General features: G+C 43.3%; 3 protein-coding genes across 13 annotated transcripts; 2 read left to right on the top strand and 1 right to left on the bottom strand.

Annotated features, from left to right (window-relative positions):
* Positions 1-11,685: 11,685 nt before the first annotated feature.
* LOC120059125 (transcription factor NF-E2 45 kDa subunit-like) lies at positions 11,686-20,203 on the top strand. Of its 6 annotated transcripts, XM_039007941.1 has the most exons (5): positions 11,686-11,875; positions 12,383-12,424; positions 13,963-14,041; positions 14,350-14,487; positions 16,392-20,203. In XM_039007941.1, the coding sequence occupies exons 3-5, from the start codon at positions 13,994-13,996 to the stop codon at positions 17,694-17,696; spliced, it is 1,491 nt and encodes a 496-aa protein (XP_038863869.1). In that variant the 5' UTR covers positions 11,686-11,875; positions 12,383-12,424; positions 13,963-13,993; the 3' UTR covers positions 17,697-20,203. The 6 variants fall into 6 exon arrangements, with proteins under 6 accessions (XP_038863869.1, XP_038863867.1, XP_038863868.1 ...); XM_039007939.1 differs by lacking the exon at positions 12,383-12,424; XM_039007940.1 differs by lacking the exons at positions 11,686-11,875; positions 12,383-12,424 and adding an exon at positions 13,628-13,815.
* Positions 20,204-20,897: 694 nt separating this feature from the next.
* Positions 20,898-25,954, bottom strand: LOC120059127 (heterogeneous nuclear ribonucleoprotein A1-like). Of its 6 annotated transcripts, none has more exons than XM_039007946.1 (11): positions 25,810-25,954; positions 24,527-24,610; positions 23,879-23,995; positions 23,384-23,741; positions 23,214-23,297; positions 23,015-23,110; positions 22,845-22,910; positions 22,357-22,554; positions 21,771-21,974; positions 21,461-21,548; positions 20,898-21,201 (listed from the first exon to the last, which is right to left on the bottom strand). In XM_039007946.1, exons 2-10 carry the CDS (start codon positions 24,536-24,538, stop codon positions 21,472-21,474), a joined length of 1,212 nt encoding a protein of 403 aa, XP_038863874.1. In that variant the 5' UTR covers positions 24,539-24,610; positions 25,810-25,954; the 3' UTR covers positions 20,898-21,201; positions 21,461-21,471. The 6 variants fall into 6 exon arrangements, with proteins under 6 accessions (XP_038863874.1, XP_038863873.1, XP_038863877.1 ...); XM_039007945.1 differs by having other exon boundaries at positions 23,202-23,297; positions 25,810-25,953; XM_039007949.1 differs by having other exon boundaries at positions 22,845-22,934; positions 23,057-23,110; positions 25,810-25,953.
* On the top strand, positions 25,039-30,860 carry LOC120059128 (chromobox protein homolog 5-like). The gene is made up of 5 exons (XM_039007952.1): positions 25,039-25,170; positions 25,776-25,977; positions 27,140-27,389; positions 27,885-27,985; positions 28,273-30,860. Exons 2-5 carry the CDS (start codon positions 25,835-25,837, stop codon positions 28,412-28,414), a joined length of 636 nt encoding a protein of 211 aa, XP_038863880.1. The 5' UTR covers positions 25,039-25,170; positions 25,776-25,834; the 3' UTR covers positions 28,415-30,860.
* The last annotated feature ends 26,432 nt before the right edge of the window (positions 30,861-57,292 follow it).

The following is a 57,292-nucleotide window of genomic DNA, read 5'->3' as shown; positions in this document are numbered from 1 at the left end:
AACCGAAAATAAAAGATGCAAAAACTAAACTGAAGGGGAAGCATAGAAATAGCCCACACAGAACAAATCTACTGCTTCTTAAGGCCAGTTTATACTTGCTTTGATGTCGGATGGCAATAGAATGTTCATGATGTCGCTACAAGAATTGACTACAGATGTAACAGTATAACTTTAAACCGTCCCCTCGCCCCGACACGGGCGCGAACCAGGGACCCTCTGCATACATCAACAACTGACACCCACGAAGCGTCGTTACCCATCGCTCCACAAAAGCCGCGGCCCTTGCAGAGCAAGGGGCACACTACATCTAGGTTTCAGAGCAAGTGACGTAACTGATTGAAACGCTACTAGCGCGTACCCGCTAACTAGCTAGCCATTTCACATCCGTTACACAGACATGTCAATAGATGGACTGTAAACCAACCTTTAGACTTGCTTTCAATGAGAATGACAGACCTACAACTCACATTTCTATGTGAATTTGGTTGGGTAGCCCACAATGTTAGATATTGCAGCTTTAAACACATGTAATTCTGTCCTTGAAACGTTTAATTGAAATCTGTAGATCTCCATTCATTCCTATGGAAGACTGCGCCTACTGGGGAGTGCCAATATGGCCGACCGGTGGCTTAAAAAGCCTCTCAATGGCCAATACATAGCATCAGCAATCAAGGGTTTATATACAGTGCATTCTGAAAGTATTCAGACCCCTTGACTTTTTTCACATTTTGTTACATTACAGCCTTATTCTAAAATTGATTACATCGTTTTTTTCCTCATCAATCTACACACAATACCCCATAATGACAAAGTAAAAACAGGTCTTTAGAAATTGTTGCAAATGTATTAAAAATTAAAAACAGAAATATCACATTTACATAAGTATTCAGATCCTTTACTTTGTTGAAGCACCTTTGGCAGTGATTACAGCCTCGAGTCTTCTTGGGTATGACGCTACAAGCTTGGCACACCTGTATTTGGGGAGTTTCTCCCATTCTTCTCTGCAGATCCTCTCAAGCTCTGTCAGGTTGTATGGGGAGCGTTGCTGCACAGCTATTTTCAGGTCTCTCCAGAGATGTTTGGGCTCTGGCTGGGCCTCTCAAGGACATTCAGAGACTTGTCCCGAAGCCAATCCTGCGTTGTCTTGGCTCAGTGCTTAGGGTTGTTGTCCTGTTGGAAGGTGAACCTTCACCCCAGTCTGAGGTCCTGAGCACTCTGAAGGAGGTTTTCATCAAGGATCTCTCTGTTTTTTGCTTCATTCATCTTTCCCTCGATCCGGACTAGTCTCCCATTCCCTGCCACTGAAAAACATCACCACAGCATGATCCTGCTACCACCATGCTCCATAGGGATGGTGCCAGGTTTCCTCCAGACGTGACTTTTGGCATTCAGGCCAAATAGTTGAATCTATGTTCCATCAGACCAGAGAATATTGTTTCTCATGGTCTGACAGTCCTTTAGGTGCCTTTTGGCACACTCCAAGCAGGCTGTCATGTGCCTTTTATTGAGGAATGGCTTCCGTCTGGCCACTCTACCATAGAGGCCTGATTGGTGGAGTACTGCAGAGATGGTTGTCTCTCTGGAAGGTTCTCCCATCTCCACAGAGGAACTCTGGAGCTCTGTCAGAGTGACCATCGGGTTCTTGGTCACCTCCCTGACCAAGACCCTTCTCCCCGATTGCTCAGTTTGGCCGGGCGGCATGCTCTAGGAAGAGTCTTGGTGGTTCCAAACTTCTTCCATTTAAGAATGATGGAGGCCACTGTGTTCTTGTGGACCTTCAATGCTGCAGATTTTTTTTACCCTTCCCCAGATCTGTGCCTCGACACAATCCTGTCTTGGGGCTCTACGAACAATTCCTTCGACCTCATGGCTCGGTTTTTACTATGACATGCACTGTCAACAAAGGGAAGCAAAGCCAAGAGCTGCCCAGTGACACGAACCTACCAGACAAGCTAAATTACCACTATGCTCGATTCGAGGCAAATAACACTGAAACATGCATGATAGCACCAGCTGTTCCAGATGACTGCATGATCACACTCCCCGTAGCCGATGTGAGTAAGACCTTTAAACAGGTCAACATTCACAAGGACGCAGGGCCAGACGGATTACCCGGACGTATACTTCAAGCATGCGTTGACCAACTGGCAAGTGTCTTCGCTGACATTTTCAACCTGTCCCTGACTGAGTCTGTAATACCAACATTTTTCAAGCAGACCACCATAGTCCCTGTGCCCAAGAACACTAAGGTAACCTGCCCAAATGACTACCGACCCGTAGCACTCACGCCTATAGCCATGAAGTGCATTGAAAGGCTTGTTATGGGTCACATCAACAACGTAATCCCAGAAAACCTAGACCCACTCCAATTTGCATACCGACCCAACAGATCCACAGATGATGCAATCTCTATTGCACTCAACACTGCCCTTTCCCACCTGGACAAAAGGAACACCTATGTGAGAATGCTGTTCATTGACTACAGCTCAGCGTTCAACACCATAGTGCCCTCAAAGCTCATCACTAAGCTAAGGACCCTGGGACTAAACACCTCCCTCTGCAACTGGAACCTGGACTTCCTGACAGGCCGCCCCCAGGTGGTAAGGGTAGGGAACAACACATCCGCCACGATGATCCTCAACACGGGGGCCCCTCAGGGGTGCGTACTCAGTCCCCTCCTGTACTCCCTGTTCACTCATGACTGCACAGCCAGGCACGACTCCAACACCATCATTAAGTTTGCAGATGAAACAGCAGTGGTAGGCCTGATCACCGACAACGATGAGACAGCCTATAGGGAGAAGGTCAGAGACCCAGTAGTGTGGTGCCAGGACAACAACCTCTCCCTCAACATGATCAAGACAAAGGAGATGATTGTGGACCACGGGAAAAGGAGGACCGAGCACGTCCCCATTTTCATCGACGGGGCTGTCGTGGAACAGGTTGAGAGCTTCAAGTTCCTTGGTGTCCACATCACCAACAAACTATCATGGTCCAAACACACTAAGACAGTGGTGAAGAGGGTACGACAAAGCCTATTCACCCTCAGGAGACTGAAAAGATTTGGCATGGGTCCTCGGATCCTCAAAAGGTTCTACATCTGCACCATCGAGAGCATCCTGACTGGTTGCATCACTGCCTGGTATGGCAACAGCTCAGCCTCCGACAGCAAGACACTATAGAGGGTAGTGCGTACGGCCCAGTACATCACTGGGGCCAAGCTTCCTGCCATCCAGAACCTCTATATCAGGCGGTGTCAGAGGAAGGCCCTAAAAATTGTCAAAGCCTCCAGCCACCCAAGTCATAGACTGTTCTCTCTTCTACCGCACGGCAAGCGGTACCAAGTCGAGGTCCAAAAGGCTTCTTATTAACAGCTTCTACCCCCAAGCCATAAGACTCCTGAACAGTTAATCAAAGGGCTACCCAGGCATCCTCTTTTACGCTGCTGCTACTCTCTGTTTATAATCTATGTATAGTCACTCTAACACTAACCACATGTACATATTATCTCAACTAACCGGTGCCCCCACACATTGACTCTCTACCGGTACCTGCTGTATATAGCCTCGCTTGTTATTTTACTGCTGCTGTTTAATTATTTGTTACTTTTATTTTCTATTTTCTATTTTTTTCTTAAATTCTTAAATCATTGTTGGTTAAGGGCTTGTAAGTAAGCATTTCCATGTAAGGTCTACACCTGTTGTATTCGGCGCATGTGACAGATTTGATTTGATTTGAACTGTGGGACCTTATATAAAAAGATGTGTTCCTTTCCAAATCATGTGTAATCAATTGATTTTACCACAGGTGGACTCCAATCAAGTTGTAGAAACATCTCAAGGATGATAATTGAAAACAGGATGCAACTGAGCTCAATTTCGAGGCTCATATCAAAGGGTTTGAATACTTATGTAAATAAAGTATCTCAGTGTTTTACTTTTAATACATTTGCAAAAAATGATAAAAACCTGTTTTTGTTTCATCATTATGGGGTATTATGTGTAAATTTATGAAAACTTTTTTTTAAATACATTTTAGAATAAAGCTGTAACGTAACAAAATGTGGAAAAAGTCAAGGGGTCTGAATACTTTCCGAATGCACTGTACATAATTGATCCAGACTATTGCTTGACTTGGGCAGGAGCTCACCGGAGCTGAGTACCAGCACCTCAAATTTGCTACTGCTAGAGCTCCTGTAACCTCTTATAGAATATTAGCTAAAAAGCATTGTGAAGCTCCTGCACCTAAATATAAACAGTACCGGCACCCAAAATGAGTACAGGCACCTATTTCAATCAAGTCAATCACTGGTCCAGGTCATTCTAATTAGGGGCAATACTTGAGAGAATATACTTTGAATGTAATGTTTCTGTTACTGTAAATTAAACAATTGGGTTACCTGCTCATATAATTAATTATGCAGGCTTTAATTGTGTTTAGGTATCAGGTTCAGGGGCCAACGTTAGTGGTTGGAGGAGCTGACTGTACCAAATGAAGACATAGTCAGGGAGGGACTGTGCAGTTAGGTAGTAACATTTCCAGCAAGCAGAGTGGTGGTGGTATACCACATAGCCACAATAGAGGTATTATAAACGTCTCAAGTCAGATTTCTTTGACCAAAGGACATGCTCTTTGAGGGAATGTTCTTCAACTACACCACTGCAAACATTAGATTTTGCATTGCAGCATTATGTAACTTTTATATATCCATTATATAAAGGCCTACGGTAATGGAGGTAGGCCAACTGTGTTCCTCTCTGGCCGTAGATCCTCTGGTTTCCCCTTTGATTCCAATGTCTGTCTGAGTATATTCGGACATGTCGTATGAAACGTTTTTTTAAAGATCCTCCCACATTAAACCAACCTAATTATCCTGGTTGTTTCTTCTGGGAAGTATCAATCTGGAAACCCATGGATGTTGATGCTGATGGGATTTTCCCTTTTTTATTCCCAATCCATTCAGCATGACATCAGTGTTTACGTGTCAACCTCTATTTTGGTTAAGACATCAATTATGTCTGTTATTGCAGGCAGTATTGTGATTGTAATATTGTTTTCAGGGGAAAGGCACATTGCCATTAAAGTTATTATTTAGGTCCTAGAATGTATGCTTCCAAACTTAAATGTAAATTCATATTATAGATTATATAGCCTGCATTTAATGATAACATATGATTACAAAAAAATACACTTGCAACAGTCCTGTGGTTAACCGACACATTTTACAATGTTGCAATGGTTTTTCACAATTTTACCACTAAAGATTTCGAAATGACCCTTGATGTCTGAGAGGAAACACAATATGCAGCCTTGAACTGTTCAGTTAAAAGGTTGATGCTTCTCAGAGGAATGTTGGCATGCCATATTGTTTGTAGTTTAGAAGTATAAGAACATTTTGGTTTTAACCGAATCCTCTGATCTTGTACTTGAATTGCCTGTGTTTTTACTGTATAGACTATTCTCGATATAACCATGACAACAGTGACTGTTGCTACTTTACATGCCTAATCCAAAAATGTATTAATAATTTACCCAAAGATCTGTATAACTAAACCAAGATAGACCACAGCCTGTCATTTCCAATGGGAACAAATTAGTCATAGTGTGTAGAACAAGCAAGGAAGGGGGCAGAGCCAAGCACCAGCTAGCAAGATCCTATTGGCGCATTTTAGCATGACCTGCATATTTCCGTTAGGGAACGCCTACTATGTGAAGTGCACGTGTTCAATAACTCAAGGAGTGCCTTTAGAAGGATTGCCTTTGCACTCCTTCTAAACAACGCAATTTAAAAAAAACTTTTGCAAAGGGTAAAGTCTACAAACCTTAGTCAACTCTGTTCATAACAAATTCAAAGTTTTGGGAACAGAAAACTGTATTGAGATCAAATGTTTCATCGATGAGAAAATTTGCAGAATGTCGGCCAAAATCCATCTCGTTCCATCTTCTCCCACTACCCGCCAGTGGGCTTCCTCTCACTACCATATTTTGTAGTGAGTGGAAACGCCAAGTGGATGCTTCACATTTAAACATCCAGTGAAATATCTTTCTCGTTGTTCTATCTGGGATTTACCTCTATACAAGATGGGCAAATGGGTTTTCCTTTCAATTCAATAGTATTGAATCTGAAAGACAGGTCACAGGTCGGGGAGAGGGCCTCCATAACCATAGCTCCTAGCTTTTCAAATAAAACACTGTTGTAGTGAGAGCTAGAGGAGAACATGTTTTCATGTAACTGATGGAAAATCGTAAGCCGTTGACAGTGTAAAGTCTAAAGGCAACACTTTTGCATTATGCCTCCTTCTAAAGTACTCAAGCCACTTCAAATGAACACCTTAATCAATATGATGATGAAATTAAACAACAGGATCTCCAAAAAGCATGTACTGGTATAACAAATATCCACTTTCTCTGGTAGTTCTATCACAGTCATCATTACAGTAAACCTGATGGCGGTCTGTTGCGGTTGAGTAAAATGTTTGCCATTGACCAATCATTACACCTGACAAACAACAAATGAGGAACATTAACCTGCAGTATCATTGCATTCGTTGGTAATGTCTCAATATGACCAATGATAAGATGTACAGATTAGGCTACTTGTGATATTTCACAATACAGCGTCACCTTTTCAAACCTCACAAGTTTGAAGAGCTATTATTTTATGACTTTGTACTTCAAACAATAATGACATTACATTATTAAGCAGGAAGTACAACAGGAATGTGTATGGTCATAGTGGGGTGCGAAGTAATTGGAAGTGTTTGTGTGTGTGTGTTTGTGTTTGTGTGTGTGTGTGTGTGTGTGTTTGTGTGTGCATGCGTGTGTGTCTGCATCCATTCATGGATGCAGAAACACAGTGAGCGAGAGGAGAAAAGGGAGGATGCTGGGGGGCGGAAGCTCTGCTCGGTGCTGATAAAAGCAGCGTTGGGTGCTTATGAAGGGAGCTGCTAACTCCTGTGGTTTTAAGCATGAGATGGGGAGAGGGGAGCAGCCCATGCTATCGCATTGTCCCTCCAACCTCCCTGCCTTGCACCGTCCGTTGCACAATGCTGGGCGATGTCTACTGTCCACTAACTTGCATTTGCCATGCAATGTGAACACACATTGATATTTACTTCGGAATTGGGCTGGAATTTATGTTGAATAGTATCATCATTGCTATTGGCCCATGTCCTGTCTCTGAACATGATGTATTGCTGATATACTTGTGGTGATGCATGACATTCCCCTCCATGGTATCAATAAAGTACTACTACTACTACTATTTCTACTTTCCATGTCATCTCTCTTTTCCTCTCTCTTCCAAGCAGCTACTGGCTCATTTTTCCCTTCTTCAGACCACAACCAGGAGAAACAAACATTCTCATGTTGTTCAGTGCTGAGGTATTTTTTCCGCTCGAATCATATACAGCATATTTTTAGATTGTTAAAGCATGACCTCCAATACCGCACCTCTTCCTCTCTAATGACACAATGGTGACAATAATTTAAAAAATACCTATTTAGAGGAAGAAGGGAAAAACACATTATTAATCATGGAGTAGAATGAGTGGAACATGCACCTCTTCTTATTATTGGTGTCCTTCAGTAGGGGTTTCTTTGCAGCAATTTGACCATGTAGGCCTGATTCACACAGTCTCCTCTGAACAGTTGATGTTGAGATGTGTCTGTTACTTGAACTCTGTGAAGCATTTATTTGGGCTGCAATCTGAGGTGCAGTTAACTCTAATGAACTTATCCTCTGCAGCAGAGGTAACTCTGGGTCTACCTTTCCCGTGGCAGTCCTCATGAGAGACAGTTTCATCATAGCTCTTGATGGTTTTTGCGACTGCACTTGAAGAAACTTTCAAAGTTCTTGAAATTTTCCACATTGACTGAAATTCATGTCTTGAAGTAATGATGGACTGTTGTTTCTCTTTGCTTATTTGAGCTGTTCTTGCCATAATATGGACTTTGGTCTTTTACCAAATAGGGCTATCTTCTGTATACCACCCCTACCTTGTCACAACACAACTGATTGGCTCAAACGCATTAAGAAGGAAAGAAATTCCACAAATTAACTTTTAAAAAGGCACACGTGTTAATTGAAATGCATTCCAGGTGACTACCTCATGAAGCTGGTTGAGAGAATGAGAAGAGTGTGCAAAGCTGTCATCAAGGCAAAGGGTGGCACCTTTGAAGAATCTCAAATATAACATATATTTTGATTTATTTAACACTTTTTTGGTTATGATTCCATGTGTTATTTCATGGTTTTGATGTCTTCACTATTATTCTACAATGTAGAAAATCGTCAAAATAAAGAAAAACCTTGAATGAGAAGGGTACTATTTAATGAAGCTGCCAGTTGAGGACTTTGGCGTCTGTTTCTCAAACTAGACACTTTAATGTACTTGTACTCTTGCTCAGTTGTGCACCGGGGCCTCCCACTTCTCTTTCTAATCGGGTTAGAGACAGTTTGCACTGTTCTGTGAAGGGATTAGTACACAGCGTTGTACGAGATCTTCAGTTTCTTGGCAATTTCATGGAATAGCCTTCATTTCTCAGAACAAAAATAGACTGACAAGTTTCAGAAGAAAGGTCTTTGTTTCTGACCATTTTGAGCCTGTAATCGAACCCACAAATGCTGATGCTCCAGATACTCAACTCGTCTAAAGAAGGCAAGTTTTATTGCTTCCTTAATCAGCACGACAGTTTTCAGCTGTACTAACATAATTGCAAAATGGTTTTCTAATGATCAATTAGCCTTTTAAATTATAAACTTGGATTAGCTACCACAACATGCCATTGGAACACAGGTGTGATAGTTGCTGATAATGGGCCTCTGTACGCCTATGTAGATATTCCATAAAAAATCTGCCATTTCCAGCTACAATAGTCATTTACAACATTACCAATGTCTACACTGTATTTCTGATCAATTTGATGTTATTTTAATGGACAAAAATGTGCTTTTCTTTCAAAAGCACGGACATTTCTAAGTGACCACAAACTTTTGAACGGTAGTGTAAATATGTACAGTATATATGTATGTGATGGGATGTATAGACATTATGGACAGTATATGGATAGAATATGTAGTATATCTGAAGAATAGTATATGTACAGCAATAGTTGAATAGGTTGGCCTTGACTAGAATACAGAATATAAATATGAAGTCAGTTAAACAGTATGTAAACACTATTAAAGTGACCAGTGTTCTATGACTATGTACATATGGCAGCAGCCTCTAAGGTGCATGGTCGTGTAACCGGGCGGTAGCCGACTAGTGACAGTGGCTAAGTTCAGAGCAGGCTACTGGGTGGAAGCTGTCTAGTGGTGACTATTTAACAGTCTGATGGCCTTGAGATATAATCTGTTTTTCAGTCTCTGTCCCAGCTTTGATGCACCTGTACTGACCTCGACTTCTGGATGATAGCGGGGTGAACAGGCCGTGTCTCGGGGGGACAAGGGGACAGGGACAAAGGAATAAATAAATAGTGAGTTTGGGGGATTATACTCAGAGATGTTATACAAATCATGGGAATGGACAGGACATCTTATCAAAATCAAGAGACACTTTAAAGCAGAACAAATTGAAAAGTACTTACCCAAGATGTCAAAGACCAATTGCTGCAAACAAACACCACCACAAAGAGAGGGCGTTGAGCTAGGAACTGCAATTAGGGTGAAAACCAGTGTGGTCTGGGTAATAACAGCCTAGTCTTTGGCATCCTTAGGAGGTGGGTGAGTAGGGGGCTGTGTGCTAGGAAGCTGAGAAGTTGGGAAGTCCCTTCTCTGTCTGATTCCTGGTAGACACCCACCTCTCTTGACTCTGTCAGCCACCTACTTGTTACATTTTGACACAAAAACATCATCATAATCTGTGGCTTGGAGCTAGGATCTGACTTTATAATATGACTTTTTAAAACTTCTGCCATGTTCTTTTATGTGTACTATTAGAAGTACACTGAGTGTATAAAACATTAGGAACACCTTCATAATTTTGAGTTGCCCTCAGAACAGCCTCACTTCGTTGGGGCATGGACTCTACAAGGCGTCGAAAGCATTCCACAAGGCCCATGTTGACTCCAATGCTTCCCACAGTTGTGTTAATGTTGCTGGATGTCCTTTGGGTGGTGGACCATTCTTGATACACATGGAAAACTGTTGAGTGTGAAAAACCCAGCAGGGTTGCAGTTCTTAACATATTCAAACCGGTGCGCCTGGCACCTACTACTATACCCTCGTTCAAAGGCACTTCAATCTTCTGTCTTGCCCATTCACCCTCTGAATGGCACACATACACAATCCATGTCTCAATTGTCTCAAGCCTTATTAAACATCCTTCTTTAACTTGTCTCCTCCCCTTCATCTACACACTAATTGAAGTCGATTTAAGAAGTGACATCAATAAGGAATCATAGCTTTTACCTGGATTCACCTGCAGTCTATGTCATGGAAAGAGCATGTGTTCCTAATATTTTGTACACTCAGTGTATGTTCCTTGTGATTTACAAATATGACTGGTTTCTTGTTTCTTTATTCAACGTTTAGGAAATATGAACCCCACCTTTATAAATCGATTTTGTAGAATTCCCCTTTCATGTTGTTTTTTGGGAAAACATTCATGTTGCATGTCCTTACTATGCATACAGATTTGGAACATGAGAATACCACACCAGCACTTGGATGACCGCTATATGTACATTACTGCACAGAAGTAAAACTACTCCACCAAGCTCATAAAATAATTGAGAAGGGTTCAATTGGTTTATTGCCAATTACCAATTCCTGGATATGTATAGATAAGTCTAGTAAAATGTCCACCGTGCTAGTGTTATTCATTAGACAGGTTAGGCTTGTCTTTATGCATACAGAATGTGTTAGATTGGGGCAGTGGTGGGGAGAGTTTTGTAAGTCACGCTCCTCTCCATTCTCCCCCTGCTCCTCTCTCTCCCTCAGTGGTTGCTCTGCCAGATATAAGAACAATGTAGCCTTTCTTACCTGGTGGAGGTGTACATTCCATCCCTACTAAACTAAGTCTCAATCCAGCCTGTCTGCAACTCACCCCCGTCCCCCACTTGCACAGGGCCCTCGCTAACAGCAATCAATACCAGGGTGGTTTAACTCCAGGTGCTCCAGATCACACTCCACAAACCTCTCCTTTCAGAGGACTTCTGAGGGAAGCTTTCTTATAGGCCTTTCGTACGAAGCGGACTTGCTGACTCGCGATCAGCTAGATTTGTATAAGGATTTGTGCATCATGTTGTGTCATGTCTATGAGTAATAATGGTTAATTAGTCAAAGAATGTAGACAACATGTAGATTAAACAACTATTCATCCTAGCTAAGACTAATTTGCCTTTGTTTTAAAAGGTAACAAGGGGTTGTTTAGGAGTATGTCGTGTCCCTTGTCTGTGGTTTTCTCTTGTGGGGAAAAAGGGATTTTTTGTTGTTGTCAGAGTGCAAGTGTTTTATTAATGATAGAAGCATGCTAAAAACTGTGGTGTGGTTGCTTTACAGGAAAGTTGCTTACATCGAAGGCAGAGACACCCCTTTTCTGCTGGGGACTGTCTATGTAGCAGAGCAGAGAGCTAGAGATTGGCAGAGAGAAACACAGAAAGAGAGAGAGAGAGAGAGAGAGAGAGAGAGAGAGAGAGAGAGAGAGAGAGAGAGAGAGAGAGAGAGAGAGAGAGAGAGAGAGAAAGAGTGAAAGCACATGCACTCCCTATAATGGTCGGTTAAAAGTGGACACGTTCACCTTCGTCCTCACAAAAGTGAATATAAAGTCATTTTAATCTTCTCTACCAGGATTATTATGTTTCTACTGTGTCATTCTGAAGAGTTTTGTCTCCCGAACACGTGTTGAAGACTCAGAGACATGTTGCTCAGGTATGTTCTTTCTCCAGCTTTTTTTCATTGCCAGATAATGCTACTTCTTTCATGTTTTAAATATACCCTGTTTTTCCTTTTTCATACATTCATTATTACCTTGTCACTGTGCAAAACAGGTTCTCAAAAATATTAGAAGCAATTGATAGCTGGTTATTCAACAAACATAATCCCATTGACAACATACAACTGACAATCAATTGCCACTAAATTCAAAAATAGTCACAAGCATATATTAAAAACATTATGCAAATGCCCAAGATGAAGAACAAGCATATATTTATAATCAAACTGTCATCTTAGTAGCCTATATATTGAGTAGAAAGTAGTTAGGCCAGATAACTTTTTTAGCCATTAATTTATCTCCAGTTAGTAAATTACCTATTCACTGTTACTATTCAAGCCTTATTTGTCCTCTTCAGGAATTAGTGTCATGGTTACCTACTGACCATTTCTAAGAGATTACTCTTCAGAACTACACATTGCATCCTTTTCTCTTGTCCACAGTACTCTATCTGGGTTAGCATTGCTGCCCTTGCGCCTAATAATGTGAGTAAAAAATGTATGCTGAGTAGTAGGATTGTGATGTATAGCCCACCACCTTCTCACTCTGAGCTGCTTTTTGCGTTAATGCAACACCTAATGTAAGATCTGTAAGACCTGGTTGATAGCCAGACCAGGCGACTTTATCTGTCCCCTCAGTACTAGAGGAAACAGCCTTCACCACAAACATAACAGTGGTTATGGCAGGATATGAGTTACAAGCCCATCTATGTTGTTTATGCTATGCATGGGAACCTGTAGCTACAGATCACAGAGTACAAATACAAAGATGGATGACCATGTAGTGATTTGATGAATTAGGTGACTGGGTATTTACTGGGATAATGTCACATTTTTGCAATAGTGTTCAGGTGAGAGCCATCACCTCCTAGTTTTCTCCTCTGAAGCAGCAATGTATCCTGTTGTAAATTATATACTTTATCACTAAGATCTTTAAAATCAGGAAAACTTGGCATATACAGATTGCTTGAAAATATTTTGTGTTGCCGGGGAGATGAGAATTTTAAAAAAATAAACTAAAGTAAATAAACAATTGTGGTAATGGAAGATGGAATGGTCATCATTGTGCTGTTGCAGAGGATTCCTGCTCTGTTCCTGAGTATAAATAAGTTGCTTGAATGATGTTGAGTTCCAAACAAAGCCAGTGAGGAATGCCAGTAAATGCTGGATGATGCATAATTTAGTTTTTGCCTGTCCATTGTTCAAAAGTTAGACTATGATCTCTTATCATCCAAAGTATCGTAGTCAGTATCTATAGTGCCAACTACAATACATAAAACGAAATATGAAATTAATGTGTGGTACAATGACTATAAAAACCAGGACAATGTGCTGTCTGCTACTCTCAAATGAGCACTTATTAATGGGAATGTCCCCGATGTATGTCCACTATCATCATTACTGATCCAGAGCATCTAAAGAGGGATAAAATACGTTATTAAGTCCTATAAAGCATTTTAAAGATTAAACCATTTATAAAGGTTATCAAGCCCTCCCTGACTTTCAATTTACACTAAGAAGCATAGGCCCGACTGCATAGGCCCCAGCCCCAGCTTACTGCTGCAGAGGGAGCACTGTGCTGTCTCCCAGCAGATTGTCTTATCAGTGACTGACATAGTAGCACCACAGCTCAGCTGATAGGAGGGATCCAGCCCAACGGAACTCTGTGTGCCTGGTCGTCGCATGTCCCAAACAGTTCAACACAGAACATCACCCAAACACTCATCTAGTACATGTAGCCATCTCTAGTGGGTCTACCTTTATGGTATGTGCATCTTTCTGCAGTATGAAATGAGGTGCGTGTTCAGTTTACAGAGGTGATACATACACCAGGTTCTCTTCAAGGATTGTAACATGTAGTGTTTTTCTTAGATGAGGTGAGACTTCTAGTGTTTTCCTTTGTGTGTTAGCATCTACGTATTGAATCAATAGAGAGGAGTTCAGCATGTAATCAGTGTATTCTGATGGCTAAATAAAAATGAAAAAAGCTGATAATAATCGTTGTTTCTGTCTGTCTGTTCCAGGAGGGTTCCCTGCAACCACAGCCTGTCCTGAATGTGTGCAGCAGCCAACTATATACTCCCACTGAGGAGACAAAGTGAGGTGGGTGACATCATGTAATGAAATAGACCGTTGAGACAACGTTGTGTGGTGGTTGTGTATTTGCTGGGCATCGATTTCTTTCCTGTGAAAAAGGGTTATGTTTTATTCATTAAAACACACAAACCTACATATGATTGTGACCAATTGTGTTCAACTATTTGAAGAAGCAAGTACCAGAAAGTATCTATCATGACATTTTTCATATTGTAAGTATAAATACCGTCAAAATAGGGTTGTAAAATAAAGCATAAAAATGCCATAACTCAAAGATATCTAAGATTTGCAGCTTTTACCAATTCATTCTCCAGGGCTTGGCGAATCCGGGCAGGCTGTGTGGGGGGGTGTCGATGCCCGCCCATGCCCCTGGAGCCCGGTCACGTGGAGCACCCCACGACCCAGAGATGGACCTAGCCTGGCAGGAACTGATGGCCATCACAGAGCTTCAGGTAGGAGGATGAGTATTCAATAGCCTGATAATTATGTAACCATATAGCTGAAATGTGATTTGAGTTTGAGTGAAAGCCTCTCTCTTCTGCCAACATCAGCTGGTCATGTAGCCATAGCGATATGGAAAACTATAGCTATTGTTTTTAATGATATCCTTACTGTGTGAGATACAATTTCATACTGTTGGCCTCTCTTAGCAAAACACTCCCATGGCAGTGAATTAGGCAACCACAAACAGACAGAAAATAGAAAATGACACAATCTTGCAAACCAACCACAGTAGTGTCAAGTTTATGTATACACATTTAATCTAAGGAAATGCGGTGTATTCCCACTTAAAAAGTAACACACACTCGACAATGGGCCAATTGAGTTATGGCAGGATGAAGAGACAGGGAGTGGGGGCAAGCACAGCACTGTACATCGCAAGCAGCCCCTTGCACAGTACAATGACCACCTGTTTCCACATGAAACCTGATAACACACCTAAGAGAGACTTGCATGGGCAGCATGAGCTATGGGTGTATACCAAGGTGGAGGTAAACTGTGTGCTATGGGTGTATACCAAGGTGGAGGTGAACTGTGTGCTATGGGTGCATACCAAGGTGGAGGTGAACTGTGAGCTATGGGTGCATACCAAGGTGGGGGTGAACTGTGTGCTATGGGTGTATACCAAGGTGGAGGTAAACTGTGTGCTATGGGTGTATACCAAGGTGGAGGTGAACTGTGAGCTATGGGTGCATACCAAGGTGGGGGTGAACTGTGTGCTATGGGTGTATACCAAGGTGGAGGTGAACTGTGAGCTATGGGTGCATACCAAGGTGGGGGTGAACTGTGTGCTATGGGTGCATACCAAGGTGGGGGTGAACTGTGAGCTATGGGTGCATACCAAGGTGGGGGTGAACTGTGAGCTATGGGTGCATACCAAGGTGGGGGTGAACTGTGTGCTATGGGTGTATACCAAGGTGGAGGTGAACTGTGAGCTATGGGTGCATACCAAGGTGGGGGTGAACTGTGTGCATACCAAGGTGGAGGTAAACTGTGTGCTATGGGTGCATACCAAGGTGGAGGTAAACTGTGTGCTATGGGTGTATACCAAGGTGGGGGTGAACTGTGTGCTATGGGTGCATACCAAGGTGGGGGTGAACTGTGTGCTATGGGTGTATACCAAGGTGGAGGTAAACTGTGTGCTATGGGTGTATACCAAGGTGGAGGTGAACTGTGAGCTATGGGTGCATACCAAGGTGGGGGTGAACTGTGTGCATACCAAGGTGGAGGTAAACTGTGTGCTATGGGTGCATACCAAGGTGGAGGTAAACTGTGTGCTATGGGTGTATACCAAGGTGGGGGTGAACTGTGTGCTATGGGTGCATACCAAGGTGGGGGTGAACTGTGTGCTATGGGTGCATACCAAGGTGGGGGTGAACTGTGTGCTATGGGTGTATACCAATGTGGAGGTAAACTGTGTGCTATGGGTGTATACCAAGGTGGGGGTGAACTGTGTGCTATGGGTGCATACCAAGGTGGAGGTAAACTGTGTGCTATGGGTGTATACCAAGGTGGGGGTGAACTGTGTGCTATGGGTGCATACCAAGGTGGGGGGGGGGAACTGTGTGCTATGTGCAGCAGGTGACTTATAGGTAAGATAGCCTGACCCCTCACTTCCTTTTCAAGCCTGCCCCCCCCACACTGCTTTAGGAGTTTCATTTCTCACACTCATTCCCCATAGATGATTTATTCATTCTCCTATGAAATGGTATTTTGCATGTTCACAAATACACATAGCAATTTAAACCTCAGTGATAAACGTGTTGAATTGTTTTATACATAAAGAGAGTAATGATAAACTGTAATGATAAGACAAAGCATCAACTAATGATTCTTACTTTGTTTTTCATTTTAGGAGTTTGAGGTCCCCCATGATGGCCCATATGAAACTATTCAGTACCATCCCACAGAGCCACCTATATCTCTGGGAGGTTATAGCATGGCTCAGTCTCATACACAGCCTCTCCCCTGTTGTGTCGAGACAAACCGTGATGTTGCATATGAGGGAACCTACTCTGAAGTAATGCCAGCCTGCCAGCATCAGGCTACCAGTGAATTAACTGAGGCACTGTACAGACATTCTGGAACTCATTCTGGAGCCCAGCTGAATCCCAGAGTTCTGAACCCTCTGCCACCACCGCAGATTAATTTTCTAGAACATATGAGTCTGATGAGTGTCGGTGGTGAGGGGTCTGTTGGAAAAGACAATGCTGGCCTCTCTCAGGGTTCGAGTCGACACATGCTAGGGACTGATCACAGGCAGGGCAAACACCAACCATGCACTGTGGATGATCTGGAGTCTGACTCGGGCCTATCGCTGGGGTCTAGCCCACCGCTGGCCTCACCGGATGATGTCATGACCGGTGTACCTGCTTGTTCAAGCACAGAGGTTGGTCTGAACTATAGTCACAGGGGGGTGGAGAGTATGGGTGAGCAAGGTAGGAGAGCTAGCCTCCTTTACTCCTTGGATTATCAGCAGCATCCTACCCAGTCCTACCCCTACTCAGGGCCGCACCCCTCTTACTTCCCTGTAACACAACCATCCCAAATGCAACCACAGCCTCACTTCCTGCCTCCCATGTCAATGAAACATCAACAGGGTTTACCGAGTGCATTGAATGACTTGCACCTTAACAGCTCTGTCAGCATAGGGAGCTCTTCTCAGGCGTTTTATGTAAAACCCAGAGGCAACCCTCCTCCTGTCCCTCTGAGCCGGGACGAACGCAGAGCTCACGCCCTCAAGATCCCTTTCCCTCTGGAGAAGATCATCAACCTACCCGTGGACGACTTCAACGAGCTCCTGACCAAGTACACGCTCACGGACGCCCAGCTCGCCCTCGTCAGAGACATCCGCCGGCGGGGGAAGAACAAGGTGGCGGCTCAGAACTGCAGGAAGAGGAAGCTGGAGAATATAGTTAATCTGGAGGGAGAGCTGGGTCAGCTGCAGGCCCAGAGGGATCACCTGGCCAGAGAGAGAATGGAGTTCCAACACAACCTAGCTATTGTTAAACACCGCCTCACAGACTTGTATGCGGAAGTGTTCTCTCAGCTCCGGGATGAGGATGGACATCCCTACTCTATAGAGGACTACTCTCTACAGCAGACCCCTGATGGGAACGTATACCTGGTGCCACGTACTGACGTGTTGGATGGAGAATAATGTAAAGATGAAATCTATTGGACAGCTATTGTATACTGCCTCCCTGTTTATATACCATTATGAAATGTTGATACATCTACAGTACAGTAAGAGCCATTAAGTATACTGAACAAAAATATAAAACGCAACAATTTCAAAGAGTTACAGTTCATAAGTTATTGAAGTAAATCAGTTAGGCCCTAATCTATGGATTTCACAACTGGGAATAGATAGGCATCTGTAGGTCAAATACCTTTTCTTAAAAAAAAAAGTGCCTTAGGATCTCACCACGGTATCACTGTGCATTCAAACTGCCATCTATAAAATGCAATTGTGTTCATTGTCCTTAGCTTATGCCTGCCCATAACCCCACTATGGTGCACTCTGTTGACATCAGCAAACCACTCGCCCACACACGTTGTCTTGAGGCAGGTTGGGCGTACTTCCAAATTCTCCAAAACAACATTGGATGCAGTTTATGGTAGAGAAATTAGCATGGTGGACATTCCTGCCTTCAGCATGCCAATTGCACTCTCCTTCAAAACTTGAGACATGTGGCATTGTGTTGTGGTTCAAAACTGCACACTTGAGTGGCTTTCTTTTGTCCCCGTCAGGTGCACCTGTGTAATGATCATGCTGTTTAATCAGCTTCTTGATATGCAACACCTGAGTTGGAAGGATTATCTTGGCAAAGAGTAATGCTCACTAACAGGGATATAAACAAATGTGCACAAAATGAGAAATAATATTTTTGTGCATTTTATTTCAGCTCATTAACATAGATGTTGGTCCCATGTTTAATGTTGAAAGTGTATGCCAGCTACAAGTCATTTTAGATACTGTGCTCATATGTACAATCGAGTCAATAGTTACAAGTGAAGTCATATGGCTATACTTGTTCTGGATACATTTTATTCAATGTTGTAAGACTACAGCGCCTTCAGAAAGTATTTATACCCCTTATTGAAAAATGATTTCACGCAAGTATTCACACCTGAGTCAAAAGCTGATTTAAGTCCAAACTAGGCCACTCACATTCAATGTAGTCTTGGTAAGCAACTCGTGTATATTTGGCTGTGTTTGAGGTTATTGTCCTGCTGAAAGGTGAGTTTGCCTCTTAGGGTCTGATGGAAAGTAGACTGAACCAGATTTTCTTTAGGCTTTTGCCTGTACTCAATTCCATTTAACAAAAAATAATCTCCATTGTCCTTGCGGATGACAAGAACACCCATAACATGATGCAGCCACAACCACCGTACTTAGTGATGTGTTGAATTTGCCCCAAGCATAACACTGTATTCAGGGCATAGGTTATATCTTGCCAACTGGATGTATGGTTTGAATATTTGTTCTGTACAGGCTTCCTTTTCACTCATTTAGGTTAGCATTGTGGAGTATCAATGTTGATCCAGCCTCAGTGTTCTCCCATCAGCCATTAACACGGTTTTAAAGTCACCATTGGCCGCCATCTCCAGCAACAGCGTTTTGAAAGACACCTGTATCTTTGTAGTGTAATTTATAACGTCACCATGTGCAAAGGGACATTCAATAACTCCCTGGCCTTGATGTTTGAAATGCACTGCTCAACCTCACAGATAATTGTTTGTGGGGTACAGAGATGAGGTAGCCATTCAAAAATCATATTAAACACTTATTGCACAGAGTCCATGCAACAACCTAAGCAAATTTACTCTGCAAAATAGTTATTCCCCATAAGTGGTCGACAGCTTTAAATTTGTATACATTTCTAAAAACAAATCCACTGACATGGGCTATTGGTAGGACAGCGACGAAGTTGCAATTTATTCCATGAAAGTTCAGGCTGTAACACAAGGTTGAAAAAGTCAAGTGGTGTGCAAACTTCCTGAAAGTGCCTTTTCATTCAATCAAGACATACATTTGGGGAAATTCTATCATGTCCCTGCATGAATTCTATTAGAGGATGAAAATTGTTAACCATCTATGCGGCTGTTTAATCATAGTATTTAGCAAATGAAAGGACCAAAATGGAAGATATTTTTGTAAAAATATTTTATTGGCAAAACTGATGCGGGTAAAAAAAAAACGAGTAAAATCCTGCACAGCAGTAACAAAAAATGACCATTGCATTTCTCCAGGCACCCTAAAACAGAAGACAAAAATCACGACAGCCTTAGAGACGAGGCTTCAGATATTCTCCCACAATACAAGACAAAAAATATGAATATTTCCAACGGTCACTGTCTCTTACCTTGTGCAATGTTACTGTGTTCAACTCATCATGCTTTCAGTAGCAGTCCTTCAAAAGCAGTCAGTTTCCTAGGAAGTATCAGAAGAAAAGGAGACTGAAACAATGTAACACTGAAAGGCATTAATTAGTCTGTTACCATTTCATAGTTTGACTGCAAACATAAGCATGCATTACAAGTAATGTAGCATATCTTTACGATTTGTGCCAAAGGTCAATGCCCCTTGTATTACCAGATGAACAGGGGGCAGTGATTTGTAATAAAACATCTCTGCACATCCAAATAAACTGTACATGGTCATGAAGGCTATACTATTCATGTCTACATATACTACAAGAGTTTGCGCGTACTAACTACAGAACATGTTATTTAAACTAACAGTAGTTGGAAAAGTCTCCTTACCCACAGACAGCATTTAAGCCATTTGGTAGCGGCTGCCTGCTAGTCTCATGCCTTCTTGCTACTCACTCTCCCCTGCTTCACACTGCTCCTGTCAGGCGATGGGCTGTTTACTATGACTCGCCCTCAGCTCAGCTGGCTTCCATGGCTGGCTAGCCTCAAGACTGCATCGTGTAAGCTAGCCTTTGCTGGCAGGTGTGCTGTATGACAGGCGAGTGATCTAGCCAGCCAACTCAAATCCCCGGTGCAGTTCTCAAAGAGATCATGAACTGTTGACTGAGTATTATACTACCATAACTTAATCCATTGTGACCGTGTTCAGCAATGACTTCAAAACTATGTTATCACTTTGTCAAACCTTCCTTTGATTGATGTGCTGGATACTTGTTAGTTTCTACATTCTGTAGTATGTGCATTGGAAGAGACTAAGGACGTCCCACGCAAGAAAGGAATAAAACATGGGGCTAGGCAAGTCTCCATTGACAAGTGGTACTTTTCTTCAAGTCATTGACCTAATCCATCAGGCGTGTATTTGTTCTAATGCATTAAAACACCCTTCCCCTCAATCCCCTAAAAGACACTAACAAGACTGAACGACAGTTTAAAAAAAACTGAAAGGTGGTTTATTTCAACTTGATTGGTTGCAGTTACACAAAAATAAAACGACTCAAAGAAAAACTACATAAAACCTCATTGGAATGCTTGCTTTCCAGAAACATCAAATAATCCTGTTTGACAACACAGAAAAATGAATGAAGCCCCTCCATGATTTCTCTATTGTACACATCTCTTCTTGTAGCAGATGTAACCTGCCACATCTGTTTGGCTGAGCAGATCTAGGTTGTAAACCTGCAGCTGCCCTGTCACTTGTCTCGCTCTCCTCTCCTAAGTACTGAGTCCTGTTGAACAATATGGAACAACATTAAGTTAAACTGTGCACTGACTGTTGGAATGACCAGAACCTACTACATGAGATCGAGCCAGCATTCTTAACACTTGGATCAAGAGCTAAAAACACAACTACAAGGACTCTATGTATCAAAGTGTAAAAGAATGGATCCCCTAGTTTCAGAACACTACATATTTAACAAATCCTAGAATATGCGTAAGTCTCATCTACACACGTTATGTTTCAAACAGTCACATTTACAAACATACCTTCTGAACACTTAGAATCGTCGTCCACCGGAGCCCCCGCCATATCCACCACCGCCGCCACCCCCACCTGAGCTACCTCCATAACCACCTGAAAAGCAAGAAACATACGAAAGGTCAAAGGTTCAGAAAGAGCCTCTGGCAACTTTTATAAAAGTACAAATTACAGTGTTAATTTACAGTCAAATGCTTTGACAAACTAAACATTCCAATCACATACTAATCTAGATTCTGTGACGAAGTGCCAAACCAACACGTTAACTGGTTGCTTAGCACTGGCTGAGCAGTTGATAGCCTGACGTGTGCCACATACCACCATATGGGCCACTGTTCCTGCCACCGCCACTACCCCCGCCGCTGCCACCACCGCCGCTGCCGCCACTGCTGCCACCACCGCTGCCACCACCAAAGTTGTTACCCTTCATCGGGCCGTAGTTGGAAGCCTGGTTGTTGTAGCTGCCAAAGTCATTGTAGCCATTTCCGCCACCATTGCCGCCACCACCGCCGCCGAAGTTACCTGCACACATTAAAAAAAAAGTCACATTACTTAATGAAGATTCGTCTGGCCATTTTACACAGGCTCAAGGATAATCCCAATCATTTGTGTACAGCTCGGATAGAGTATTTCATGCATCACTTTAATCAAGTCAGCTATGACCGAGTTCTCATACTACTTCTTATTTAGTAGGCCATTTCGGTTTCTGGCCCAACACTCTTAACCGCTAGGCTACCTGCCTACGCCTCTAAGGTTTTGTATGTGAAATCCCAGGTTTAATATGATAACATTTTATGCTTACTACATGCCATTTAGAAGGGAAGTATAGGTAGTCAATAAATACTTTAACCAAACAGAATGTAGTGTGAGAATTTGATCACAGCCTATGAAGCCATCCACTTACCAGCAACTGGTGCTGCCTCTTGTGGTGAAGCCATGGACTTACCGCCGCCAAAGTTTCCGCCGTTGCCATTGTTATAGTCGCTATAACCATTTCCTCCACCGTAGCCACCACCCTGTCCTCCGCCATAACCTCCTTGTCCTCCACCATAGCCACGGTTACCACCACCACCATAACCCCCGGGCCCTCCTCCATAGCCACCTATAGAAAGGAAGGTTCCTGTCTAAATACACTGCCAGCAACAAGCGAACACACTATAGTTATACATGGAACCCTGTGGGTTTGATTTCACTGGGGGGGGCGTGTAAGAGAAATGTATGCACTTTACTGTAAGTCGCTGTGGATAAGAGCATCTGCTAAACCACTAAAATGTAGATGGACCAGTCTGTTGCTGTGTGTCATGTTATAGCGCTTCCTGCTGTCAAGACTTGTGTAGTTTACGTACTACTATTACTCCAGGCTATTTGTCCAACAGAGAAGGCAAATCTTACCATCGCCTCCCCCATAACCATTGTTGTAACCACCATCTCCACCTCCATATCCACCCCCTCTGCCTCCTGAAACAGACGAGTCAGCATCACCTAAAGTATATTGAAACAATCACAAGTGGTTAAGTACACAGGTTCAAGCAGAGATTGAGTGGTTCAGGACCACCACATACCCCGGCCACTGAAGTATCCACCATCACAGCCAAAGTCATTACCTCCGTATCCCCCACCTCTGCCATAGTTGCCGCCGCCGCCACCGCCACCACGGCCTGGGAAGAACATTATAAGCCATTAGTACCAGACCAACCTCAGGAATAATTAAAGATTAAACCACTTGCCATGAAGAAGTCATGGACTTACCACCCCTCATACCCATTCCTGTAGTCTGCATCTCCTGTCTGGACAACGCTTTTCTCACTTCGCAATTGTGACCGTTCAGTGTGTGGTACTTCTGAACTGGGGATAGAAAATTGCCTTAAATTACAGCAGAACACAAACGCCAGTGACTAATTCTAAAGAAAGACATTCAGACCACTACTTACTAACAATCCTGTCCACTGCATCATGGTCATCAAACGTGACAAAGGCGAAGCCCCTCTTCTTGCCACTGTTGCGGTCAGTCATAATGTCAATTACTTCAATCTTGCCAAACTGCTCAAAGTAGTCTCGCAGGTGGGAGTCTTCTGTGTCTTCCTTGATACCCCCAACAAATATTTTTTTCACTGTGACGTGAGCACCTGGTCGGCTGGAGTCCTCTCTGGACACCGCCCTCTTCGGCTCTACGAGCCTACCATCAACCTTGTGGGGACGTGCTTCCATGGCAGCGTCAACCTCATTCACACCAGCATAGGTGACAAATCCAAACCCCCTGGAGCGCTTGTTGGCTGGATCTCTCATTACCTGTTGGTAATATTGAGTGTAATGCAAAAATATTAAAAACCTACACCGACGTTCAAAGTAAGTTAATAATCAAACCCATTCCGTAATACTGCAGCCAACTAGGTATAAAGGTTTCAAATGTGTACATAAACACTCACCACACAATCTGTAAGAGATCCCCATTGTTCGAAGTGTGCTCGCAAACTCTCATCCGTGGTTTCGAAGCTCAGACCTCCGATGAACAGCTTGCGGAGCTGCTCGGGTTCACGTGGGGCCTGGACATAAAGGGAGAACGCATTTAGAACGAAAGAAGCAGATACAAATGAGAGCGAGCGCTACATTGTAGCAAACTATGCCAACCATTTTGACATATTCCTGAAGTTACATGAAACAAGTTGTGGAGATCAAACAATAACATATTTGATGTCGTCGGCACGGTGTAGTAAAATAAAGGCCTTGACCACGGATGGTGGGGGTCGACTGCGGCTCCATATTGTACATTCGGCAAGTGTACACCAAATAAAGCGATTTTTAAAATCGGGAAATGTGAACAAACTATCGATTAATATTATAGTAAAACTGTAGTGTAAACTATAAAGGATACATTTAACGTCCGTTTCAAATGGCTAAACAAAACGCAAGAACAATCAACGCCATGAGGCCTGTAGCTAAGATGGCGGCATCCCCACAATTGGCGCTCGAGAAGGGAAAGCCATTTTGACTAGATTGGTCAACGTGCACGTTATATTAAACACTAAACGTATATATCACAAAATTGCCGGTAGATATTAATTAGACAAACTTACCTCCTTCGACATTGTGGCTGGTAGTTTCCGATCCCTTGTTCCTTATTCGAGGACAGAAATTCTGCGACAGAGAGACGACCGTGCCTGGACAGAAAATAGTATAATAAATAGGGACGGATACGTCTCTTGGATTCAGCAATTGGTTAGCTGTTCCCGCTGAATTATAGTTTTCCTCTTCCGCTGCTACTCCGATTGGGTACTTCACAGTCAGTTATCAGCAATATCCAATAATAAAACGACACCAGCCGGGGATGGGCGTGAGTTTACGTTTATATTGTTTTAATGTGTACGTCAAAATTACGTCACTTCAATTGTATTGAATTTTATGTTCTGACAAGTCTTTATAAATAAACATAATGTAGCATTTGATAAAGCTTGCCAAATGATACTGAAATGTCTGCATATTTCTTTAGTGGACATCGCTAGCCACAACATTTACTTATTAAATCACAGTTATTTGGTTTGACGCCGACGGTTTCGTGGGCGTGCACGGTCTGCTATTGTGCTTTTGGCGCGCAAGCAAGTCGTGTGGGGAGGGGGAACAAAAAGCCCAGAAAAAGCATCCAGCCAACTGCTGAAGCTAACCAACCGTGTGGTGGAAGAAAGCAATTTGGGTTTCCAATAAATTCATCCGAATTACAAAAGTGAGTAAAAACATGAAGCTATTTCTTAGCTAGTTAAAAAAGCAGAAAGTCTTGATGATAACGTTTGCGAAATTGCTTAGTTAGCTAACATTATCTAGTTACGTTGGTAGTGAACAGTTAGCTAGCTGGTTGGGACAAACATGTTAGCTAACGTTTGTGTAACTACACGCTTACGACTATTTAGATTTCAGTGCCCCTGTGCATCGTTTTCTAACAAACGGCAATGAATTAAAACCGCATTTGGCTAACTAACTAGTTATTTTACCCCTATTTGGAGGAAATTGCTTTGTGTTGTGTCAAATGAGTCAAATATACGCATGCCGGCTAATTTAGCGGTATTGGCTGACTGAGCAAACGTTAGCCTAGCCTACTTTATAATTCAAGTGATTCCTTTTAAACGGACAATCAGCTGTCGGGACATGGTTGAGAAATGATCAATTTAAGCCAGGGTTTAACCTAGATGACTCTCGACAAGTTAACTAGTTTATCGGCTTTATCATTTTGATGACTTCAGAGTGTGCGTAGTTAGCTAGCTATGGACCGCAGACCAATGTGTAAGTTAACTTTATTGCACACATTTCTAAACTTGTTTCGACGTTTGCTAGGTTCTCAAAAGTTGGGACGTGCCACTTAACTCACCTGCGGTACTGTGACCTAGCTAGCCATGGGAAAGAAGACTCGTGAAAATGATGATGGTGCCTCAGGCTCATCTTCAGAAGAGGAAGAATTTATTGTGGAGAAGGTGCTGGACAGGAGGACGGTGAAGGGCCGAGTTGAATTCTTCCTGAAGTGGAAAGGCTATTCAGAGTAAGTATGTTCCTCATGTGATTGTGATGCAATGTTACTTTGACATGTTTTCAATTTGAATATACTTCTTGTAGCAGTAGCTAGCTCATTTCTACCTTTAGCCATCCATATTTTTGTTGTATTTGTCATGCCTTCCAGTATGTTTCAAAACGAATCTAAAATGTTACCTGCGTGTTTTGCTGACTAAACTCCACGGTGAAGGAAAATTCTGATAAACTCCACCAACAGAGACCAGGCTCTGTGGAATTCAGCCCAGACTACATCGATTCACCCAAGGTCAATACTTCCAACAATTTTTCATTATGAAATGCTTACCATGTACCTACGTTTGTCCTCTGTAGTTGTGTGCCTTTGTTTGCTGAAATCCATACTTTTTAAATAATATGTAATCAAATACAAACACTGACCTTTTCCTTGTTGAAAATCAATTGGCACATGAACATTCTCGTAGCGTTACCATCCTAGAGCAACAGCAATGAGCAAACAAAGGCACGCAACTACAGAAGACAAACATTGGTACAAGATAAATGTTTTATAATACTTTTTTTTATATACCTTGGGAAAATCAAGGTATTCTGAGCTGAAAATCCTCAGTCTCGTCTGTTTAACTCGTTGGTGGAGTTAATCAGACACTTACGTCACAGTTGAGTTTAGTCAGTTACTGTGTCTAATGTTCAACTCTCTGACTCCTACACATGGAGGGTAAATATTCTTTGGAGACTCGTAAAATGACCAATGCAGTTTTTCCCCCTCTTCCTTCCATAATGTGGCTTAGGTAGTGGGCTTCGTGTCCATTAGCGCAGCTGCCGACCGAACATTTGAGGCCCTCCTTATGGCTGCAGAGACAATGTAGTTTTTTAAAAGTTAATTTACTGCAATTCTACACATTTTGCCATGGCTTATGCTGAGTGACACCAATATGACAATCAAGAGACCCCATGCCATGACAAAAATACTCCTGAATGCATACTTTTTCGATTTTCCCTGATTGTCTTTATTTTGGTTATTGTTAGTTCTCAGATCTTTATTAAAAATAAATAGGGCCATTCTTTTCAATGCTTTAGTTTTTTTCCCGCTGAATTATTTTAAACTGTTGGGACACTAGTGTGTATACATCCTGTCAAATGTCAAGGTTGCTTTTACAATGCATGGTTCATTGCAGAAAGCACAACACATGGGAGCCAGAGAAGAATCTTGGCTGCCCCGAGCTCATTGCTGGGTTCATGAAGACCTACAAGAAGCCTAGCAGCAGTAGTAGTGGTGCAACCCCCAGCAGTGGAGGATCCAAGTCCAGTGCGGGATCATCAGGCCGTAGCAAGGAAGGCAGCAGCAAGAGGAGGAACTCTGATGATGATGATGATGATGATGATGATGAGGAGGGGAGCAGCAACAAGCCCAAGCGGAAAAAAGAGGTGCGTAACCTACCTCATTAATTGGTGTAGATAAACCCGTTTACCCCAAAATTGGTTTATATACCAGGCTAGGTTGTTTACACTAGACAAGATCTAGGTGAATTGACTGCCAGGTGCAAGTCTACGAAACCAATCCTCGTTTACTGAAAGGGGGTGACTTTCATTGCAATTTGTTACCTCCAGCATTTGCAGCCTACTTATAGATGAGCTGACACTTACCAACTTCTTCAGTGGTGCTGTAGCGTTGGTATTGTAGGCTAGAACAGCAGCTTGATCTTCCTGGGGAACTTCTCATTTGCAAATTTCTAACCAACTGAAGAGCTCATTTTTAAAGTGAAATGGTAAGCAACGCCCTCTTGATCAACTTTCACTGGAATGACAAAGGCTTTGTAAAATTAAACTGTTCACCCAGTTTCTGTGCTTACCCCCCCCCCCCCTGTGCCAAAGTTTCACTTGTAATGTACAACATAAAGGTATTACTCGTCTTTTCTCCAGGATGATGTCCTGATTGCGAGAGGCTTTGAGAGGGGTCTGGTACCGGAGAAGATTATTGGAGCCACAGACTCCTGTGGAGATCTCATGTTCCTCATGAAGTGGTGAGTGTTGAGTACTAAGCATTGTTGACCTTGTAATCTTTTGTTATTATATTACAACACCATAAGAATTTGTTTTCAAACTGGTGACAAACTGCTTAACTGTAGTGGTTGCTCTACTGTCTTGAAGATAATAGTTTAGGTCTAATAACTTTCTGGTTGTCCTGATTGAGTTTTGCGACAAATTGAGTTGTCGACTAAGCAGTATACTACCAAATCTTGGCTTTAAATCACCATGGCAGCAGGTTTGTAAATAAGGATGTTTTATTTATTATTTCCTTACTCTACAGGAAGGACTCTGACGAGGCCGATCTGGTGCTAGCCAAGGAGGCCAATCACAAGTGCCCGCAGATCGTCATAGCCTTCTATGAGGAGCGCCTCACCTGGCATGAAGATGGGGACAAGAAAGAGAAGGGTGCTGTAAGCATGTGAGCGGGATGTCTTGCCACGGGAACGGTCATTGACCTCTTACCCCCGACTGCAGGGACAACCTGGAGACTCCTATAGCCAGCACCAAATCACACCCTATTCCTCCCCCTTGGCCTTAACCCTTTGATGTTAACTTGTTTGAATAGTCTGCATAGGTATAATCAGTAGTGGTAAATATTCCACCATATTGATCTGCAAACATTGAAGGGTTAGGGCAAAATAGAGGGTTGGGGAGGGGTTTGGTACCGACTGACAACCCTCACCCCATTGATAATGACATAACAAAAACCACACAAACCAACAGTGGAGAACACTGCCCACTTTCTCATGATACCTCCCTCCATGCCCCAGTGTACAGGCTAATATCCCTGAATAACAAACAGTTCAACCTAGCCATTTTACATAGAAACTGAGAAGGATGCAGGAAGACTGGGGTTTTGGATGTGGTGAAACGGGTGCGCTCGCTACTGGGAAGGGCTTGTATTTTTTTTTCAACTTCATGCTTTATTCTCTCACTTCGTACGTTTTGTGCAGTATTTTTATTTTTTTGGGATATAATTGTGTCAGGAAGACCGTAGATTCTGTGGTACCCTGTCTAGGTACAGGCGGCCATATTAAGGTGACTTGAAGGTAGTCGTCTTCACTGAGACGTTAAAATGTGCAGTCTATCAAAGCATGGTCCAGGGACCTGTATTCAGTGTTTGACTGCTGATCCAGTATCTGGTCCATATATTCATTGATTTAACAGGGCAACTGATCCTCGATCAGACAATCTGTGGAAACGTTGAATGTGGGCAACGGACATGTTTGTCACTGGGAAGCCGACAGCCTTGCAAGTCTTAAACCGTAGTTAGTTATGCAGTAGAAACAATAGACTTTTATTATCCGATTCCCCTACTAGGTCACCTTGGTAGAAAAACATCTGTTTCTTCTACACTTTTTCTTCAGTAGTTTTAGTTCAACTTTTATGTTCTAAGGTAAATATGGCCCCTTTATGTAAAACTCCTTCCATGGTTTTTCTTTCAAATTTGCTAGTAGTGTGGCTGGATTGTACGTTTTGTTTTAATCATCGTCATGTTAATATTTTAGCTCTTTTGTCCCAATGTTTTCTTTTCTGTAGCTTTACCCTGTTAACTAACTATGTAGCTCTGATTCCATTGCTAAGATCATTAATATTTTAGAGTAGCTGCTAATTCCCAACTTGGAATTAGATTTTTTTGGATTATCCGTTAATCAGTGTCCTCACATCAAGCACAAGTAAGAAAATATTACAGATGAATTAGCCTCTGCTGAGTGACCTAACAATCGGATTTATCAGTTTTCATGGAAATATCCTGTGATCTGACTGGTGACACTCAATCTTAACTCCACCTCCACATTTATTGGATTGGTTGAACAGTGCAGAAAACCTCCCCCTGACAGTTTCTTCCTCTGGTCAAGACCAGTATGTTGGGGCTCTAGTTTCAGGCCATTCCTTTATGCCTGCTACGTTAGGCTACAGATGAACAGAAGGGTCACTTCAAAAGTTGTGCCCGGTGTTTCAAGCCATTGTTATTTGCAAATGTGAATGACCACTTGATTGTTGAGTATATACACACCATTATCACAGTAATGCTGAACTGTAACCATTCTTATGATGAGAGGTTGGACATCCACGTGCTCTGCAGTAATGTGAAACAAAACCAGCATTGATTCGATCAAGGTACGCCACCCTGTGGCTAAATGTCTCAGCCAAAGTGCTCTTGTCAGTGCGCTGTGTGGGAGACTGGAACAAGGCAGACAGTTATTTCATGGGACGCTTGTTGCTTTAGTCTAACATTTTAAGATCATGTCAGTACTTTGCATTATATGGTTAAGTGTATTTGTTCCACTTATCATTAAGTTGATTTAAAGGAGTTGTAGAAAGATTTGACCCCTTAGACATTGTTTCCCATATCACATCCACATATGTAGTGACAAACCGTAAGGTCATGTAGTCCCATAAGAGGTAAATATCCCAGTTCATTTGGTGTAGCCTATAAATTGTTGAGTTGATGGACAGAGTCCTGTTCATTGGCTGTTCTCTAGATTTACTCGTACTCGATTTGTTCCCCCTCTTGCAGTGATTTCTTTTTTAGTGAATTCTGAGTTGTCTAGCCACTGTAGTCATAGAAACAACCGTTTTTTGTAAATGACCTCCTTCCGTTGAGAAACATCCCTATTCTGGACACGTGTAACAGGGTTGTACATGTTTCATGTCATTAGATTTTTTTTTGTGTCCTGAATAAAAACCTGTTCATTTTTATTTTGTCACACCACTCCTTTACTTTCAAAGATTTCATTTGAAGTCAAACATTTTTTTATCATGTTTTTAAATGTGCAGCATTTGATGTATTTTACAATTTTTAATGCTCTGCAAATTTGTTTTGTCTTGTATTAAATTGTAGTAAACTGTTTTCAACATTTTAAAGGCCTGGTGAGGTTTCTACTTGCTGAGTAACTGCACTAATCATATTATACCAGCAGATGGAGCCACTTGGCATGTTACTATGGCCATGTCAGGAAATGTTTAACCAGAAATGGACCAAATCATTACTGTTTTGCCCATAAATAAATCTCATAGCTCACAGAGAGCACTTACTGGATCTTAATTTTTAAGAACGCAATAATTGATATGCTGGGAATAGGTGGTTGATGAATGTGTAGTCTGGCTCTTCAAAACTAATTTTAATTAAACAGTACCATGTGGGTGACCGATTGGAAGATGTATTCCTTTGATGAAACTTTTTGCTCTTTACATGAATTAATTCAATTGAATATTCTCTTCCACCTGGGCTGTATGAGGCAGCTTTAGACAATGTACTAACATTAGGAACACCTTCCTACTTGAGTTGCATCCCCCTTTTTGCCCTCAGAACAGCTGCAAATCTTTGGGGTATGTACTTTACAAGGTATTGAAACTGTTTTCCACAGGGATGCTGGTCATGTTGACTCCAATGCTTCTTACAGTTGTCAAGTTGGCTGGATATCCTTTGGATGATGGACCATTCTTGATACACATGGGAAACTGTTGAGCATGGAAAAACCCAGCAGTGTTGTGGTTTTTGACACAAACTGATGTGCCTGGCACCTACTGTACCCTGTTGAAAGCCACTTAAATATTGCCCATTCACCCTCAATGGAACGCACACACAATCCATGTCTTGAGGCTCAAAAATCCTTTAACCGGTCTTCTCTTCATCTACACCGATTTGAAGTGGATTTAACAAGTGACATCAAAAGGGATCATGGCTTTCACCTGGTCAGTCTGTCATGGAAAGAGCAGATGTCTTGCATAGTAAAGGCTACAGCTAGAGCCTAGACTAGTTATTGCTGCTTCGATTACATGGTGGTCAGTAAAACTGAACCTAATCATGGAACAATCAGATCTCTGCCCCTAGGTCTCCCTTTCACTCAGTATCTGTCTGCTGCAAAACTACATCTGGATAGTGGAATTTCAGGGGGGGGAAATTGCTCTTCCACGAATGGAATGCTAAGGTCACCAGTAAATTGTCCAGCTTGTGGGACCATTAAGCTCAGCAGAGGGTGTGAACAGCAGGGGATTTTATGGAGCCTGGTGTTGTCTGCTCTCTGCTGAACTGGGAGAGGCTATGTTCCTATTATCTACCCTACTCCCAAAGACTGCATCCACCTTCATTCCTTTAAAAGGAATCGACTGAAGTCCCTACAGCCATGCTTCCACCAATCTAATGTTATTAACCGCATGAGTTGGAGTGAACAAGTGCACACTTCTGGAGAAGGGTAGGGTAGATGATCAGAACGCAGCCTTAGGACCATGGTGTGTTTGTGTGTGGTGTATAAACACAGACATCTGGGAAAATATGATCAGGCTTACCGGAACCAGTTGAGTCAAATAAGCGAGGGACTACAGATGAGAATTTGCTGTCGAGCTAAATCAATATTTCAGCTCAGTATTGTGCGTCTTGAGTTATTTGTGTACTGTAAAACTACAATACATGGATTTCAGGTGATAATTGTTGCAGTGATGTCATGGAGTGTGAGCAGACCTAACAAATGGAGGTACTATAATGGGTTTGTGCGCTCGCGCCAGCCTCCACAAACGCAGCCGGTGCGGTAAGAGTATCAGTAACTTTCAGTGTAAATGAGTTTGAGGACATTGCCTGTGACAGGTTGGTTGTCTTGGTGCACATCATCACAAATGATTGTCGAGGGGGGCTACTGTGCAGCTGGGGTTGCTAGAGTCGGGGGAAGGGAAGGATGGCTGAGGTGGGCTTGATCAGTGTTGCATGGTCTGTTCAATAACACAGACCTATTATGCACATACACACGCTGCCACTGAATTTACACAGAATATATTTTATTTTGCTGTTAAATGTTCAGAAGTTAAGATACTGTATTTCAATAGGGGCTGTGTGTCTGAGTATCTCTGAGACCAATGCCATATCTGGTGGTCTCACTGGTGTTCTGGTCAGCTCTGCACAGCTGTGCTCCAGCTGTTGTTCTATGTTATTGTTACACAGATATTATGGCCATACCTTGACTGCAGTGATGGCTTCTGCCTCAGCCTCTCACAGAGCAGAACCAGACCTGGGTTCAATTACTATTAGACTTTTTTTTAAATACCTTATCTGTGCAGACTGTGCTTGATTGATCTTTCCTGGCTTAATGGACCAACAGAATAGTCCAAAAAGGCACACCTGGCGAATCTGGCAGGCAGCTTAGAGCAAGCGTTCAAAAAGTGTGAAATATTTTAAATATTATTTTAACCCAGCTCTGGCATTAGCGTCTCACAGCACAGCGGCGCGTAGATCACTGATCCGTATGAAGGTGATTGCAAAGTGATTCTATAATTTGACTCACTATCATGTTTAATGTGCAGTAAAGAAGGCAACAGAGAGACCCAGCATCTCCATATCTAAGTCTGCGTCCCAAATGGCACCCTGTTCCCTATTACGTGCATTACTTTTCACCAGGGCCCATAGTCCCCCCAGCCTCTCCCTTGGCGGGAATGCGACCAACCTTCACTTCCCTCCTCCATCCTTCCGTTCCTCCCTCCATTAATATCTTCTACTGACCAGGGCAGAGTTATAGCTGCCATAAAAGGCAGGTAATGCATTGTTAACTCATTCTGTCTGCTCAGAGCTGATAGATCCCTCGCTCTAAATCTCAATGCTTCCAATAAAATGTAAATGCTAATGCTTAAACAGGCTAGCTAGAGTTACATGCTGGAGGATGGTGGCGCCTGGGGATGGGGTGGGGGTGACGTTTAGGCCACGCCTGAAAGGGGGAATCCAGCAGAGAATAGAGGAGAGGGGAAAAGGAGGAGAGGAGCAGGAGAGGGGAGAGATGAGGAGAGGAAGGAAATTCAATTCATGGAAATAATAGCAACACCAGATTCCTAAACATGTCGTCATAGGCTACACTCAAGTTTTGTTATGTTACAGTATGTTGTTGAGAGACCCACATGTGGTGGGAAAATAATAGTTCTCCTCCATTCACCAGCAAAGAATCAAAGACTCCTTGTCTCCGTGTGGGTATAATGCATGATGTTTCCATGTCATAGTCAGTGTAACCTTGGTTTTCTAAATGTTGATCCACTTCTCACTTTGAATTATCCCTCTCGTTTCTCTGCCGACTGGTAAGGACGATGATTTGTGTTCCTTCGTAACTCCGGCTTGTCCTGTAATTACATCATTAATTCATTTGCAGAAAATAAAGGGAGAGAGAGAAAATACTGATAGCAATACTGATAGCATTAGTAAGGCCAATGCATGATGAACCAACAGTCCTACACACACAATGTTGTAATCATTTCAGAACAGAATCCTTTGATTCCAATACAACCAGTGTCTATTCCTGCATGTTTTAAAGATGATACATTTGTAATTTCGTGAGTAGCTAATAAGAGGCACAAATAATTGAAGTTAGCTAATTGTTACAACAATTGGTATTACATTGTTATATAAAAAAATAGCAGTACATTGTAAAAACATTATGCAACGTTAGAAGACAAAGTATGGGATATACAATATTAAACAGTGCGACTCTTTAGACTGTAACATACTATGGATTGACCAATTTGTTTTCTAGTGCACTCTTCTCGGCCACAGTACAATGACTGAACCATGGGTCGTGTTCATCAGGCTCTGAAACAGAAGACAATAGACTAAAACCGGGAGGGATTAACATTACATGAAGTTGTCCAATAAGACATTTAGCTTTTTTGTATTCTGTTGTACCCTAATGAATACGATCCAGGTCCTCCTTATTTACAGCACAGCAGTTAAGTGGAGAGCTTTAAAACACATTAATTCTGATTGATTTTAGAGTGGGACTACCACCATAGATAGAGAATTACTACAACGGGAAGTACCATTCAAGTCTATATGCACTATGTTCAAATAAATCTATTCATATGACTACTACAAAGATTATCAGTGGTTGTCCCTGTCGGTAAATTACACGTGGAGATTGGGACTGTGGACCATCTGAACATTATAACAACAGTTAAAGCTGTATTAGAAGTTAGTTTGGGATGGCGCTCACTTTGCCATGTGTAAATTCCCATTAGATAACCTAAGTTACCCGGCGACTGCACAATGTGATTCAGATTCTGATTAAAGAAGAGAAGGAACTTCTCTTGTGGTAGAAAATGCACTCTCAGCAGGGACTGACTTTGAAGCACCACAGACATAGGCTATAATGTACAGTACCAGTTAAAGTTTGAACACCTACTCATTCAAGGGATATTTTTACGATTTTCTACATTGTAGAATAATAGTGAAGACATCAAAACTATGAAATAACACATATGGAATCATGTAGTAACCAAAAAAGTATTAAACAAAACATTTTTTATATTTGCGAGTCTTCAATATGTGTTATTTCATAGTTTTGATGTCTTCACTATTATTCAACAATGTAGAAAATAGTAAAAATAAAGAAAAACCCTGGAATGAGTAGGTGTGTCCAAACTTTTGACTGGCACTGTATATCAGCCATTTAAACGTGATCCTTTACGAGGTTGAATTACCCTAGCATAGCCTAGCATAGCACGTTAGAATAGATGCACAATGCATGGCTTCATTCTACGTAGTATGCTAGTGTGGATATTGGAACAGAGCGTCTGCCAGAGTGAAGATAGAGATACAGGGGGTGTGATGACATGCAGTCAGTCACCAGTAGATCTAGGTTGGAAACTGAACAGACACCTGCTTCACATGATATCCTCACTGGTGAGTACTCGGACGGACGGACGGACGGACGGACGGACGGACGGACGGACGGACGGACGGACGGACGGACGGACGGACGGACGGACGGACGGACGGACGGACGGACGGACGGACGGACGGACGGACAGACAGACAGACAGACAGACAGACAGACAGACAGACAGACAGACAGACAGACAGACAGACAGACAGACAGACCTGCCAGTGTAGTTAGAATAGATATTCTGAGGCTGAAAAGAATAGGGGAAGGTCAGCCAAAGGTAGTCACTTGCTCCCTGGCCCTATCCTGTCCTCCATCAGCCCCTCCTTCCCTGCCCTCCCTTGACCCAGAGGAATCATGGCTGCATGACTATTGGGTCGTTTCAGATAGCATGTGTGCCTGCATTTTACCACAGAGACTTATTGGCACCCTTTTACGTTGAAAAGTCGGCTTGAGTTTCCTAGAGAGGACATGTGTGGTGAGCGATAATCCGTTCACATTCAGCCCAGACACGTTCTGCCTCTAGATATCTGGTTGTCAGCCCTGCCCAAAGCCCTGGCCAGGTGCTGCATGTCCACCACCGATCACTGACCAAGGCATTCTAGAGCAAGCCCGAGAGAACGTATCGCTATATCTGTTTACCCGAGTATAATATTGTACCATAAAGTATCTAATGTTACGCTCTCAATGAATGTGTGGTATTATACTGTTGAGATTTTAGATGATGCCTCAGCTGTGACTGTAGAAGTGAGAAGCCACATTTGGCAGTGGAGAGAAAAAATGAAATGGCCACATGTTAAACTATGCACCGGACCTCGGTTCAAATAGGATTTGATTTCTTTCAAATACTTTAGCTATGCTTGATTGAGCTTACCTGGTGCAATGGAACCAATGGAATGCAAACCCCGCCCACCTGGAACCTAAGGCAGGATCAATCAAACGCTCAAAGTATTTGAATTTTTTTTCAAACATGCTTTGAACCAGGTTGGCTCTGTCTCCACATCATACAGGCTTTGAACCAGATTGGCTCAGGCGCCACATCATACAATCTTTGAACCAGGTTGGCTCTGTCTTCACATCATACAAGTTTTGAACCAGGTTGGCTCAGGCGCCACATCATACAATCTTTGAACCAGGTTGGCTCTGTCTCTACATCATACAGGCTTTGAACCAGGTTGGCTCAGGCTGCACATCATACAGGCTTTGAACCAGGTTGGCTCAGGCTGCACATCATACAGGCTTTGAACCAGGTTGGCTCAGGCTGCACATCATACAGGCTTTGAACCAGGTTGGCTCAGGCTGCACATCATACAGGCTTTGAACCAGGTTGGCTCAGGCTGCACATCATACAGGCTTTGAACCAGGTTGGCTCAGGCTGCACATCATACAGGCTTTGAACCAGGTTGGCTCTGTCTCCACATCATACATTTCAATTGGAAATGGTCAGGAGATAACTGAAATGGCCATGCTTTTTCTAGGAGGGTTTAGGGTTCTGAGAGCCCGTGAAAACCTCTGGACTTCCAACTGAGATATTTATTTCATCAGGAAATGTGGAGCCCATATTAATTGATCCGCAAGGATTTGGATCCAGCAAAAAGTTCAAGTGTGGTACTTTCAGTGCCTTTGACTCAATAGATTTCTTTCCACAAGAGGAAACAGGTTTAAAAAGCACAGTGGATTTCTGATGGTCATAGGATTAGTGTGGTGTAGATTACCAATCCTTCTTGCTCTGGATATCTGCATTCACCAGATTAGTGCATGCATTCACAACAGTCCCAAGCCTTTACATAGATCAGAAGTAGGAAGTATATTTGATTACTTTGAGAATGTACAGTATTTGATCATAGACAGCGTGTCATCAGATCATTGATCATAAACAGACAGCGTGTCATCAGATCATTGATCATAAACAGACAGCATGTCATCAGATCATTGATCATAGACAGTGTGTTATCAGATCATTGTTCATAGACAGCATGTCATCAGATAATCGATCACAGACAGCGTGTCATCAGCTCATCGATCATAGACAGCGTATTATCATATCACTGATCATAGACAGTGTGTCATCAGATCATCGATCATAGACAGCGTGTCATCGATCATAGACAGCGTGTCTTCATATCATTGCTCATAGACAGTGTGTCAGATAATTTCTAGTGATTGAGAAGAGGGGTCACAAGTGACATGACCCTCATTCAAACATTTCATGTCTGACCATGGACTCCATCTCCTCTCTTCTGCCAGAAATAAACCCATTCTTCCCGGAGTACCGTGGCAGAAATCCAGGAAACGTGAGATAATTTGGGGAGCAGACCGAACAGAGGGTCTCTCCACCACCAGATACCTCCCACTTCAGTCCCTTCTTATCCTCTTTCCTCACTCTAACTTAACCTTCTGTCTCTCTCTAATTCAAATAGTTCCTGCCATGCCAATACACCCTATCAGATGTTTCCAAAGCAATACAATACATCAAACAATTAGATAATATAATAAAAAAGAAAAACTCTTTCTCTGTCTGTCTCTCTCTCGCTATCTCTCACCACCCACTCTCTCTCTGTCTGTCTCTCTCTCGCTATCTCTCACCACCCACTCTCTCTCTGTCTGTCTCTCTCTCTCTCTCTCTCTCTCTCGCTATCTCTCACCACCCACTCTCTCTGTCTGTGTCTCTCTCTCTCTCTCGCTATCTCTCACCACCCACTCTCTCTCTGTCTGTCTCTCTCTCTCTCTCTCTCTCGCTATCTCTCACCACCCACTCTCTCTCTCTCTCTCTCTCTCTCTCGCTATCTCTCACCACCCACTCTCTCTCTGTCTGTCTCTCTCTCTCTCTCTCTCTCTCTCTCTCTCTCGCTATCTCTCACCACCCACTCTCTCTCTGTCTGTCTCTCTCTCGCTATCTCTCACCACCCACTCTCTCTCTGTCTGTGTCTCTCTCGCTATCTCTCACCACCCACTCTCTGTCTGTCTCTCTCTCGCTATCTCTCACCACCCACTCTCTCTCTGTCTGTGTCTCTCTCGCTATCTCTCACCACCCACTCTCTGTCTGTCTCTCGCTCGCTATCTCTCACCACCCACTCTCTGTCTGTCTCTCGCTATCTCTCACCACCCACTCTCTCTCTGTCTGTCTCTCTCTCGCTATCTCTCACCACCCACACTCTCTCTTTCTCTGTCTCTCTCTCGCTATCATTCACCACCCACTCTCTCTCTGTCTGTCTCTCTCTCTCTCTCGCTATCTCTCACCACCCACTCTCTGTCTGTCTCTCACTATCTCTCACCACCCACTCTCTGTCTGTCTCTCACTATCTCTCACCACCCACTCTCTCTCTGTCTGTCTCTCTCTCGCTATCTCTCACCACCCACTCTCTCTCTGTCTGTCTCTCTCTTGCTATCTCTCACCATCCACTCTCTCTCTTTCTCTGTCTCTCGCTATCTCTCACCACAAACTCTCTCTCTTTCTCTGTGTCTCTCGCTATCTCTCACCACACACTCTCTCTTTCTCTGTGTCTCTCGCTATCTCTCACCACACACTCTCTCTCTTTCTCTGTGTCTCTCGCTATCTCTCACCACACACTCTCTCTTTCTCTGTGTCTCTCGCTATCTCTCACCACCCACTCTCTCTCTTTCTCTCTCTCTCTATCGCTCTCTCTCTTCTTTGTCTGTCTGTCTGTCTGTCTGGCTCTCTCTCTGTCTCACTACCCTCTGTATCTAGTACTGTGAACCTGGTTTCAAGTCTGTGAGCTGATATAGCCTGACATATATGTTACATAAGTGATACTGTGAGGTTGATGTTCTGTTTTACCACGTAGCATTTGACCAACTACAAGACATGATAAGAGCCAAGAGAGGAGAGACAGCATCATGTTTCTGACCTCTCCACTATGGCATGTCTCCACCTGGTTTGTTTTACTGTGTTGTTGTAAAAAGACTGACGGCGTATTGCATGCAATTTTGGAAGAGATCTGTTTAAATTAGAGTAGAATAAGAAACATTTAATTTATCTGTGAAACTTAAAGCTTGCATGTACGATGCATTATGTAAGACTTGTCATAAGCATTTAAGCCTATTACCCCTTCCAACGTGTTATCATCCTCATAATGATCGTGACTATCGTTCATCCAAGATGGTGCTAGTCTAGGGTTTCGTCTTTAATCTGGTTAGTGACATCATGGATGTTTTCGGCTTTTAAGTATTGATCCAGGTGAAAAGGTTGGACATTTCCACCATGTTCACGTCCAAGAGCTCTTCAATCCATATTGAGTGAATAAAGTTTGCTACTGAACAGTATATCTACTTTCAAGAACGTAATCCTAATCCCGATTGTAATAAATAAACATGTCATTTTTGACTTGAAGACTTCCTCTCCAAGAATGTGTTGTTACTTCAAAACGATCAGCTCTAAAAAGGAGACTTCACTCCAAACTACGTTAAAATGTATGTCAGATGTGTTGCCGTGACGACAGGAAGGACAATGGAGGGCTATCGTGGAATAAATAGCTCATCTGTTTCCTATTGGCTAGGAAAGAGAGAGAAAGACAAAGAGAGAGAGAGAGATATTGGGGGGAGAGCGAGAAAGTAGAAAAGGGGGAGAGAGGAGGCTGGAGGAGGGAGGAATGCTGGAGGAAAGGAGCTAGAGGGAGACAGCTGGCAGGCTGGATTAGGAGGGAGGCGGGAAGAGGGAAGGAGGCTGGTTGACGGAAGGCTGAAGGAGGGAGGGAGGAGGGAGACAGAAGGAGAAAGGCTGGAGGCTGGCTAGAGGGAGGCTGGAGGAGGGAGACAGGAGACCGGATCCTGGAGCTCAGCCTCATTCTAGATGTAAAGTATAGGCTAGAGGTGTAGTCTATAGGATAGGTGTAGACTATAGGATAGGTGTAGGCTAGAGGTGTAGTCTATAGGATAGGTGTAGTCTATTGGATAGGTGAAGGCTAGAGGTGTAGGCTAGAGGTGTAGTCTATAGGATAGGTGTAGGCTAGAGGTGTAGTCTATAGGATAGGTGTAGGCTACAGGTGTAGACTATAGGATATGTGTAAACTAGTAGAAATAATGTCTCTCTATATAGCAGCAACTCAACAGAGTACCTCCGGCCCTCTCTGCACTACCCTCTACCCTCTCCTCCGGCCCTCTCTGCACTACCCTCTACCCTCTCTGCACTACCCTCTACCCTCTCCTCCGGCCCTCTCTGCACTACCCTCTACCCTCTCCTCCGGCCCTCTCTGCACTACCCTCTACCCTCTCCTCCGGCCCTCTCTGCACTACCCTCTACCCTCTCCTCCGGCCCTCTCTGCACTACCCTCTACCCTCTCCTCCGGCCCTCTCTGCACTACCCTCTACCCTCTCTGCACTACCCTCTACCCTCTCCTCCGGCCCTCTCTGCTGATGGATGAATGTACTGTTGGCATTTAGGGCTGTTTTATTACCCTCTGATGTTTCTTGTGTTTCCATCATCCAACAGGAGCCATAATTACCCTCCTACAATTTACCACGCTTTATGTGCTTTTACTGTCCTGTGGGTGGAGCACAGCACGGGTGCAATGAAGCCATAGGTGAACTGGAAACATGCATGTGTGAATGAACCAGAGAGGAAGAGGTGAAGCGAGAGGTTTTACTCTACCCAAAATCTGTCCACGAAAATAAGTCCACCAAGTGTGACATTTTTGTATGTAGGTCAATGAGTGTCTAATTTTGTCAACTAAAAATGTAATTGCTAATTTGCTACATGAGGCTTATTTTATCGGATAGAAGTTTCGAAATGGTTAGGTTGTTATGAATGCACTGATATAAGTGGACTCGTGGCATTTCGCCACGACTTTATATCGGCAATGTGCCTGTTTTCATAGAGATAGAGGACTCATGGATGTATCCCGTTTTAGCATGGACCTTGCCATTGAGGGCTTCCACCATTTTAAAGTATTCAACTGGTTCAAATCAAATCAAATTTATTTATAAAGCCCTTCTTACATCAGGTGATGTCACAAAGTGCTGTACAGAAACCCAGCCTAAAACCCCAAACAGCAAGCAATGCAGGTGTAGAAGCCCGATGGCTAGGAAAAACTCCCTAGAAAGGCCCGAACCTAGGAAGAAACCAGACTATGAGGGGTGGCCAGTCCTCTTCTGGCTGTGCCGGGTGGAGATTATAACAGAACATGGCCAAGATGTTCAAATGTTCATAAATGACCAGCAGGGTCAAATAATAATAATCACAGTGGTTGTCGAGGGTGCAACAGGTCAGCACCTCAGGAGTAAATGTCAGTTGGCTTTTCATAGCCGATCATTCAGAGTATCTCTACTGCTCCTGCTGTCTCTAGAGAGTTGAAAACAGCAGGTCTGGGACAGGTAGCACGTCCGGTGAACAGGTCAGGGTTCCATAGCCGCAGGCAGCACGGCTGAAACTGGAGCAACAGCATGGCTGCTGCAGTTTGGTTGAGGGTTCCTATGTATTGGGAGCAAATCAGCCAATGAGGAACAAGAAAATGTACTACTTTAAAATGGAGATGGCCTCAATGGTGCTGCCCATTTGGTCACAGACGCTATAATGGCAGAGATACAAAGAAATCTATCACTATGGCCTGTTGTTCTTACGCGTATCTGCCCTCTCATTGGCTAGAATGGTCCCACCTGATCTCGCCTTTTTCCGCCTGCCTTCCATATTTGAGGACATACATGTAACGTACGTACGTAATCATGTGTCCACGGACGCACATACACATTTATCATTTATTCAAGTTGTTTTGGTTCAGGCTGAAGTGGGTTTTCACTCAATGCTGATGGTTCACCTTTCAACTGTCCAAAGAATACAAAGAATTAGCTCTGCCTGCAATGCTGCTGAATGATGTCTCTGGTCATTGTCATATCATGATATCACCACCAGAGGGCATCAGCCCTCAGTGGACTGTGTCGGAGCACCAGTGTTTGGGCTACTGTACATTCCTCGACATTCCTCAGTCATGATTGATTACTGTGAGCACCAGAACACAACGCACTGGTGTTCTCGTTTGAGTGTCATGCTACAAGCGAAGCCATTCATCTCCTTCACTCACAGCACCTTGATCAGCTGCACCAGCCTATTACAACACACACACACACACACACACACACACACGCACACACACACACAGACGCGCTCAAGCACACACGCACGCACGCACACACACTCCTACTCCAGATGTTGTAGCCTACTCAGGTATATGTTGTAACATGTACAAAGGAACTGTAACACCTTCTGCCAGACTATGTTCTCCCCTTCAGTTCTAACATATCAGCTTTCTACAGTACTGCACTCTTAGCATTTAAAAGTAATCTCCAATAAAGGAATTGTCAGACATAATGTTGATTATGTGTTTGATTTATAGTGCGTCTTCAAAATGCATTTTCCAGGCAGTGCAATTGTAGTTACTGTAGGTTACTGAATATGCTCGTTAGCGAGCAACTAAATCACATTAACAAACCGTTACCAGAATTTACCACAAGACTCTAAATCAGAAATATGTTATCGATCAAATGAGATATTCTGTAGCTGCATGGAAACAGTTAGTTATAGGGAAACATGATCACATCTGAAACTCTTTTCATTCAGGTAGAATGTTCCAGAAATGGCCACCAGAGGGAGCGAGATGCTGTCAAATCCATTATTAGACTGGGATATTAAATCTCCTTCATGTGATACTATATTTACAGTTGTAAACATAAAGCCAAGGTTATGTAAATTATTTTCTTATGAAGCCACAAGCTATGTAAATGTTACAAGTAGTCAAAGCCAAATCATTTGAATTTGGAATTTGTTTTCTATTTTGATTAGAATGTTAGCTGATTTGAGGCAGAGAAGACAAACGTGTAGGCTATTTAAACCTCCTGCTCTCTGTGGAGGCAGTGCTTGAAGCGACCTGAAATAGGTACCGGTGCTCTTTTTAGGATTTTAGACTCAATATTCTTGGAGGTTGTTTCCCTTCAGTATCTGAGGGACCTGTAACCCCAGAGACTCTTACAGCACTGAGCGCCTCAGGTCCATCACTAGTCGCCCTTTCCACTCACAGCCCATGTCATCCCGTATACGGGTTGAAAATAGCCGATTTTGTAATTGATAAACTCATAATTGGAACGCAATGGCTGTAATGCTATACATGTCAGAACTCCAGGTTCTCCGCTTCACAGCGCAAGGTAGGTTTTGACTGACATCGGTTATAAACTTGAGCACCTTGAGAGATAAGAAGATGCCCCCATCCCTCTCGCGAATTAGGCTACTTTTTCACATTTGTTGTTGTCTGAGTGAGGGAAATATTGTAAAGCAAGTCGATGTGTTCTGAAAGATGAGGCATTGAGGATTATAATGTATACTGCTTTGACGTCATACAAGCAAACCACACATCCGTAATACCAAAGGTGCATAAACATTTCCATATTTGAAAACTCATGTCATTTACAAGGTCAATGTTTATGATAGCTATGTTTCATCCACAGTTACAATGATTACATGCGTTATACCTTGGGTTGTCATGAACAGAATGACCCTATATTTGTCATGTTGTGATGGGGCGGCAGGTAGCCTAGTGGTTAGAGCTTTGGACTAGTAACCGAAAGGTTGCAAGATCACCAAGCTGACAAGGCAAAAATCTATCGTTCTGCAAAAATCTAACCCACTGTTCCTAGGCCGTCATTGAAAATATGAATTTGTTCTTAACTGACTTGCCTAGTTAAAAAAAATAATTGTGAAGCAAATTAGCCGCGGAAAACGCACTTGAATACACCCATGACTCCATTCTATGAGTAGTAATATTTAAATATGTTTGCCTTTTGAAAGTCTAACACTGTCAAATGATGTTTTATAACTTACTTATCTATGTTGGTAATATAATAAAGTGTCATATGATGCACACCTGACCCAGAATGCGATTTATAATGGAATGCTTTTGGATTGCGTAAACAGCAACAGTAATTATGTGATGTTGGGGATGCAGGGCTGTGTTCCAAACAAAAAAAACAAGTGTGCTTGCTTCAGTTCCTCATTGGCAAAGCTTGGAGCAGATTGTATTTTAAGGCTCTTTCCTTGAGTCATAAAAGTACATTGAAATGACTTAGGAACTGTGCACAGTTTGGAGAGGTGTGTGGCTGCTTGGAGACGCCAGTTAGAACTCTCACTCAAACAATTGTAATTGTTTTTTCTAATCTTGCGCCTACTCACATTTAAATGAATATTCTTATTATGTACTGAATGTATCCAGAGTCTGTTCAGATTTCCTCATTGACAAATGCCGTGAAAGTACAGTAAATGCACATAAAATCAACAGTATAATGTTTGGATTCAGTCTACTGTCAGGTGAACTGTTGTGTCCTCAACTTTGATCTGATGATTTCCCCATAATCTCCAAACGGATCCCTTTCAATTGCTACCATGTCATGCGTATGCTTTTCATAGTGTTTCCGTTAGAAACATTTCTATTTGGCCCTGTCCATAAAGGCCAGTTTCCACGAGTGTAAGGGGTTAATAAAGAGGATACGTTTTCACCCAGTGAAAGAAAGAGACAAAGAAAGGCGATTTCTGATGGAGGGAGAAGAGAGCAGCTTCAGGCCGTGCTCCTCCCTAGATCTTCTCCTGCCACGTGTTGTGCTGCTGCCTGCTTCTGTGGCCAGGAGTGTTTGTCTGTACATGGCTGTGGCCAAAGGCTAGGGACGAGCCCAGGCCTGGACCATAGCACTGGCTCCCAGCTTCCTGAAGAGAACCACCCTGCCCGCTCCCTGGGAGGAGCCAACACCCCCACACCCCCACACCCCAACCTGCTCTCTGGGCCGTGGAACTTTGAAGTCCCCCTCCAACCCCTCACCCCACTCCCTTATGTCTCCAACTTTGCACTTGTTCATCTTCCCTCCTCCAAGTGCTCTCTCCTGGGTGATAAAATATGGAGTGGAGATCTGTAACATGTTCGTTTAAGAGATAGCGCTGGTGTAAATTACCCATGCAGCAGGCTCTGGCTAACCTTTATTTATGGGCAGCCTGTCAGATGTTTAGGTGTTGGAGTGAGACGTGCAGCTTAAAGCATTTACTCTGCAGTCAATCAGAAGTACACAGAGGCATTCTGAGAGAGGAGGACTGAATGTGTGTTTACGTGTGCATGCGTCTGTTATGTGTGTGTGTGTCTATGTTGTGTGTGTGTGTGTGTGTGTGTGTGTAGGCTAACAGTGTGAGGTCACCGATACAGATCTAGAAGCAGCATACTTTAGTTTACTCTCGTTTAGTCACTTAGTCAATCAGAAACAGGTTTCACTAAAAGCTATAGACACTTACCTCATCAGAAAGTCAACATAAAATACATTTGCAGCACTGTACCAGGCCTGGGTTCAAATACTATTTGAAATCATTTCAAATACCTTATCTTGGCTTCATTGAGCTTGCCTCGCGCAATGGAACAAATATAATAGTGAAAAAGTGCAAACCCACCCATCTAACACTTCAGGCAGGCTGAAGAAAATGCTAGAAGTATTTAAAGGAGTTCAACATTTTTGAACCCACTGTTTTTCTATCCAGAGTCTTTTGTAGTAATAGTAATGAAGTCATACAGAGATGTGCACTGCATGTAGGACACTACAGGACAGGTCTTTAGGTATCAGCTGATAGGCTGTCAGACCTGTGATGGCTTAATGAATTGGACCTCTCTCCGAAAAGGAAACTGTTGCAAACAGGTTAGTGTGAGGGGTGTCTCCTATTCTTTCCATCCCTTTGTCTTTCCTTTCTCCCTCTGACTGTTTCTGTTCCTGTCTCGGTCCTGTCGCTGTCCTGTCTCTGCTTAACAATGAGTGGGACTCTGGAGCATCGTTTTGTTCCCTTAAGTGGGTGAGTGGCGGGCCCTTAGTGAGGGAGAGATAGATGAGATGTGATGGGAGAAGAAAAGAAAGGACAGAGCGAGAGAACGAGAGAGTGAGAGGGGGCCCTTGGTCCTGGTCTGTTGGGCTGGAGGCAGGTAATGGTGGTACATCTGCCCCCAAACACAGCAGAGCGCTGGGCTGTCTGTCTGGGGTCTGAGGTGTCTCTGTCCCAGCAGCTACCACTGGCACATTTATGGAATGTCTTTGTGGAGAGAGAGAGAGAGGGGGGGGGGGGGGGGGGGGGGGGGGCAGAGATAGAAAGAGAGAGATGGGAGAAAGGTCAGAAAGGGAAAGAGAGAGTGTGTAACTTTTGTAATATTTTGAACGATGCAAGCATACAGCAGCCATGTTGGATTCCACATCCCACCAATATCACCTATTCTGTTCTGTATAAATCTTGGCCATATCTCTCGTTCATCCCTCCTTATATCTCCCCTCTCTGTGTCTCATCCTCCTGTTATTTTCTCTGTACTCTTGGACCCTCCATCTCCCCTCTCTGTCCTCCTTTTTCTCGCTGTCTCCCTCCCTCTTATCCCCTGCGCCTCTCTATCCTTCGTCCCCCTCCCTCCCTGTCCTCTCTCCCAGGCTCTCTCAGGGGAGAAGGGTGTAAATTACAACCCCCTGTCTCTGGAGATATCCTGGGGCCCAGCTCAGAGCTCAGCAGACTCAACAAAGCAGCCAGGGCAGAGGAGAAGGCCAAATGCTCAGCAAGCACACATGCACGTATGAGCATATACACACACATGTACAGAAACACACACGCACATGTACAGAAACACACACACACACACACACACACACACACACACACACACACACACACACACACACACACACACACACACACACACACACACACACACACACACACACACACACACACACACACGGAGATCCCAGAAAGAGCAGACCTGAACCTTGTTTAGAGACTGCTGTGAAAACAAACAGGAGGAAAGCTGATCTGTCTAGCCTGGAGCTTGGGAGCAAAGTTCTCTCTCGCTCTCTGCTCATGTTTGCCTATGTGGGTAGATTGTGTTTTGTTTGTCTCTCTCTTTGATGTGTTTGTAGTGTGTGTGTGTGAGAGAGAGAGAGTTTCTGTGTGAAGGTCCATAGGGGAACTCACCCCCTCCCACTCTTCCCTTTGTGAATGGCTGTCCAGACAATCTTGTTTATTGCACTTGATTCTAGTGTCCATTCCTGAGATGGCTCAGATAACAGCCGAGGCTGAATTGCCCGTCATAAAACATCAGCAATGGAGCGCTGTGCTCAGGGTGGGGCTGCTGCTAGTCTATAGGGAATACGGAGTTGCAGAGTCTTTTTGTAGAGTTGTTGAGTTTTTATAAAAACGTTTAATAAGAATAAATGGAGCTCTTTCTTCAAACATGCAATGATTTAGTTGAATCTTGTGTGACATAAGGCAAATTATTATAAAGTTTTGTCATATATATTTCTGCGCTTTAAATTAGTCAAAGTGATAAAAAATTCATATGAAGTTATCTTATTCTTTCCAGATGCTCAAATGCTTTTCTTTGACACTTGTAATTACTCATAACAAGTGACTGGCTAGCTATAGTGACATGTTTTGATTGATGATGTTGTGTCTTATATTTAACAGTGCTGTGTTCCTGTCAGACTGTGTGACAGATGAATTACTGCGTCTGGTTTAATTGGATTTTCCTGTTTTGTATCCACATCTGATCAACAATTCTTGGCGCTAACTATAGAAGGCGACAAGCCAGGGCGTGAATAAAAGAGAGAGAGGGAGAGCATAGGGAGAGAGAGATTTTTTTTTTTTAATTACATTGCTAATTCTTTCACTAATTAGTTTGTGGTGTTTCTAGGGAGTGTCTGTATTGATAGATGGAGGTGCAGGTGGTGTTTCTCGGGAGTGTCTGTATTGATATATTGAGGTGCAGGTGGTGTTTCTAGGGAGTGTCTGTATTGATATACGGAGGTGGAGGTCGTGTTTCTAGGGAGTGTCTGTATTGATATATGGAGGTGGAGGTGGTGTTTCTAGGGAGTGTCTGTATTGATATATGGAGATGCAGGTGGTGTTTCTAGGGAGTGTCTGTATTGATATATGGAGGTGCAGGTGGTGTTTCTAGGGAGTGTCTGTATTGATATATGGAGGTGCAGGTGGTGTTTCTAGGGAGTGTCTGTATTGATATATGGAGGTAGAGGTGGTGTTTCTAGGGAGTGTCTGTATTGATAGATGGAGATGCAGGTGGTGTTTCTAGGGAGTGTCTGTATTGATATATGGAGATGCAGGTGGTGTTTCTAGGGAGTGTCTATATTGATAGATGGAGGTGCAGGTGGTGTTTCTAGGGAGTGTCTGTATTGATATATGGAGGTAGAGGTGGTGTTTCTAGGGAGTGTCTGTATTGATATATGGAGGTGCAGGTGGTGTTTCTAGGGAGTGTCTGTATTGATATATGGAGATGCAGGTGGTGTTTCTAGGGAGTGTCTGTATTGATATATGGAGGTGCAGGTGGTGTTTCTAGGGAGTGTCTGTATTGATATATGGAGGTGCAGGTGGTGTTTCTAGGGAGTGTCTGTATTGATAGATGGAGGTGCAGGTGGTGTTTCTAGGGAGTGTCTGTATTGATATATGGAGGTGCAGGTGGTGTTTCTATGGAGTGTCTGTATTGATATATGGAGGTAGAGGTGGTGTTTCTAGGGAGTGTCTGTATTGATAGATGGAGGTAGAGGTGGTGTTTCTAGGGAGTGTCTGTATTGATAGATGGAGGTAGAGGTGGTGTTTCTAGGGAGTGTCTGTATTGATATATGGAGGTGCAGGTGGTGTTTCTAGGGAGTGTCTGTATTGATATATGGAGATGCAGGTGGTGTTTCTAGGGAGTGTCTGTATTGATATATGGAGGTAGAGGTGGTGTTTCTAGGGAGTGTCTGTATTGATATATGGAGATGCAGGTGGTGTTTCTAGGGAGTGTCTGTATTGATATATGGAGGTAGAGGTGGTGTTTCTAGGGAGTGTCTGTATTGATATATGGAGATGCAGGTGGTGTTTCTAGGGAGTGTCTGTATTGATATATGGAGGTAGAGGTGGTGTTTCTAGGGAGTGTCTGTATTGATAGATGGAGATGCAGGTGGTGTTTCTAGGGAGTGTCTGTATTGATATATGGAGATGCAGGTGGTGTTTCTAGGGAGTGTCTATATTGATAGATGGAGGTGCAGGTGGTGTTTCTAGGGAGTGTCTATATTGATATATGGAGGTAGAGGTGGTGTTTCTAGGGAGTGTCTGTATTGATATATGGAGGTGCAGGTGGTGTTTCTAGGGAGTGTCTGTATTGATATATGGAGATGCAGGTGGTGTTTCTAGGGAGTGTCTGTATTGATATATGGAGGTGCAGGTGGTGTTTCTAGGGAGTGTCTGTATTGATATATGGAGGTGCAGGTGGTGTTTCTAGGGAGTGTCTGTATTGATAGATGGAGGTGCAGGTGGTGTTTCTAGGGAGTGTCTGTATTGATATATGGAGGTGCAGGTGGTGTTTCTATGGAGTGTCTGTATTGATATATGGAGGTAGAGGTGGTGTTTCTAGGGAGTGTCTGTATTGATAGATGGAGGTAGAGGTGGTGTTTCTAGGGAGTGTCTGTATTGATAGATGGAGGTAGAGGTGGTGTTTCTAGGGAGTGTCTGTATTGATATATGGAGGTGCAGGTGGTGTTTCTAGGGAGTGTCTGTATTGATATATGGAGATGCAGGTGGTGTTTCTAGGGAGTGTCTGTATTGATATATGGAGGTAGAGGTGGTGTTTCTAGGGAGTGTCTGTATTGATATATGGAGATGCAGGTGGTGTTTCTAGGGAGTGTCTGTATTGATATATGGAGGTAGAGGTGGTGTTTCTAGGGAGTGTCTGTATTGATAGATGGAGATGCAGGTGGTGTTTCTAGGGAGTGTCTGTATTGATAGATGGAGGTGCAGGTGGTGTTTCTAGGGAGTGTCTGTATTGATATATGGAGATGCAGGTGGTGTTTCTAGGGAGTGTCTGTATTGATAGATGGAGGTAGAGGTGGTGTTTCTAGGGAGTGTCTGTATTGATATATGGAGGTGCAGGTGGTGTTTCTAGGGAGTGTCTGTATTGATAGATGGAGGTGCAGGTGGTGTTTCTAGGGAGTGTCTGTATTGATATATGGAGGTAGAGGTGGTGTTTCTAGGGAGTGTCTGTATTGATATATGGAGGTGCAGGTGGTGTTTCTAGGGAGTGTCTGTATTGATATATGGAGATGCAGGTGGTGTTTCTAGGGAGTGCCTGTATTGATATATGGAGGTGCAGGTGGTGTTTCTAGGGAGTGTCTGTATTGATAGATGGAGGTGCAGGTGGTGTTTCTAGGGAGTGTCTGTATTGATATGGAGGTAGAGGTGGTGTGTCTAGGGAGTGTCTGTATTGATATATGGAGGTAGAGGTGGTGTTTCTAGGGAGTGTCTGTATTGATAGATGGAGATGCAGGTGGTGTTTCTAGGGAGTGTTTGTATTGATATATGGAGATGCAGGTGGTGTTTCTAGGGAGTGTCTGTATTGATATATGGAGGTAGAGGTGGTGTTTCTAGGGAGTGTCTGTATTGATATATGGAGGTGCAGGTGATGTTTCTAGGGAGTGTCTGTATTGATATATGGAGATGCAGGTGGTGTTTCTAGGGAGTGTCGGTATTGATAGATGGAGGTGCAGGTGGTGTTTCTAGGGAGTGTCGGTATTGATAGATGGAGGTGCAGGTGGTGTTTCTAGGGAGTGTCTGTATTGATATATGGAGGTGCAGGTGGTGTTTCTAGGGAGTGTCTGTATTGATATATGGAGGTAGAGTTGGTGTTTCTAGGGAGTGCCTGTATTGATATATGGAGGTGCAGGTGGTGTTTCTAGGGAGTGTCTGTATTGATAGATGGAGGTGCAGGTGGTGTTTCTAGGGAGTGTCTGTATTGATATGGAGGTAGAGGTGGTGTGTCTAGGGAGTGTCTGTATTGATATATGGAGGTAGAGGTGGTTTTTCTAGGGAGTGTCTGTATTGATAGATGGAGATGCAGGTGGTGTTTCTAGGGAGTGTTTTGTATTGATATATGGAGATGCAGTGGTGTTTCTAGGGAGTGTCTGTATTGATATATGGAGGTGCAGGTGTGTTTCTAGGGAGTGTCTGTATTGATATATGGAGGTAGAGGTGGTGTTTCTAGGGAGTGTCTGTATTGATATATGGAGGTGCAGGTGGTGTTTCTAGGGAGTGTCTGTATTGATATATGGAGATGCAGGTGCTGTTTCTAGGGAGTGTCTGTATTGATAGATGGAGGTGCAGGTGGTGTTTCTAGGGAGTGTCTGTATTAATATATGGAGGTAGAGGTGGTGTTTCTAGGGAGTGTCTGTATTGATATATGGAGATGCAGGTGGTGTTTCTAGGGAGTGTCTGTATTGATATATGGAGATGCAGGTGGTGTTTCTAGGGAGTGTCTGTATTGAGATATATGGAAGTAGAGGTGGTGTTTCTAGGGAGTGTCTGTATTGATATATGGAGGTGCAGGTGTGTTTCTAGTGGAGTGTCTGTATGATATATGGAGTGCAGGTGTGTTTCTAGGGAGTGTCTGTATTGATATATGGAGATGCGGTGGTGTTTTAGGGAGTGTCTGTATTGATAGATGGAGTGCAGGTGGTGTTTTAGGGAGTGTTTGTATTGATATATGGAGATGCAGGTGGTGTTTCTAGGGAGTGTCTGTATTGATAGATGGAGGTGCAGGTGGTGTTTCTAGGGAGTGTCTGTATTGTATATACGGAGGTGGAGGGTGGTGTTCTAGGGAGTGTCTGTATTGATATACGGAGGTGAGGTGGTGTGTTCTAGGGAGTGTCTGTATTGATAGAGGGAATGCAGGGTGGTGTTTCTAGGGAGTGTCTGTATAATGTATGGAGATGCAGGTGGTGTTCTAGGAGTGTCTGTATTGATAGATGAGGGGCAGGTGGTGTTTCTGGGAGTGTCTGTGATTGATAGATGGAGGTAGAGGTGGTGTTCTAGGGAGTGTCTGTATTGATATATGGAGGTAGAGGTGGTGTTTTAGGGAGGTCGTATTGATATTGGAGGTGCAGGTGGTGTTTTCTAGTGAGTGTCTGTATTGATAGATGGAGATGAGGTGGTGTTTTAGGGAGTGTCTGTATTGATATATGGAGATGCAGGTGGTGTTTCTAGGGAGTGTCTGTATTGATATATGGAGGTAGAGGTGGTGTTTCTAGGGAGTGTCTGTATTGATAGATGGAGGTAGAGGTGGTGTTTCTAGGGAGTGTCTGTATTGATATATGGAGATGCAGATGGTGTTTCTAGGGAGTGTCTGTATTGATAGATGGAGGTAGAGGTGGTGTTTCTAGGGAGTGTCTGTATTGATATATGGAGGTGCAGGTGGTGTTTCTAGGAAGTGTCTGTATTGATATATGGAGGTGCAGGTGGTGTTTCTAGGGAGTGTCTGTATTGATATATGGAGGTAGAGGTGGTGTTTCAGGGAGTGTCTGTATTGATATAGGGGTGCAGGTGGGTGTTTCTAGGAGTGTCTGTATTGATATATGGAGTAGCAGGTGTGTTTCGGGAGTGTCTGTATTGATATATGGAGATGCAGGTGGTGTTGCTAGGGAGTGTCTGTATTGATATATGGAGGTAGAGGTGGTGTTTCTAGGGAGTGTCTGTATGATAATATGGAGATGCAGGTGGTGTTTCTAGGGAGGTCGTATTGATATATGGAGATGCAGGTGGTGTTTTAGGGAGTGTCTGTATTGATATGGAGGTAGAGGGTTGTTTTTAGGAGGTCTGTATTGATATATGGAGATGCAGGTGGTGTTCTAGGGAGTGTTTGTATTGATATATGGAGATGCAGGTGGTGTTTTCTAGGGAGTGTCTGTATTGATAGATGGGGTGCAGGTGGTGTTTCTAGGGAGTGTCTGTATTGATAGATGGAGGTAGAGGTGGTGTTTCTAGGAGTGTCTGTATTGATATATGGAGATGCAGTGGGTGTTTCTAGGGAGTGTCTGTATTGAATAGATGGAGGTGCAGGTGGTGTTTCTAGGAGTGTCTGTATTGATATATGGAGGTGAGGTGGTGTTTCTAGGAGGTCTGTATTGATATATGGAGGTAGAGGTTGTGTTTAGGGAGTGTCTGTATGATAGATGGAGATGCAGGTGGTGTTTCTAGGGAGTGTTGTATTGTATATGGAGAGCAGGTGGTGTTTCTAGGGAGTGTCGTATTGATAGATGGAGGGTGCAGGTGGTGTTTCTAGGGAGTCTCTGTATGATAGATGGGAGGTAGAGGTGGGTGTTCTAGGGAGTGTCTGTATTGAAATATGGAGATGCAGGTGGTGTTTCTAGGGATGTGTCTGTATTGATAGATGGAGGTAGAGGTGGTGTTCTAGGGAGTGTCTGTCTGGATTGATAGATGGAGGTGAGGTGGTGTTTCTAGGGAGTGTCTGATTATAATGGGAGATGCAGGTGGTGTTTCTAGGGAGTGTCTGTATTGTATATGGAGGTGCAGGTGGTTGTTCTAGGGAGTGTCTGTATTGATATATGGAGGTGCAGGTGGTGTTTCTAGGGAGTGTCTGTATTGATATATGAGAGGTGCAGGTGGTGTTCTAGGGAGTGTCTGTATTGATATATGGAGATGCAGGTGGTGTTTCTAGGGAGTGTCGTATTGATATATGGAGGTGAGGTGTGTTTTCGGGAGGTTGATGATATGGAGGTGCAGGTGGTGTTTCTACGGAGTGTCTGTATTGATAGATGGAGGTAGAGGTGGTGTGTCTAGGGAGTGTCTGTATTGATATATGGAGGTAGAGGTGGGGTTTCTAGGGAGTGTCTGTATTGATATATGGAGATGCAGGTGGTGTTTCTAGGGAGTGTCTGTATTGATATATGGAGATGCAGGTGGTGTTTCTAGGGAGTGTCTGTATGATATATGGAGGTAGAGGTGGTGTTTCTAGGGAGTGTCTGTATTGATAGATGGAGGTGCAGGTGGTGTTTCTAGGGAGTGTCTGTATTGATGTATGGGAGATGCAAGTGTGTTTCTAGGGAGTGTCGTGCTGTATTGATTATCGAGATGAGGTGGTGTTCTAGGGAGTGTCTGTATTGATATATGGAGGTGAGGTGGTGTTTCTAGGGAGTGTCTGTATTGATGATGGAGGTAGAGGTGGTGTTTCTAGGGAGTGTCTGTTATTGATATATGGAGATGCAGATGGTGTTTCTAGGGAGTGTCTGTATTGATAATGGAGGTAGAGGTGGTGTTTCTAGGGAGTGTCTGTATTATATATGGAGGGGCAGGTGGTGTTTCTAGGAGTGGTCAGTTATTGATAGATGGAGGTGCAGGTGGTGTTTCAGGGAGTGTCTGTATTGATATATGGAGGTAGAGGTGGTGTTCTAGGGAGTGTCTGTTATTGATATATGGAGGAGAGGTGGTGTTTATAGGGAGTCTGTATTGATATATGGAGTGCAGTGGTGTTTCTAGGAGTGAGGTCGGAATTGATATGGAGGTGCAGGTGGTGTTTCTAGGGAGTGTCTGTATTGATAGTATGGAGGTGCAGGTGGTGTTTCTAGGGAGTTGTCTAGTTATTGATATAATGGGAGGTGCAGGTGGTGTTTCTAGGAGTGTCTGATTGATATATGGAGGTAGCAGGTGGTGTTTCTAGGGAGTGTCTGTATTGATAGATGGAGGTGCATGTGGTGCTTCTAGGAGTGTCTGTATTGATGTATGGAGGTAGAGGTGGTGTTTCTAGGGAGTGTTGTATTGATATATGGAGGTAGAGGTGGTGTTTCTAGGGAGTGTCTGTATTGATATATGGAGTAGAGGTGGTGTTTCTAGGGAGTGTCTGTATTGATAGATGGAGATGCAGGTGGTGTTTCTAGGGAGTGTTTGTATTGATATATGGAGATGCAGGTGGTGTTTCTAGGGAGTGTCTGTATTGATAGATGGAGGTGCAGGTGGTGTTTCTAGGGAGTGTCTGTATTGATATACGGAGGTGGAGGTGGTGTTTCTAGGGAGTGTCTGTATGATTAGGAGGTGAGGTGTGTTCTAGGGAGTGTCTGATTGATAGAGGGAATGCAGGTGGTGTTTCTAGGAGTGTCTGTATTATGTATGGAGATGCAGGTGGTGTTTCTAGGGAGTGTCTGTATTGATGATGGAGAGTCAGGTGGGTTCTAGGGAGTGTCTGTATTGATAGATGGAGCAGGTGGTGTTTCTAGGGAGTCTGTATTGATAATGGAGGTAGAGGTGGTGTTTTAGGGAGTGTCTGTATTGATATATGGAGGTGCAGGTGGTGTTTCTAGGGAGTGTCTGATTGATATAGGAGGTGCCGTGGTGTTTCTAGGAGTGTCGGTATTGATAGGATGGAGAGCAGGTGGGTGTTTCTAGGAGTGTCTGATTGATATATGGAGATGCAGGTGGTGTTTCTAGGGAGTGTCTGTATTGATATATGGAGGTGCAGGTGGTGTTTCTACGGAGTGTCTGTATTGATAGATGGAGGTAGAGGTGGTGTGTCTAGGGAGTGTCTGTATGATATATGGAGTAGAGGGGGGTTTCTAGGGAGTGTCTGTATTGATATAATGGAGAGGAGGTGGTGTTTCTAGGGAGTGTCGTATGATATATGGAGATGCAGGTGGGGTTTCTAGGGAGTGTCTGTATTGATATATGGAGGTAGAGGTGGTGTTTTAGGGAGTGTCTGTATTGATATAGGAGGTGAGGTGGTGTTTTAGGAAGTGTCTGTATTGATATATGGAGGTGCAGGTGGTGTTCTAGGGAGTGTCTGTATTGATATATGGAGGTAGAGGTGTGTGTTTCTAGGAGTGTCTGATTGATATATGGAGGTTGCAGGTGGTGTTTCTAGGAGTGTCTGTATTGATATATGGAGATGCAGGTGGTGTTTCGAGGGAGTGTCTGTATTGATATATGGAGATGCAGGTGGTGTTTCTAGGGAGTGTCTGTATGATATATGGAGGTAGAGGTGGTGTTTCTAGGGGTGTCTGTATTGATAATAGGAGAGCAGTGGTGTTTCTAGGGAGTGTCTGTATTGATATATGGAGATGCAGGTGGTGTTTCTAGGGAGTGTCTGTATTGATATATGGAGGTAGTAGGTGGTGTTTCTAGGAGTGTCTGTATTGATATATGGAGGTAGAGGTGGTGTTTCTAGGGAGTGTCTGTATTGATATATATGGAGGTAGAGGTGGTGTTTCTAGGAGTGTCTGTATTGATAGATGGAGATGCAGGTGGTGTTATAGGGAGAGTGTGTGGATTGATAATGGAGATGAGGTGGTGTTTCTAGGAGTGTCGGATTGATAGATGGAGGTGCAGGTGGTGTTTCTAGGGAGTGTCTGTGTATTGATATACGGAGGTGGAGTGGTTGGTGTTTCTAGGGAGTGTCTGTATTGATATACGAGGTGCAGGTGGTGTTTCTAGGGAGTGTCTGTATTGATAGAGGGAATGCAGGTGGTGTTTCTAGGGAGTGTCTGTATTGATGTATGGAGATGCAGGTGGTGTTTCTAGGGAGTGTCTGTATTGATAGAGGAGGTAGAGGTTGGTGTTCTAGGGAGTGTCTGTATTATAGATGGAGGTAGAGGTGGTGTTTCTAGGGAGTGTCTGTATGATATATGGAGTGAGGTGGTGTTGTTAGGGAGTGTTGTCTATGATATATTGAGTGCAGGTGGTTGTTCAGGATAGTGGTCTGATTAGATAGATGGAGTATGCAGGTAGGTGTTTCTAGGGAGTGTCTGTTATGATATATGGAGATGCAGGTGGTGTTTCTAGGGATGTGGCGTATGATATATGGAGGGTTGCAGGTGGTGTTTTTCTACGGCGGTGTC

Source organism: Salvelinus namaycush, chromosome 14, assembly GCF_016432855.1.
Source record: "Salvelinus namaycush isolate Seneca chromosome 14, SaNama_1.0, whole genome shotgun sequence".
Classification (NCBI taxonomy): Eukaryota; Metazoa; Chordata; class Actinopteri; order Salmoniformes; family Salmonidae; genus Salvelinus; species Salvelinus namaycush.
Note: the sequence above shows the minus strand (reverse complement) of the source record. Positions and strands in the feature narration are given on the sequence as shown.

What these genes read in the sequence shown, in the direction of transcription:
- LOC120059125 (XM_039007939.1), top strand. Translation starts at nt 13,994, where the DNA reads ATGTGTGCAGCAGCCAACTATATACTCCCACTGAGGAGACAAAGTGAG. An exon ending in CACTGAGGAGACAAAGTGAG is followed by an intron (nt 14,042 to 14,349) that starts GTGGGTGACATC and finishes TTCATTCTCCAG; the next exon opens with GGCTTGGCGAATCCGGGCAG. An exon ending in TGGCCATCACAGAGCTTCAG is followed by an intron (nt 14,488 to 16,391) that starts GTAGGAGGATGA and finishes TTTTCATTTTAG; the next exon opens with GAGTTTGAGGTCCCCCATGA.
- LOC120059127 (XM_039007945.1), bottom strand. An exon ending in AGGAATGGGTATGAGGGGTG is followed by an intron (nt 23,111 to 23,201) that starts GTAAGTCCATGA and finishes TGTTCTTCCCAG; the next exon opens with GCCGTGGTGGCGGTGGCGGC. An exon ending in AGAGGCAGCACCAGTTGCTG is followed by an intron (nt 21,975 to 22,356) that starts GTAAGTGGATGG and finishes TAATGTGTGCAG; the next exon opens with GTAACTTCGGCGGCGGTGGT.
- LOC120059128 (XM_039007952.1), top strand. Translation starts at nt 25,835, where the DNA reads ATGGGAAAGAAGACTCGTGAAAATGATGATGGTGCCTCAGGCTCATCT. An exon ending in AAGTGGAAAGGCTATTCAGA is followed by an intron (nt 25,978 to 27,139) that starts GTAAGTATGTTC and finishes GGTTCATTGCAG; the next exon opens with AAAGCACAACACATGGGAGC. An exon ending in AGCCCAAGCGGAAAAAAGAG is followed by an intron (nt 27,390 to 27,884) that starts GTGCGTAACCTA and finishes TCTTTTCTCCAG; the next exon opens with GATGATGTCCTGATTGCGAG.